Genomic DNA, 70,633 nt, shown 5'->3' on the forward strand with positions numbered 1-70,633 from the left:
CGGGAATCTTTCACTATGTGTCACACAAGTAAAAAACCACACAAAGTAAAAAACAAAAAAAAGCCCTTGGGGCGGGGAGGAGTGTTGATGGGCTCCTTTGATCTCTCGGTGGCAGAAAGGTGGTTAAGAATGGCAGAATTTGCCGGGCGGTGGTGGCGCACGCCTTTAATCCCAGCACTTGGGAAGCAGAGGCAGGTTTATTTCTGAGTTCAAGGCCAGCCTGGTCTACAAAGTGAGTTCCAGGACAGCCAGGACTATACAGAGAAACCCTGTCTCGAAAAAAGAAGAATGGCAGAATTAAAATTTAATCAGCCTTACTTTGGTTTTGTTTTTTTGAGACAGGGTTTCTCTGTATAGTCCTGGCTGTCCTGGAATTCACTTTGTAGACCAAGCTGGCCTCGAACTCAGAAATCCGCCTGTCTCTGCTTCCAGAGTGCTGGGATTAAAGGCGTGCGCTAGCTACCACGCCCGGCTCAGCCTTACTGTGAATTAGGCACAGGCTAAGTTACACACGTGCTACCCTGGGTTCACTGGGGCAAGACGGGTGAAGCCCAGTCAGTTGAGAGGTTGACAGTGACAAGTGATTGCTGATAAGGCTGGATTGCCATTGGGAGACTGACTTCCTTTAAGCGCCACCTAACGGCGAGTCACAGTCAGTGACGGGATATTAGTTTACTTGACTTCTGCAGAAAGCAAGGCTGTCTCGAAAAAACAAAAAAAGAAAAAGAAAAAAAAAGGCTCAACTCCAAATCGGTTCCGCTTTCAGCGTCTTCTCACAGCAACAGGCTTGGAAGCGTCCACCTTCATTCCACAGCTAGTCCTTCAGGTACAAGGAGTAATGACAAAGCTGCCCCGCCCTGGTCCTCCAGGCCCCGCTCTTCAGGAAGGCCACGCCCCCTGACTTCCGGCCCGTTTGAGCTATGGGTGAAAAATACTGCCAAAAAGTTCCTACTGCGCTTGCACTCAGTTACGCGCCTGCGCACTTGCGGCTCCCTTCAGACCGGACATAACGGTCCACGCGCTGCTTCATGGACCGGAAGTGGAGGGGAAGTGTCTCGGGGCGCGCCGGGCCTTGCTGAACGCCCGCAGTTCCTGCCGTTGCCGCCGCCCTCGGCTACTGCCGAGACCTTCCAAAGCCGCCATGTCCGCCAGCGCCGTCTACGTACTGGATCTGAAGGGCAAGGTACTGAAGGGTTCGCCACCCTCCGCGTTGCCAGGCAACCAACGGGCCCTCGCCCTGTCAGGACCCACCCTGTTGCTAGGCAACTGGCCGACCAGCCCAGCTAGGGCGTCAGGCAGGCGGGGCAGCCTCACTTGCCAGCCCTACCAAGTTACTAGGAAATGGGCGGTGGTCTTTCCGCGAGTCCCGCCCCATTGCTAGCCAACTTGGTGGGCTGCGGTTGCTAGGTAACTGTCCGCTTTGCCCCTTTCCCTTTTTGTTCGCCTGGGTACCGGACTCTAGCTTCTCCTGCGAACTCCTGTAGCAGGACCCTGCGCCCCGGGGACCGTGCGACCCTTGGCCAGAGGCGTGGCGGGAACTATGGCCTTAGGTCGGTCCCTCGCTCCACAGGCTTCAGCGTTCCCTAGAGCCACTGAGCTTCCTATGACATTAAGAGAAGCGGATGATAAAAGTGTGGTTTTAAGAAGGGCGTGGTGGCGCACGCCTTTAATCCCAGCACTCGGGAGGCAGTCAGGCGGATTTCTGAGTTCGAGGCCAGCCTGGTCTACAAAGTGAGTTCCAGGACAGACAGGGCTATACAGAGAAACCCTGCCTCGAAAAACAAAAACAAACAAAAGTGTGGTTTTAGAGGGGGAAACAGTGCCTAGAGTCACACTGATTACTGGGAAGTAGCGGCCTGGAAGCATCCTCGCCAGGCAGGTGCTAAGCCCAGGGCCACCGTGGGTTAGCCTAATCTGTCATAGCTCAACTTAGTCACTTGGAAAAAACAGAAATAGATGAATACCTATTGGGGCCATGTCTTCATAATGGACTAGCAGCTGCAACTGAAGAATCAGGGAGAGCTATCCTGACTGGGAATAACAAAGACTGCTGAGACATGAAGGCCCTGCACAGAAACAGGACCCTGGCATCTTGCCCAGCGTTATCTGAGAAAGAAATCTTCATTTGTGTGTTTCTGCGGGTGTGTGGAGGAAGGAGACCCCTGCTACTCTTACATGGGCTCTTGTTATCGAACTCGGGTCACTAGACTGATTGAGCTAGGCTGCCTGAACCGTTAAAACGCATGGATCTGCCTGTCTGTACTTCCCAGCAGAATCTGACTTTTTCCCTCTCTTGGTTTTATGAGACAAGTTTTCTCTGTGTAGCTCTGGCTGTCCTGGAACTCACTCTGTAGACCAGGCTGGCCTTGAATTTAGAGACTGACCTGCCTCTGCCTCCCAGGTGCTGGGATTAAGGTATTTGCCACCACCACCTGGTAAGCACCTGGCTGTTACCTGGGATTTGGGTATAGAGTTCAGGTCGGATATTTGGAAAATACAGACTGAGCTGTCTCCCTAGCATAATGGATGGTTTTGTGGTGCTGAGGATAGAGCCTAGAACAACAAGCTCTCTGTCAGGCAGCCACAGTGTACTCTATGCAAAAGCCTCTTCCAGGAAGGCACATTTAGCCTTAAGAAAGGCACTGTCTGTCGCTCTACCTCAGGCTGTCAGAGTGGAAGGCAAGTGGCCAGCCTCTTATGTTTGGAAGCTACCAGAACAGGTCCAGCCACAGTAAACAAGTCCAACATTTAGCAGTGAAAGAACATTGATGTCCAGTCTACATGGAAGAGCTAGAGCTTAGAAGAGCCCCACCCTCCACGTTTTCCTTAGTCCCTTGAGTGTGTACCTGCCTTGTATGTCACCCAAGATCGACAACTGGTGAGTTCCAGACCTGGGCCTCCTCCACAGCCTTCTGGGAAGCTGGGTAGGGGCAGTGTTCCCTAGGTCTCATGACATATGCTCTGCCTTCCAACCTGGCCTAGAGGTACAGTGGGCTGCCTGTCGTGGCTTGCTTGTTCCTTTAGCAAACATCTCATTGGCACAAGCAAGTACCCATCCTGGGCTGAAGCTGTAGAGCCATATTTACATGTGGATTCAGCCAATCTCCGCAGCTGAGCTGTATGATCATAGACAAGCACCTTGGCTCAGCACCTTGGGCAGTCTGAGCCTTGCTTTCCTAATGGATCTGAAGAGCCTTATCTGAGTTATTGAGTATAGATGTGAGACAAGCCTGGCCCTAGCAAGGTCAACAGAGCATAGTATTTGGGCTCCACAGGCCTCTTGACCTAGCAGAACACTTGGACCAGCAACTGAATAGCTATTTGCCTTCTGTTTGGCATTTAGAGAAGGTTATGAAAGACATCCAAGCAGAGCAGGCACCTGATGTGGTTCTGAGAAGGTGACAGATGTCCCAGTTGGCATGCCGGGTGTAAGTCAGCCCATAGACTGGTGCTGGGACTTTGGGGATGCAATGGGAGGAAGCTCCAGGGCCACTGCAGTTCCAGGCAGGAGTCCCCAGGTTGGGATGTGGTCAGACCTGTCTCTAGAAAGCTGTAGTTTCCTGCCTCCTTCTAAAATCAAACCAGCCTCATGACAACATGCCACACTGAGCCTCTCATTACCAAGGGATTCCATGTGGCTACTTTTGGCAAATAGGAGGTCCTCCAAGAACACTTGGATGCTGTCTGTGGCTCTGGTGACTCTAGATTTGGAGTACAGAAGTATTGCTTTCCCGCCTTCCTCTCTCCATGCTTCCCTTTTGGGCACTGAGAACAAAGTCCCAGTTGTTCACAAGGACTTGTATAGTCTGAGTTCTCATAATCTCCCTACCCTCCCACCCAGTGCTTTTCCATGTGACTCTGGCTCATTCCACTTTAGCCAGTGGGAACCCTAAAGCAGGTGTTGAGACAACCTGTCTGCTTCTGCCTTGGGACCTTTGTACCTGCATCTGTGGAGAGCTGTGTGGCCTGGCTTCAGTTCAACAACACCTCCTCCAGGAAGCCTCTCCTGCTTGCCCTAACTGGGATCGTATCCTACCCCACCCTGTGCACACTGCATCTTCTAGCCCATACTGCCTACTGCATTACATGTATGTTTTATCTGTCCATTCCTTTCTCCTCCGATGTTCCTGAGAAGGCACACCAAACTCATTCCATACTGGCTCCTGATGACCAGAGCAGAGCCTAGCTGTTAGACAGAACTCAGCAAGTTCCAAGGTGTTCTGCTGAGAAGGAAAAGGAGCCATGGAAAAGCTAACATGTCACATGCTTTGGTGGAGAGGGTCTGCGAGTGACAAGGTGTACTCAGAAAATGTCCAAGATGACCATAAGGCACCCTGGAGGCCCTGGGTCTCAGAGGTGGACAGCGCTGCTGCAGGGGAAGGGTGTAGGAATGTGAGTCTCCTCTAGGGACAGAGAGTTGCCCCTGGGTTTGATCGAGTAGAGGCCACCCTGTCTAGCTTTTCTAGATTTTTTTTTAAAGATGTATTTATTTATTATATGTAAGTACACCGTAGCTGTCTTCAGACACTCCAGAAGAGGGAGTCAGATCTTGTTACAGATGGTTGTGAGCCACCATGTGGTGGCTGGGATTTGAACTCTGGACCTTCGGAAGAGCAGTCAGGTGCTCTTACCCACTGAGCCATCTCACCAGCCCCCTCCCTGTCTAGCTTTTATTGAAGCCGAATCCTCTTCTGCTTCATGGGGAAGGACCATGGGGTGAGAGATCAGCAAAGAGAAGGGCTGTCTCAGTGTCTTGCTTGTCTCCCTACACTGCCACACCAGTTCAGAAGTGGCTGTCCTCCCTGAGTCCCTAGGGGATTCCTGATACTCCTCCCTATCTCTTCAAGCCTTGATTGAAGGCGAGACTAGTGAGAAGGTCCCCAGTTGTCCCCAGACAGCTGTGACAGTGAGGGAACCATGTCGACCTTGGCTACCATGGTGGTAGCCATCACATAGCTTCACTCTATGTTTTCTGAGCAAGCAAACAAACTCCTGAGCAGCCCTGGTGAGGTAAACAGTCAGGCCTTCTGACTGGCTCTGACCAGTCTAGCCCAATCCCTGCACATCTGGGGAAGAAAGTGAGCTTAGAGCTGCCAGGAGAAGAGTTCTCAGTGAGCACAGTCAGTGGGAGTAAGGATGCCTCTGAGATCGTGACCCTGCTCTCTCTTTCTTCTGTGTTACCTCAGGCAGGCAGCTCCACCTCTCTGAACATTGCAATCTATAAAACTAACCAGCCGAAGGGCGGTGGTGGCACACGCCTTTAATCCCAGCACTCGGGAGGCAGAGGCAGGCAGATTTCTAAGTTTGAGGCCAGCCTGGTCTACAGAGTGAGTTCCAGGACAGCCAGGGCTACACAAAGAAACCCAGTTTGCAAAAAACAAAAAACAAACAAACAAACAAAAACCCCACACACTAAGCAGCCTACCACATAAGAGATATGATAGAAGTGAGCAAGTGTGAGTTCCTCAGATGGGGTGGGGAACATCAGACCCAAAAGCTTACTCTGTGGGCACTGTGTCCCCAACGAGGCCCAAAAAGGACTGGGAAGGAACTGTCCTCACTGCAGTCTCCCAGCTAGGAGCAGCAGAGACAGTGCTTTCTGAAGTGACAGATTCGGCAGCAGGTGGTGCAGGTCTAGCACTGCATCTCAGGATTGCTGTAGCACTGCCACATGGCCAACTAGCCATGCTGATAGCAGACAGTGTGACAAGACAGGCACTGTCACCAAGTAACAGGGCCCTCACCCACAGCTTCCTCGTGGCCCCTTCCTGCAGCCACTTCCTCAGGGTCCTCCAGGGAGCACTTCCTGATTGGTTTCCACTATGCACAGTGACTCTGAGGGTAGAGCCTACCCTGGGCATCTTCATGTCCTGCATCTCAGAGTCCCATGTCCTGCATTCACATTCTATATATGTCCTCCACTAACCCTGAATGGTAAATCCTGATTTAAAAAAAAATGTGGGGGAAGGGTTAAGGGGAGAGGGATACTGGTGTATACACAAGTGTGCAGGTGCTCCTGGAGGCCAGAAGACATCAAATCCCCTAGAGCTGGAGTTACAAGCATCTGTGAGCTACCCAGTATGGATGCTGGGAACTAAACCTGGGTCCTCTGAAAGAGCAGCAGCACACTTAAGCAACAAGCCATTTTCCAACTTGAGATTTATTTATCTATTTGTTTATTTGTGTGTGTGTGTGTGTGTGTGTGTGTGTGTGTGTGCGCGCGCGCGCGTACACATACAATTTTTATTTTATGTTCATTAGTATTTTGACTACATGTGTGAGGGTGTCAGAAGCCCTGGAACTGAAGTCATGGACAGATGTGACCTGCTATAATTGAACCTGGTAATTGAACCCGGGTCCTCTGCAAGAGCAACCAGTGCTCTTCATTGCTAAGCCATCTCTCCAGCCCCTGTTTATTTGGTTTTTGAGACAGGTTTCTCTGTGTAGCCCTGGCTGTCCTGGAACTTGATCTGTAGATCAGGCTATTCTCCAACTCAGAGACCCACCTGCCTCTGCCTCCCAAGTGCTGGGATTGGCGTGTGCCACCACACCTGGCTCTAGGATTTTTTTTATTTATTTTATTTTATTTTATTTTTTGTTTGTTTATTTGTTTCAAGACAAGGTTTCTCTGTGTAGCCCTTACTGTCCTGGAACTTACTCTGTAGACCAGGCTGGCCTCGAACTCAGAAATCTGCCTGCCTCTGCCTCCCAAGTGCTGGAATTAAAGGTGTGCGCCACCACGCCCGGCTCCTCAGGCATGTTTTTTTGTCAGAGCAGGCTGTCCTTAGACACCACAGCACTGTATTGGAGGGCCTTCAGATTCTGGAATCCTGGGGTCCTGGAACCTAGCTGTGGAGTGCTTTGGGTAGGTTCAGACCCAAATTCTCCATACATATGTTGAAAGATATATCTTTGTCTCTGGTCTGTTTCTAGTTAAGATTCAGCCACTGAAGTGTTCATTTATGTGGGCTGACTCACACCTGTCATCCCAGCACTCAGGAGGCAGCAGCAGGAGAAGCAGGAATTGAAGGCTGTCCTTGGCTGCATAGTAGATTTGATCTGTACCTGGGCTCCTTGGACCCATCTCCACTCCCAGCTCCATTCTCCTTTTGAGTGTCCATGGACACACAGTTTCTCTGATTCTCTAAGATAAGCCACTGGGTCATGCTTAACTCTGGTGTCACTTTCTGAGGAGCCACTAACTTTGCCGTTCCACAGTCCCCCTGGATGGTGGACAGTGGTTCAGACTCTGCAGTGAGGAAGAGCAGGGCAGGGTTATTCCTGTCCAGGCCTCAGTGGGATCTTATAAACTTGGACTCCTCAGGGATAAGGTGCTCAGAGAGCCAAGTGCACCCACATGAGGAGGTCTACATGGAGTACTCACAAGGCAAAGCTTGCCCCAGCGTCTGTGGGAACAGTCCCTCCTCTCTCTGCCTTCTGGTGCAGGAAGAGCCTTGTGGTGGGAATTCTCTAGGGTGGAAATCAGACTAGCTTCAAGTTGTGTCCTTCACAGATTGTCCTCAACCCTACCTCAGGCACTCAGAGAGGAAGCCATCCCTTCTTTCCTTCCTGATGCAGGTGCTCATCTGCAGGAACTACCGTGGGGATGTGGACATGTCAGAGGTGGAGCACTTCATGCCCATTCTGATGGAGAAGGAGGAGGAGGGCATGCTGTCACCTATCTTGGCCCATGGTGGCGTTCGTTTCATGTGGATTAAGCACAACAACCTGTACCGTATCCCTGTGCTGCGGAGTCGGGGTTTGGGAATGACATGCCTGCCCACCAGCACAGGACAACAGAGTAGCCAGAGGCCATAGGCCTAGGGAATGCTAAGTATTCCAGAAGCTGCAGCTGTGGAGAGGAAGGGAGGGGTACATGGCAAGAGTAGGAGCCAACTGGGCCTGAGGTTGTCCTTTGGAGATGTGTCATGTTAAATGGGGTAGGTCTTTGGATGGGGTGGGCTGATTGTAGGTGGCTTTGTGGTCTAGAGATTTCTGGCTGCTGTGTATGGCCAGAGGCAGGAGTGGACAAATGAGGGGATCGGGTAGGAGTAGGGGTGGAAAGTTCTCATGTGCCCAACATCCCCAGCCTCGCTTCAGCCTCAAATCAAGTGTGGTGCCAAGTGGAGACCCACCATGGGTGCACCCACCACTTGGGGCTTTGAGCAGACCTCTGAAGATCTGGCTATGCAGTAAGCAGTGGGGTGTACCAGGTCTTTAGCTGTCTGTCCCCCCAGGGTCAGTAAGTAAATGTGTGCGTGTGTGTGGCCTCCAACAGGCACAGATGCCAACTCTTCCCAGAGACACAGTCTTCCCTTGCAGCTCCTGATCTGCTCTCCCACCCAGGCATAAGGTTTTTTTTTTTTTTCTGATATGTGAACTCTCTTGTGGAGTGGGCCTAAAATCCAATAGAAAGGTATTACCCATGGTATTACCCATGATATCTGTGCCACTGTTGCACAATCAGGCACATGCTGCTTAGCATGTGGTATTTTAGCACACAGGGTCCATAGCTGAGCAGGAATGTTGCTGTCTATTCAACAATAGCCTTCATAGCCCCTTCTGGCATTATGAAAGCCACCCAGAAGGGTGGGAGTTTCCATTTGGTTCCAACTTAATTTCCCCATGTCTGACAGTCCAAGTACAATGTCTTCAGCAATAGGCTCTTACCATCTAGTTCTGCCATACAACCAATAGCAATAGCCTGCATGGTTCTTGGAGCTTCAGGATTTCCTGGCCAGCAATTCACAGGAGATAGTCTACCCTTTGCTCAGGGATTTTCATCCAACAAACTGATGACCTCCAGGAATGTCTTTTCCACCAATGTAGGGTACCATTTGGATTTAAACTCTTTTTTTTGTTGTTTGTTTGTTGTTTTTTTCGAGACAGGGTTTTTCTGTGTAGCCCTAGCTGTCCTGAAACTCACTCTGTAGACCAGGCTGGCCTCGAACTCAGAAATTCACCTGCCTCTGCCTCCCAAGTGCTGGGATTAAAGGCGTGTGCCACCACTGCCCGACCTCTTTACCTGTTTTAACAACCTTTTATTTTATTTTTTTAAAGCTTTCATTTGTAGGGATATTTTACCTGCATGTTTGCAGGCCAGAAGAAGGTATTAGATCCTTCTGGGACTAGAGTTAAAGCCAGTGGTAAGCCACCATGTGGGTGCTGGGGATTGAACTCAGGTCTTTTGGAAGAGCAACCTGTGCTCTTAAACCACTGAGCCATCTCTCCAGCCCTCCATTTTTCCTTTCAGTTATCCAAGCCTCAGCTGGGCTGTAAGGTAGGTAGAAGTACCATTACACCTAGTTGTCTTCATCCATGTTAGTGAAGTGGCTGCTTGTCACTGTTGTTCTCCATGGACATCACACATGATGCCTAGTTGGCTGAGAACCATGAAAATGCTTGTAAGAGGCCTGTGGCTATGTGTACACTAGAGAAGTGAGTGCGTATTTTTCATGTCTCACTGATATCCTATTAAGTCTACCTGTCAATCTTTCCCAGGACCGATTGATTTATATAAGTGTCCATTTGTTGAGGCCATAATCAGAAACAGGCCTAGTGTTTGGAGAGCATGTAAAATAGAATATGTCACAGGAAGACCAGCAGCCTTAGCTATTTTCTAATCTGTGTTGGCTTCCTTATGACCAGACTTTATATGGTCCCAGTGGGAAGCTTCCAAGGGTACCTGAAAGGAAATGGCCCATACTTTGATCTACTGTGGGCTCCCTATTTGGGGTGAGTAGACATGTGTATAGCATTCCCCCCCAAGCTTTGTCACCAAAAGGAAGAAGAGAGAGCTTCCCCACCCAGCTGGGCTCCCCCAGTCTTGCTCCTCAATACAGTACCCAGAAGCTACCCTTTAAACCTTACACTCTCTGTGTCCCCAAGACTCCTCTGCTTACCACATGCCTCTGACCTGGCTCAGATTGGGGGCTTAGTCCTAATCTTGGGCCCAGTGTACCACTGGAGTGCAGCTGGTATAGGGAGCCATGGGGATGGGCACCTATGATTTGATATCCTGGCCTCAGAAAGCTCCTTGACTGCCACTGCAGTGGTCGCCACTTCAAAAAAGAATGCTTGTGTGTCACTGGTGTTCTCCTTCCTCTACAAGGTGGTACAGGTAAGGCCCCAGTGGTGGGACTTCCCTCCTGGAGAGGGCTTTGGGGATTGCACTCCCTCTTGGGTGGGTGCCTCTTAGCCAAGGGTAGGAGATGGGGCAAGGGAACCCATTGTCTTTTTGGTTTCCTCCTGATCAGGTTCACAGTGAGCAGCCTGGCTTTGCCACTTCTAATTGGTGAAATATGATTGGGGTGCTGGGGCACATTTTTCCCTAGAGCTGGTCTTTCCCACTTGTGTGCTTCTGTGTTAGTGTAAAGACCAGGTCCCTTCATTAGCCTCCTAGCTACCCATAGAAATGGAGATGCTTGTCTACAGCCAGAGAGCCAACACTTTATGGGGGTAGGCAGCAGTCTTGAGGCAGAGGCAGGGATCACAGGCGCAGTTGGGATTGACCACAGAGGCAATCTAGAGAGCTGAAGTGCTAGCACAGAGCCACTCCTGGTCAGTGCCTGTGGTCTGTAGTTTAGATCTTTGGGTTCAGGGTCTGTGCTATCACCCACGGGTGCAATCACTCTAGCTGGGGTGGCCTTGGGCCTGGGCTGAGTCCTGCTCTACTGCACCTGGCCCAGGTCTTCTCCGAGTACTTTAAGGAGTTGGAGGAGGAGAGCATCCGAGACAACTTTGTCATCATCTACGAGCTGCTAGATGAGCTCATGGACTTTGGCTACCCGCAGACCACTGACAGCAAGATCTTGCAGGAGTGAGTACATGTGTCCCTGCAGACCCCCGCCCCTAGTGTCTTAGTTCCCAGTCCAACAGAGCAGTCAGCTTGTTCCTTCTGCCCCAACTGTTTTTTAGTTATTTTGAGATAGGGTCCTGATCCTCCTACCTCTTCCTCTGGAATGCTGGGCTGACAGAAGTAGGCCATGTGTCCTGTTCACTGGGCACTGAACCTGGGGTTCCTAATTCTGAGTTTGTTTGTGTGGTACTGGGATTCAGCCCTGCAGATACTTAGTGCTGAGCCAAGGGCTGGTCTTGAGTTTCTACTGAGTGCCTCTGGGGTCAGGACCCTTTCCTATAGGTATACCCTGTTTCTTCCACCCACACAAATGCAGTATCTTTAATCAGAGCCCTGCCTTTGCTGACTGTACTGAACTGAGACAGTCCTTGGGAATCCCACCTGCAGAGGCAGAAACCAGCAGGCCCCATGTTACACTTTCCATCCCTCAGTGTGACCTAGGGTGCCAGCTCCCCACTTGACTGGGAGTCCAGGAAAAGCTGCTGCTCTTTTGTCCTGGTGGCACAGGGCTCAGTCCCTCCAGGTGCCCACAATACTGACCACTTAATCCTCCATTCCCGACCCCATACCAGTCAGTGCCTTGCCTCAGAAATGAAGTGTATTTGGCCCTCTCGCTATAGCATACATACTGTACCTCTCCTGGAGCCTCCTGATGTGGAGTTTCAAGTAGTTGGGCCTCCCTCGTCTTCTTCCTAGCTCCATCCTAATGTCAGGGTGGAACATTGTGTGTCACCTCTATAAATGAGCAATTTGGCCCCACAGGTACATCACTCAGGAAGGCCACAAGCTGGAAACGGGGGCCCCTAGGCCCCCAGCCACAGTCACCAATGCTGTGTCCTGGCGTTCAGAAGGCATCAAGTATCGGAAGAATGAAGTATTCCTGGATGTCATTGAGGCTGTTAACCTCTTGGTAGGCTGCCTTTTCTCTTCCTTTCCTAACCTGCCATCTTTTCCAGGGTGGAAATCAGGGATAAAACTGAAACCCAGCAGAGTGTGTAGCCTGGGCCCTGGCAGCCGATAGCAGGGCACAGCCTCAGCCACCAGAGACTACTGTCTCTGCATCAGCCTCACTCTCAGAATCTGTAGGGATAGCATTGTGGTGTCTCTCAGGAGACTTAGGTAGGGGAACCTTAAGTTCCAAACCTTCCAGAATCACACTGTCTCATAAAAACAAAATAGAAGGGGCAGCAAGAGAGATGGCTCAGAAGGTAAAAGGGGGCTTCCCACAAGCCTGCCTTTCTGAGTTTTCATCCTGGTGGAAGAGAACTGACTCCTGCACTCTGTCCTGTGACTTCACAAGTGTGTGCATATTCATACACACACACACACAGTAAATAAATAAATACAATTTAAAAAGTACAGGGCTTAGGGGATGGCTTAGTGAGCCAAGTTGCTGCACCCCAAGCCTCATGACCTAAGTCCTATCCCCAGAGCCCTCGTAAAAAGAGATATCACCATAAACCTGTCTTCTGGTCTCCACACAGAGGCAGTGGCACACATAATACACACTCATATACAGTAGTAACATTTGCAAGTAAAAAATAGGGACACAAGCAGAGCACCTGTGTACAAGCTTGAGGACCTGAGTTCAGAACCTAACAGCAGTGTGGAAGCTGGGCGTGGTGGTATGGCTGTAGCCCCAGCACTGAGAGGTGGGGACAGGAATATCAACCCAGCCAAAATGAGAACTCTAGCTCAGTGAGAGGCCTTGCCTCAAACAGAAGGTGGGAACTCCTTTTTACCTGGTGAGCTGGAAGACTGCATGCTTGCAGTTGAGCCAGATGTGGTAGAGGTCACACCTCACATGGCTCCTGCTGTCCCCAGGTCAGTGCCAATGGCAACGTGCTGCGCAGTGAGATTGTGGGTTCCATCAAGATGCGGGTCTTCCTCTCAGGCATGCCTGAGTTACGCCTGGGTCTCAATGACAAGGTCCTCTTCGACAACACAGGCCGTGAGTACCTGAAGACAGTGCAGAGGCTGGATCTGTCTTGTTCTCGGGAGGTGACTTCACTTGACCCTGAGTCAGAGCTGAGTGCATGCTTACCTGGTGGGACAGCCAGCTGCTTTCAAGTACCAGGTTTAAGAAAATTTCTTGGGTCTTTGAGATGGCTCATCAGATAAAGGCATTGCTGCCAGGCCCCACGGCCTTATTGTGATATCTTGAGCCCACATGGTAGAAGGAGAGAACCATTTCCTACAAGTTGTCCTCTGACTGCCACATGTGCACTGCAGCACACACTCCCTCCCTTACACAGTGAACAAGATGTAACACAGAGTCGCACATTACTGCAGCTCAGTAAGTGGTCAGTGTTGACCCACCAGCACCAAAAAAGACAGGGCGATCTGGCTGGTATGGTGGCATCTGCCCGTCATCACTCAGGACACTGAGGCAGGAAGATTCTGAGTTTGAGGCCATCCTGGGCTACAGTATAAGACTGTGAAGAGGGTGGCAGAGAACCTAGGTTCTGAGTACTTAGATGTCATCAGGGAGACCCAGAGTACAGCCTGGCCCCATCCTCTGTCCCCTTCTCATTGAGGGTAGGTTGTTGTGAGGTCACACCAAAGCTGGCCTCTTTCCGTGGTGAGGCTTCTAAATGGCAGAGTGCAGTACAGGTGGGCATGCCCAGGCTGCCGTAGCATCTCACTGGTTCCTGGCCCCTGACAGCCTCCTGGTCCCTTTGTAGTGGGTGAATGGACCCACAGCCACTTAGCAAATGTGCCCTGACCTGTTGCTATCTGGCTGCTGAAGACTGGCATGGCATAAGCAGGGCAGCCCAGGACTCCATGCTAGCATTAGGCAAGCATGTGATGGAAGGAGGTGACAGGAGGCTGTCTAGGAACTGGCTTCTTGTGGATGCCTTTTGGGCATGGGCAGGGACTTATAACCACTGCCAGCCTCACCCTTGCTGTGCATAGGAGGGAAGAGCAAGTCAGTGGAGCTGGAGGATGTGAAATTCCACCAGTGTGTGCGGCTGTCACGTTTTGAGAACGACCGCACTATCTCCTTCATCCCACCCGACGGAGAGTTTGAACTCATGTCCTACCGCCTCAACACCCATGTGAGTGTAGCAAATTCCCAGGCAAGTTCAACACCAATCCTCCCACATCCTCTGGCCACCTGCCTCCCAGCTCCCTATGTGGGCTGAAACCTTGACCACCACTGGCTGTACCATGGTCATCACCCTCTACTGGCATACACAGTGGTCTCCTGGAAGAATGGGGCCTTGTCTGGCCTCAGTTTTCCCTCAGTAGCATGAGACATGGTGTGAGTGCCTTCTCCGCACCCACAGGTGAAGCCTTTGATCTGGATTGAGTCCGTGATTGAGAAGCATTCCCACAGCCGCATTGAGTACATGGTCAAGGTCGGTGAGAGGAGAGGGTGGGCACCTTGGAGGCCCAAGTCAGGCGTGGGCAGTGCCTGGAATAGTCAGAATCTTTGGTGGGTAATGGGAATCCACTACCAGGCAGAGACTGTGTGGCCCTGGTAAGGTGGCTGGGGGTGGCCAGACTCCCTTCCTTGCATCATCCAGAGCCTCTGCCTGGGGCCTCCTTGCAGGCCAAGAGCCAGTTCAAGAGGCGGTCAACAGCCAACAATGTAGAGATCCATATACCAGTCCCCAACGATGCTGATTCACCCAAGTTCAAGACTACAGTGGGGAGTGTCAAGTGGGTCCCTGAAAACAGTGAGATCGTGTGGTCCGTCAAGTCCTTTCCGGTGAGCCCCATATTTGCCAGGTACCCCAAAATATCTTCCCAAGACCCATCCCTGTGCCACCTTGGGAAAGGTGTTTCCTTTCAGTGAGGGGCAGTCCTGCTTAGTGGCATCCTGGTCCCAGGAACACTGCAGCCCCTCTCTGTACCCTACAGGACTAGGGGAGAGCTGGCTATAGATCCATCCCAGGAGAGCTTTCACTTGGTGCTGCAGCACAGCCACAGTGCGCAGAGGACCGCATACAGTAGGATTCCCTGGTGCACCTCCACCCTTATCTTTGTCCTCACCAGAGAAGAAATAGTGAGAGCCAGGGCTGCCTTCATCTTTCTACCCTTTCTGTGTACTGGAGATGATCCCAAGGTACCCCAAGCATGGTAGACTCTCCTACTGTCCACACTGACTTAAGGGCCTCCCAGAGTTGGGGATTATAGGTGGGAAGGATGGCCAAACTCAGGGTAGATGCTGCCTGGCCCTGGTGACCACTATTGCACTTTCCCAGCCTTTTGTCACATGGCACAGTGGCAAAGCTCATCAGTGTCCTACATATTGCTGCAGTCCTTTTTAAGGCCAGGTAGTACTCCACACCATGCCCCTTCCTTTTTCACTGATAGGCACTCTTGGTGCACCCAAGTTATGCTGCAGTGGATATTAGTGCACAGGGCTCTCCTCCATACCCTGCTTCCTGTTCTCAGGCATACACCCACAAGAGAATGATTTGCCATTAGAATTGTTAGAATTGTTTGAGGCTCTGCCTTGGTGTTTTGTGTAGCAGTGGCACAGTGTCATTCCTGCCAGAGGTGCTTAACAGTTCTGGATTCTTGTCCATCACATTTTTGTCTTTGTCTTTGAGGTTGGGTCTTACTATGTAGCACTGTTTAGACCAGGCTGGCCTCAAACTCACAGAGATCCACCTGCCTCTGCCTCCCCAGTGCTATGGTTAGAGGCGTGCTCTGGTATCTGTCCTCATGTTTCCTTGGTCTTTGATTTGTGACTGTGCACCCAAAGCAATACTGCAGCCACTGACCCAGTCCCCAGCCCAGTCACACTCCCTCCTTTAAGTTCAGTCCACTCACTGGTAATTTTTACATTAGTGTTGATGCAGATAAACATTTCTTCCAGCTCCACCCTAAATCTGTACCCATGAAACCTACAGTGTAACATGCAACACCATTTTCTACAACTTCTGTTTTCACATAGAAGTTGTTTTGTATTTTTATTTTGTAGTGACTTTGTTTGAAACAGGGTCTCCCTGGATAGTGTCAGTGGTCTGCAACTCATTCTGTAGCCCAGAGTGACCTCAAACTCTTGTATCCCAGGCTGGCCTTAAACTTGCCACCTTCCTCCTGCCCTGAATGCTGAGATTGCTAGGCCCTGCTTACTCTTGTGTTTCCTGTGAGCAGGTCTTCTCTTTCCATTTCCCCTTACTTTGTTGTTAGGCACCAGGAGTCAGAAGGCTGTTTGCTCCAGCTCCCATGCAGATGTCATGGCATCCTTTATGGATGGGAGCTGATAAAGGGGAGTTAGGCTATGGAAGCTCTGTCCTGCTGCACCCCAGCTCCTAAGCATGGTCCTAGTCACAGCCACTCCTGCTGCCCCTAAGTGTGAGCTCAGGAAACCAAAGGCCACGTGTCGTGGGTATAACAGAGTTGGGGTGCCAGACAGAGGGGACAGCCAAGCCCAGGCCTGATGTGCTACCTGGCCAGAGCAGGGCAAGTGTCTCAGCTACCTGACTGGTCCCACTCTCACACCACCTCCAAGTTATTGCTGGACTCCTGGAAACCTGCACCTGCCCACACTTCAGTGTCCTCCCTCTCCCTGTTCACAGTCCCCTTGGGGCTGTGCAGGAGGACCCACCACTCTCCCCAGTGTGCTCCCGTGCTTTCCTTGTGGACCTGTCTGGACAGTCTGGCTCCACAGCCACCTATCCGTCTCCCTAGGAGCTGGTAAAGCCACTTCACACCCTGTCTGTCCTGCTTTGGCTCCTGGGAGCCATGAGCTAGCCTGAGAGACAGCACATTGGTTGTGGGCTGGGCAGCCACCTAACTACCTCCTACATCGGCCCCCAGGGTGGCAAGGAGTACCTGATGCGGGCCCACTTTGGCCTTCCCAGTGTGGAAGCTGAAGACAAGGAGGGAAAGCCCCCCATCAGCGTCAAGTTTGAGATCCCCTATTTCACTACCTCTGGCATCCAGGTATGAATGTGTTAGGTCTGACTGCCTGAACCCCACACTTGAGCCCAAAGTCACAACAGAACCTCCAAACCCCCATCCTGACATAGGGCCTATTTCCTTGGAGCCCCTCAAACTGTGTGGATGAGGGGAGCATATTATTCCCCTGAAAGGCTCAAGGTTACCAAGCCTGGGTCTTGGCTGCCTCTGACAGCCCCTCATACAATGTCAGGCCTGCCCCCTTGGCCTTGCCTTTTGGATGAGGGGTGCTGGTGGGGGTGCAGCACACTCAAGGTCCTTGTGTCCAGGTGCGCTACCTGAAAATCATTGAGAAGAGTGGGTACCAGGCCCTGCCCTGGGTACGATATATCACACAGAACGGAGGTAAGTGGCTGCCTGACTGGCAGGACCTACAGAGGTCTTTCTAGACTGTATCTTCCTATGTGGAGCTGAGGGTGGGTGCTCTGGGTGTCTGTGTGGAGCTGAGGGTGAGTGCCCTGGGTGTCTGTGTGGATCTGAGGGTGAGTGCCCTGGGTGACCATGTGGAGCTGAGGGTGGGTGCCCTGGGTGACCATGTGGAGCTGAGGGTGGGTGCCCTGGGTGACCATGTGGAGCTGAGGGTGGGTGCTCTGGGTGTCTGTGTGGAGCTGAGGGTGGGTGCCCTGGGTGTCTGTGTGGAGCTGAGGGTGGGTGCCCTGGGTGTCTGTGTGGAGCTGAGGGTGGGTGCCCTGGGTGTCTGTGTGGAGCTGAGGGTGGGTGCCCTGGGTGACCATGTGGAGCTGAGGGTGGGTGCCCTGGGTGACCATGTGGAGCTGAGGGTGGGTGCTCTGGGTGTCTGTGTGGAGCTGAGGGTGGGTGCCCTGGGTGTCTGTATGGAGCTGAGGGTGGGTGCCCTGGGTGTCTGTGTGGAGCTGAAGGTGAATGTTCTGTTTTTAGATTATCAGCTCCGGACCCAGTGAGAGGCCTCTGCCACCAGCCCAGCCCACCTAGCCTCAGGGCACACCTGCCACACTCACCAAAACTGAAGCTAGAGGGTGGCCCTGGACATGCAGCCACCCTCTCCTCAAGCCTGAGTGGACTCACACAGAACCCCTTCCCTGGTCCCATTCTGATCCAGGGTGGGAAGGAAGGGCCTGCCAGCCTCCCCCAGGGACAAGCCAGCTGGAGCTGTGCTCCTGGTGCCTCATGACTGGCCACCCACCACCCTGTAGACGCCATCCCTGCCCACCTCCGAAGCCTCCCTTCTGTTGCCATTTTGCTGAGCATGTTGGTCATTGTCATTGTCATCTGTGGCTGTCCTGTCACCTTTCTTCAAGTGTCCTGTGCAGCTGCCATGCTGCACTTAATGAGGGCAGCTGTCCCCTATCCATGCTGGTCTGTATGCCGGATAGTTGCTCTGCCTGGGCCGGCTGTGCCTCCCTTGCCAGCCCTTGACCACATCAGTGTTTTCTCAGAAGGGCACATGGCCTCAGCCTTTGCCCTAAAATTCCTGGGCAGGCACAGGCTACCCTCACTGTACAAGGCCTCGTTGTCCTGGACCCATGTGTGTGTGTGACAGTTATATTAAAATCCATTTGTTACATCTGCTGCCTGTCTTCTCTCTGTGTGCTGTTGGTTCAGGCCCCACATAGGGACCCTGTATGACCCGTTGACTTCCCTTGCATCAAAGCAGGCCTAGCAGTGACAGGACCACACTTCCCTTCCCTGGGTAGCTGGAGCTGGAGTGCCCTTCCAAGGGACACTAGATAGAGTATCCTCTCAGGGTCTCTAGCTTGCCTGTCATGCCTTTGCATCGTGGCTGCCCTCTGGTGGTCTAAAGCTATCGGCTTGGAAGTCCTGAGTTTCTGCATGGGCTTTCTGAGCTCTGACCCTCAGGACCCTCTCATTGTGCTCCCTGCCTCTCCTTGTCACCACACTTCCTATGTGGGGTGTGTCATGCATACCTCACTTCCATAGCCAAGTACAACCTTCCCAACACAGGGCCTAGAACACCCTAGGCGCCCCTCAGTCCTGCCTCACCAGTGGTCACAGGACTGCCAGTCCAGACTGCATCCTGTCACCTGTCACTCTACAGGTCTGCAGCAGGCTATGGCTCTGTGCAGCTCATTTTAATCCAGTCACCCAAAACCCACCCACCATTGCCCTGCATACATTAGGGATGCAGATGTACAGGACTCCAAGTTCCACCCTGAACACCAGCAAAAAGAAATAGCAGCTGAGAGGCAGAGGAGCAGCCCAGGTCATCAGAGGGCACAAAGGTGCTGAAGCAGGTAGCAAAGCTGAGCACAGGCATCAGGACAGACACCAGGAAGCATAGATGGCTCATAAGTCAGAGGAATGCTGATCTGGAAGCCACCAGCCAATGCATGAGAACCAACGCTGGCCAGCAAAGTGGCACAGCATGTGAGAGAGCCTGATGCTGAGTCTGGGAACTTGACTTCAGTCCTTAGTACTCACATGCTGCATGGAAAGAACTGCCAAAAGCCCATTTGAGCTAGCACACACATTCAAAAAAAGAACTCAGTCAGGTATGGGAGCCTGTGCCTGCAACTCCAGCACTTTAGAGGTTGAGGCAAGAGGATCATAATATCCTGTCTCAGAAAATAAGAAGTGGGTGCACGGGCTGGAGAGATGGCTCAGCAGTTAGGAGCACTGGCTGTTCTTGCAGAGGACCAGGATTCTATTCCCAGCATCCATATGGAGACAACTGGCCAGGGAACCCAGAGCCCTCTTCTGGCCTCTGAGGTTATTGTGTGTACTTGGCACAAATCTATATATACAAAGCAGAGATGTAAAGATTTATTATTTATGTATTTATTGTGAGTGTGCTAGGTATATATGTATGTGGCTTGCCCAGAGAGGCCAGAAGAGGGTGTTGGATGGCCCAGGCAACCAGAGTTACAGGGGTGTGAGCCAAAATGGGTCCTGGGAACCAAACTCGGGTCCACTGTGAGAACAGAATATGCTCTTAACTACTGAGCTGGCTCCCCAACCCCATAAAAATAAATCTTTTTTTTAAAAGTTGGCATCTGCAGGGGGTGGTGATGTGTAACTTTAATTTTTTCAATATCTATTTTTAAAAGATTTACTTATTATTATATCTAAGTACACTGTGGCTGTCTTCAGACAAACCAGAATCTCATTACGGATGGTTGTGAGCCACCATGTGGTTGCTGGGATTTGAACTCACGACCTTCAGAAGAGCAGTCAATGCTCTTAACTGCTGAGCCATCTCTCCAGCCCCCTCAAGATCTATTATTAATGATGGTTCTTAAACACCTTTACCTCCCTTTTATCCCACGGCCCACCAGAGGTAAAGGTAAAAAGAGGATACAGGGAAAGTGGACCTGTTTAGAAATGGTTCTTTAGAGCAACTCCTGTCTGTGTTGTCTGGAAATCAGCAGTTCAGTTCACAGCTTAACAGCGGCAGCTTGATCCACTTGCAAACACTTCATGAATACACCAGCAGTCCAGTTCAGTAGAGTCAGGATAGCAAACATGAATGAGCAGTGGTGGCACTACCTAGCAGAGACAGCCAGGCCTCTGTGTGAGTCACCAGGAGAGACCAGGAGGGACACCAGGAGAAGTTCTCCACTGTGCCTCTCTCAGCAAAGTGAAGCTCAGCAAAGACAAGAGACCAACAAGCATTTCTCAGGACGCTCTACCAGCAAGCCCAGTCACCATCACTGTCTGTGGAGTCCTGTTTATACTCCCTTCGAACATCACATGACCTCCATGGGTCTTGCCTCAGCACATGCATTTGTCGAAGTTGACATCACTCGGCCAATCAGACCATGGAAGCAGCATGAACCCCACCATCAGAATTTTTTTTTTTGGTGCGTTTCTCTCTGTGGAGTCCAAACAAATGAAGCTCAGCTATACATTTTAAGGCAGACCAATAGATGCTTGTAATTATCAAAGAATTCTTCATCATATGTGCTTTTAACTGCTTGCTTTAGCAGAACATCCTTTCACCTGTGTCTGCTTCAGCCAAAAGTTCCTTCACGAGTCCACCTTATCGAAACACCATCCAATACAACAGACTTTCTGAAGAACCCTTAAGTTTTCACTTCAGCAGTGCACACCTTTAATCCCAGCATTCAGGAGACAGAGACATGTGGATCTCTGTGAGTTCAAGATCAGCTAGCTTGGTCTGTAAAGTGAATTCCAGAACAGCCAGGGCTACACAGAGAAACCATGTCTCAACCCCCGACCCCGTCTCTCTTGCACACACACACACATGACATCTGGCTCTGGACTCTGGACTCTGTCCCCACACTGCAAAGAAAAAAAGTTCCCAGTGGAGGAAGTTTGCCTCATTTTCCCCCCTGCCCTGAGATGACATGAGAAAATGCCAGAAAACATGACAGGCTCTAGAACTGCAAAGTGTTCTTTTGTTGTTATTGCTTTAGGTTGTTTTGAGACAGTGTCTCTCTACATAGCCTGGCTGTCCTGGAACTCACTGTGAAGACCAGGATGGCCTTGAACTCACTAAGCAGTCCTGCTTCTGCCTCCTGAGTGAGGGGACTAAAGTGTGTGCCACCACTCGGCTTGCCGTCTGGTTTGAAGTTTGTTTGTTTGTTCTTTCATTTGTTTGGTGCACAGGTCAGAGGAAACTTACTTAGCATGTGTGTCCTGAGAATTGGAATCAAGTAGGCAGGCTGGGTAATACCTTTACCCACTGTGCCATCTCAGTGGCCATTTAAAAAAGTTATTACATTTATTTATTCACTCGTCTTTACAGTTACACTTTGGTAAAACACAAAATGAGAAAAAAGCTAAAGGCATGGAGTTGGGGGATTCTTTAAGTCAGCCAGAGAAAAAATATACATGACCTTCAAAACTCAGACAGACAGGCTTTTCAAAGAAGTGGGAGAGAGCTGAGTGACATTGCCAGCCAAGTTAGGGAAAGTCCCGGCTCTAGTTACACACTTAAGTGTCCCCAGACAGACAGCCTCCTGTGGCAGGCACCTGACAAGCAAGCACAGGGCCCTCTGGGTTGCAGCTTCAGCACTATAAAAGTAAAAACTATGACTGGTGTCCAGGTGCTCACACACCATACATGCTCCACCCCGCAAGGCATAAAATGAGCACGTTTGACATGACCTAAGGCCACTTTTAATAAGATTACAATTGCAACCATCTCCCTCTCTTGACAGCTTACCATGGCTCCCCAGTGCCCTCGAAGGAAAAGCCCCACTCCCTCGGTGCTGGCCCCCTCTGTTCCCACACTGCCCTGGCTCTCCTTTGCCCCAAGGGCACAGTCGCTTTCTTGCATGACAAATCCTGCATAACCTTTCCTGTCACTCCAGCTTATCTCACACACAGCTGCTCTACAGTTGCCTGTGTCCCCCAAGGCCTGTCTACTACCCAGAAGTTGTTACTGCCCTGTCCCCAGGGAGAAGAGTTAAATTTTATTTTTTTTGGGAGGTGCAGACTTGTCCTTGGCACTCTTCCAACTGTGACCACTAGGGGACACACTTGGGCTAGAAATAGCTGTCCACAACAGAAGGAGGCGCAGACTGGATAATTTGTCCTTGTTTTATGTTTTGTCTGCAACCATGTATGTGCACCATGTGTGAGCCTATGAATGGTTGTGTGAACCAGACCCCATTCCATCCCCTGCAAGAATAGTCATCTTAACTACTGAGTCCCCTTTTAGGTCTTTGTTAATTTTGAGGCAGGGTTTCATGAAACTAGCTTAGGTTAGCCTCACTTTTTTTTTTTATGTAGCCAAGACCTTGAACCAGAATCCTCTTACCTCCACCTTGAAAGTGCTGGAGTGGTGGAGTTACAGGTGTATGCCACTGTACCCAGTTTATCCAGATTACAAGTTTACCCTGGGCTCCATGCAGGCCAGGCAAGAACTCTGCCAAGTGAGTTATAGCCCAGCCCACAGGGCTCATGTGGCACCAAGTCACATTTATGTTTTTAAAATAGAAATTCAGGTACCATGTAGCTGATAATTTAATTTTAATTATTTGGGGCAGTGGTTCTCAACCCTCCTAAGACTGTGACCCTTAAATATCATCATGATCTGGTGACCCGGCTTTTCATTGCTTCTTCATAACTGTATTTTTGCTACTATTATGAATCATAATATATTATTTTTGGAGATGGAGGTTTACCAAAAGGGTTGGGACCCACAGACTGGGAACCACTGATTTAGAACATGCTCTCAGGTATGGCCATCACCCTCACCTCCTCTGAGACTCACTCTGAAGACTGTCCTGCCTCTCTGCTCCTGGCTGCAGGAGTTTCAGGACTAGAGATGGCGCTGCTGGTCCTTGGGTCCTGGGAATCCAGGCTCTGGTTGTCTCTCCAGCACGGCAAGCACTTTAGTCCCTGAACAGCCTCTCAGGCTCTCGGGTTGTTTTTGAAAGGAATAATTTGGTGGCATTCAAAACGGTGGCTATACTGTGTGCCTCTCTTCCTACCCAGCCTCTGTCAGTCCTAGGCCATTCCCCATGCGCTTCCCTTGTACCCTGCAAACCACTGAATTGCTACAGTTTGTATGGATTGGCCTGGTCTCAACACCTCATATCAATGAGATCACACACTCTGATCCCCCCCTCCCCCAGATCTGGCTGCTGTTCCATCCACTCTGTGCACAGGTTGATGCTTCATCCTTTTTGTGTCTGAGTAATAATCCATTGTACCCTGAACATGTCGTGTCACTCATCTGCTGACAGCTGACAGGTGCATAGGTCATTCCCACCTCGAGATGCTGCAGTCATACTATGGAGCCCATGCACAGAGAATAGTTTACATCTAAGTCTTTAGTTCTTTCAAGCAAATTTCCCAAGTAGTGGAATTGGTGGGGCATGTTGTAATTCCATTCTGTTCCTGAGGAATTCTGCTGTTTTCATTATAAAACCCTTTCTCTTGGCAAGATAGAAAGGTAGTATCATGAAATTCCTTGCAAGTTCCTCGCAAGACACACACACTTTCTGCCTACCACAGGGTAGAGCTCCTGCTCAACCCTCAACAGCTACATCCCTCCCCTTGCACACTGCCCCATCCCACCCAACCTCCCTCCTCCACTAACCTGGGAGTGGAATCTAGACTGACTCCCAGCCTCTCACTGAGGGAGTCTAGGCAGGAGCTCTACCCCTGAGCCACACACCAGCTCAAGTATACCTTAAATGTGTATCCTGATTCATTGTTCATCACTGCACATGCGCAGATCCCCACGAACCATTCCCACATGCCCTTGATTTGGGTCATCCTGACCATAGAGAGAATTTATGATTCTGTCAGTTAAAAGCATTGGCTAGAGGGCTAGGGAGATGACTCAGTGATTAAGAGCCCTGGCTGCTCTTCCAGAGGACCCAGGTTCAATTTTCAGCAATCACATAGCAGCTCACAACTGTCTATAGCCCCAGTTACAGGAGACATGACACCCTCGCACAGACATACATGCAGGAAAACACACACACACACACACACATACACAACACCAATGCACATAAAATAAAATTTAAAAAAATACAGGCCGGGCGGTGGTGGCGCACACCTTTAATCCCAGCACTTGGGAGGCAGAGGCAGGTGGATTTCTGAGTTCGAGGCCAGCCTGGTCTACAGAGTGAGTTCCAGGACAGCCAGGGCTACACAGAGAAACCATGTCTCAAACCCCTTGAGCCTCCCCAAGAGATTTTACTCTATTGTTTGTTTCCTTGTGTGCATATGAGAGCCCACAGAGGCCAGGAGATCATGTCAGATTCCTGAAGCTGGAGTTTTAGGCAGTTGTCAGCTGTCCTACATGGATATTGGGAAGCTGTCGGGTCCTCTGAGGGAGCAGTATGCACCCTTGACGGCTGTGTTGTCTCTGCAGTTGCTGCCAGTTGCTCTTGTGACTCGTGTCCTTGAACTTCAGTATCGGCATAGCAGTATCAGAAGCCTCAGCCGGTGATGTTTTCTACCTAAGTGCTTTCGTACACAGTCTGGCCTGCTCTCCTGCTAACCTCTGTGCAGTGACCCCTTCCCTGTTGGTCCTTACCACCTACTGTGCTACCTGAGCTCGTGGGCACAAAGCCATTTCAAGCATGCACTAGGGCAGAGGTGTAGTTAGTGTCCAGCAGAGATGTTGGAATTTTCCTGAGCTCAGGTTAATGGATGCTGCAGTTTTCTGAGCTGGTAAGCTTTTCTTCCGCAGCAGAGAGGGAGAACGTTCCAGTTGCTCTATACCCTTTCCAACACTCAGTGATATCTGGCTCTGATTGTAGCCCTACCAGTGGGACCAGCTCATACAGGTTACAAGCACTTTGCAGTCTCGGCTCTGTGCCCACTGCTGTACCTGAGAAGAGAAACTCAGTGGGAACTGGCCACAGCTGTCTCCTTGAACCATACCAACTCCCGAGGCTTAACAACCACCTTTACCTCTCTCTGGGCCCTAAAGTTTTAAATTTGTGTGTATGAATTATGCATGTTGAATTCCATTCTGGTGTTTTCATACATGCATGGGATGTATTTTGATCGTATTCTCCCCCCCCCCATGATCTCCTACCCCACTTCCACACCCACTGATCTCTTTTCTCTTCCCAACTAGTCCTCCTCCTGTTCCTCCTCCTGCTGCTTCTCCTTCTCCTGCTCTTTTTATTCTTCCTCCTCCTCCTCTTCTTGATCACTCCATGAGTTTCACGATGGCTGCTTACAGCAGCATGCAGGGTGTAGTATAGAGGTGCTCAAGGTAGCCAGTGGCTACACTACTGAAGAAACTCTCTCTCCCAAAAGACAAGAGAGGTGAGGGCGGGGGAGGGCATGGGGGACTTTTGGGGTAGCATTGGAAATGTAAATGAAGAAAATACCTAATTTCAAAAAATTTTTAAAAAAGAGGTGAGTAGTTATGAGCACTTGCTGTGTGAGCATGTGCACCCATGATCTTTGATCTGAATACCCGTGTAACAAAGCATGTGCACCCATGATCTTTGATCTGAATACCCATGTAGCAAAGCATGTACAAGCATGTGCACCCATGATCTTTGATCTGAATACCCATGTAGCAAAGCATGTGCAAGCATGTGCACCCATGATCTTTGATCTGAATACCCATGTAGCAAAGCATGTGCAAGCATGTGCACCCATGATCTTTGATCTGAATACCCATGTAGCAAAGCATGTGCACCCATGATCTTTGATCTGAATATCCATGTAACAAAGCATGTACAAGCATGTGCACCCATGATCTTTGATCTGAATACCTGTGTAGCAAAGCATGTGCACCCATGATCTTTGATCTGAATACCCATGTAACAAAGCATGTGCACCCATGATCTTTGATCTGAATACCTGTGTAACAAAGCATGTGCAAGCATGTGCACCCATGATCTTTGATCTGTATACCCATGTAACAAAGCATGTGCAAGCATGTGCACCCATGATCTTTGACCTGAATACCCGTGTAAAAAACTGGGAATCCCACAATATCTATCAAGGAAGGCAAGAGAGTCAGTGGGGCTTGCTGACTAACAGCATTCCTCAAAAACCAGTCTAGATTCAAGAAGTGGCTACCTCAAAAGGAGTAAGGCAAAGACAGTGATAGGGAATGATCTTTGATGTACTTCTGTGGCCTCTGTGTGCATGCAGTTGCACACATCTGAGCACTCTCACACAGAGACACTGAGTCCAACAGGCAACAGCTCTCAAGAAGTCCAAGAGAGCAGAGCAGGAGATACCACAGGTCCTAAGTGCTGCCTCTTCCTGCACAGGCTCCACCCTTTGGCTCCGCTTGCCCTCTTGTTTCCCACCCAAATAGCTTCCAAGAGAAACAGGCTGCACCTGGGATGGCTTCCCAGAAGGCCTGGCTGCAGCAGCCGAACCACGGGAAGAACTTGTGGGAGGTCACATGGTCATGCTCACAATCGCTCCACCACCTCCCCCCCCCCCCCCCCCCCCCCCGCTGCACAGGAGGGAGAGCTAGGCACGAGGATGCTGGAGCCTGTCGCACCTGACTGCCACCCTGACTCAACTTCTTGCCAGCATCCGAGCCTCCATACCCCTCCATACCCTGTCTGGGAAATGGGCTCAGAAGGGCCTGAACTGTGATGGGATTGAGGGATGCATGCAGGAAGTCAACCGAAATCTCCAGATGAAAGAACCCCAGCATTCCTCCATGGTTGTATAGAATTCTGCCCCGAGCCCATCCCTGTTACACACTGGAAAATCCATAGTGGGCTGGGCTGGCTCAGTGGCAAGGGAGCTTTCCATGGAAGCACGAGGACCTGAGTTCGGATCCCAGAATCCTTGTAAAAAGCTGGCCATGGCTGCGAGCCTGTGACCCAGAGCTGGGGCTTGCTGGATGCCAGTCTGGACTCTGACTCGAGAATAAGGTGGAGAGTGACAGAAGATCCATGACATCCACGTGCATGTGCACGTGCACGCACCACTCACACATAACACCATAATAAAGTAATTGTAAATAAGTCAATACATACGCATATAAATATGTGTGTGCATCTGGGGAGCAGAGTCAAACTACATAGCCTAGATTGGCCACAGACTTGAATGGATCTTGGACCTCAGTGTCATGGTGCTAGAAATACAGGTGCAAGTCACCACACACAACTTTAGGTTTTTGTTTTTGTAAGGGTCTCATGCAGTCAGGCTGCCCTCCAACCTGCCAAGTAGTAGAAGGTAACATGAATTCCTGATCTCCCTGCCTTATTTCCTCAGTGCTGAGGTGACAGGTGACTGCCACCACATCTAGTTTATGTGGTGCTAGGAATGAACCCAGGGTATCATGCATGTTAACTGAGCTACAAGCACCCTAACAAATGAGCTACAAGCACCCTAACAGCTAAGCTATAGCCTCAGCCCCTCAAACTATTTTAATTGATTTTTAAATCCACATGAAATACATTGGTGAAATTCAGAAGTAAGTGTAGTACAACTATCACTTCTACTAAGTTCCAGAACACTCTTTTTACCCAGAAAGAAAACTCATATCCAACAGCAGTCTTGGCCCACTCCCTCCCTCAGCCCCTGGCAGCCTGTGTCAGTCTGGATTGATTTGGGTACTGTATGGCAGTGGGATTCCATCCTGTGGGGCTTTCTATGCCTGGCTCTGCCACTCAGTGTCTCATCCCCAGGGTCTGTCCTTGTGGCAATGTGAGTCAGAGCTCTGTTCCTTTTCAAGGCTGAATAATATTCCACAGTGTAGATGAGTCCCATTGTGCTGGCCATGAACCTCCATTGATACACACCTGTTTAAACATTTCTCTGTGTGTGTGTGTGTGTGTGTGTGTGTGTGTGTGTGTGTGTGTGTACCATGTATGTAGGTCAGAAGACAGTTTGTAGGAGTCTCTCCTTCCTCCCTGTGGGTCCTTTGATGGCAAGTGCCTCATCTTGGCCCATACACGCAGATGCCCTGCAGGATTTTATGAGCTGTAGGGAGTGAGAAAATGAGATGCTCCTATTTCAAGTGAAGGCTGTCACTGTGTCACTCATGCATGTCTTTAATGTCTCAGTGAATTCATAGCAATGAACTTCCTTTCTGATCACCCACACATGCAAATGTGCACACGCGTGCGCGCGCGCTCGCACACACACACACACACACACACACACACAGGTAGTCATATGTTGAGTGTCATTTATGTATTTGTAATAAAAACACTTTTTAAGGGCCAGATGTGCTGAAACAGAACTTCAGTCCCAGCACCAGGGAGGCAGAGACACAGGCAAAGGCAGCTGAATCTTTATGAGTTCAAGGCCAGTCTGGACTACAAATTGAGAGCAAGGACAGCCAAGGCTACACAGAGAAATCCTATCTCAAAAAAAAAAAAGAAAGAAAGAAAGAAAAGAAAAGAAAAAGAAAGAAAAGGAAAAAACCCGAGTTTTTAAAATAAAAGAACAATATTCTGAGCCTGGTGATGTGGCGATGTGGTGTGTGCCCGCGCTGGGGAGGCTGAGGCAGGAGACTGACTTCAGGCCGCTTGGGCCACAGAACAAGGCCCTAGGTCAAAACCACAACCACAACAATAGCAAAGGAATTCTCCAAAAGTCTGTCTTGGTCAGTGAGGGCAGAGGGGAAAAATCAGATTTCCAGGGGGCGAGAGGGCTCTGTGGGTGCTTGATGCCAAGTCTTAGGACCAGGACCCACGTGGTAGAAGAAGAGAGATGACTCCCCTGCGTTGCCCTGTGACTTCTCCATGTACACCGTGGCATAAGGACATGCACTCACACAAATTTTAAAAGTTAAAAAAAAAAAAAAACTTTAAAGAATCAGACTTTCAGACTTAGAGCTCCATCTTATAACCTCCATTTCCTCCTCTGGGAAATGGGGACAGTAGAAGCTTGACTCTGAGCATTCCCACATGTGTTTCTTTAGCCTGGTCACCCCTTCCAAACGATCTTCCTGGTGAACTTCCGTGAAACTTCACCTGCAGTGACCCTCCTCCAGACACTTTTGTGTTTCAGGGCCGGGGACATCTGTGTGCCCCTGGACTTGGAGCCCCTTGATGGACACAGAGGGTTGGAGAGTGGTGAAAGCAGAGACATCCAGGGCTCAGCAGTATGGCACGGGACTCCGAATACAGTGTTCTTTCCCAAAATCTGTGTGCACGAAAGTGCCCAGCCACGGTCATCTGGGCCCTGCCCCCTCCCCATCCTCACAGCCCCTGCCAGGGCCAGGACAGCCTGTCCCCTGAGTGTCCCCCAGGTCATAGATAAGGCTGCCAGTGGCTATCGGCAGGAAACATCTTAGCAAGCAGGAAACCACGAAGTGAGCCAACTGCGCCCGCGCCGAGCTCAGCCTATCCTTGGCCTGATATTTTGGGAGCCGCTATTTAAGCCCGACTCGACTCCTGCCATGAGCTGGACTGTTCTTGTGAGGTTGGAGGGAGACTCCATTTCCACATCCCTCAGAAGCCTGCGGCCAGAGATATGAGGATCGGATCACAGAGGCCCTCTAGAGAGCCACAGCCTCTTCTCTAGCCGCTGGGCAGCCCGAGCATGTGGCGTCACCTCTCTGGGCCAGTTTTCCCCTTCACAGCTTGGATTCTGTCCTAAATGAAAAACCAAGTAGGAGGCCAGGTCATGCCTGAACCAGCCTGTGAGAGAGACCCATGTTCAAGTGAAAGCAAGGCCGGAGCTGGAGAACTGGCGGCTCAGCAGCTAGGAGCACCTGCTGCTCTTGCAGAGAGCCTAGGTTCAGTTCCCGACATCCACACGGCACCCTCACAATCATCTGTGACTCAGCTCCAGCAGAGCTGACCCCCTCTAAGCTGTGCAGGCAGAAGGTATATATGCAGTGCACATACATGCAAGCAAACACACACACACAATATAAAGTAAATAAAAATTGGGGTGTGCGCTGGATGGTTGTGGCAGGCAGATCTTTGTGAGTTCGAGACCAGCCTGGTTTACAGGGTGAGTTCCAGGAGAGCCAGGGCTACATAGTGAAACCCCATCTCAAAACAACAGCAACAGAATGGTATGGAGGGGTGGTATAGTGATCAAGAGCTAGCGCAGAGATGGGAGTGCAGTTCCCAGCACCCTGATCGAGAGGCTCTGAGGGCATCTGCACTTACTCATGTGCACAAACCCCCTTACAGATACATACACACAACTAAAACTTGGAAATTAATGAATAGAAGAGTAGCCAGGGCTTCCTACTGAGGCTCAGTTGGTAGAGCTCTCACCCAGCATTTGTAAAAGCCTGAATTCCACCGCCAGCATAAACACAGCATTCCAGGTGTGGAGACAGGAATTTAGAGCTCAACATGATCCTTAGGGACTGGAGAGATGGCTCAGTGGTTAAGAGCACTGGCTGCTCTTCCAGAGGTCCCGAGTTCAATTCTCAGCAACCACATGGTGGCTCACAACCATCTGTAATGGGATCTGATGCCCTCTTCTGGTGTGAGACAGGGTACTCATATATATTATATACTCATATATATATATACATATACATATATATATACATATACATATATCTCTGTGTAGCTCTGGCTGTCCTGGAACTCACTTTGTAGACCAGACTGGCCTCGAACTCAGAAATCCACCTGTTTCTGCCTCCCGAGTGCTGGGATTAAAGGCGTGCGCCACCACGCCCGGCTGGAAAATTTTTTTGAGAGCAGCTTTGGCTGCATAATGAAATCCAGGCCAGCTTGGGCTACAGAGAGGAAACCCTATCTCATAAAAGAAACACACCCCAAACAAAAGGGGGGCAACAAAATGGCTCATCGGAGGCACTTGCCACTGACAATCAGGGTTGGATACCCAGGGCCTGTGTCCTGCAAGCTGTCCACTGGCTTATACAAACACAGTACAATACAGCAAATACATGTGCTCTTTAAACGGGGTGGGGTGGGAGAGAGAGAGAGAGAGAGAGAGAGAGAGAGAGAGAGAGAGAGAGAGAGAGAGAGATCTAGGCATGGTGGTATACACCTTTAATCTCTGTGTGTTCAGAAGCAGAAGCAAGAGAAATTTTGTGAGTTCCAGGCCAGTCAGGGCTACACAATGAGACTGTTTTGTTTTGGCTTTTGGAATCAGGACTTCTCTGTATAGCACAGACTGTCCTAAGGGCTCCTTCTGTAGACCAGGCTGGTCAGATTCAGAGATTCCCCCAGTCTCTGACTCCCTCATGCTGGGATTAAAGGTGTGCATCACCACTGCCCTTTGGGAGGCCGGTTGTTTGGTTGGTTCCTCTAAGGCCTCCCAATACAAACTGGAGTGAAGTGACGGATTATAAAGATACTGCTGTAATTACTTTCATTTTCCAGACTTACAAATGGAGGCCCAGAGTAGGAAAGACACTAGCCTGGGGCCACACAGCAGCCCAGAGGCCCTGGCCACCACAGCCTAGTCTGTTATATGGCTGGCCAACTAGAAGCAGTTGTACCTTCCCTATGGCATCCAGGTGGAGCACATACCCAAACTACCAGGTCCCTTTGACAAGCGCTTTTCTCCTCAGGCTAGTAAAAGTGAAAAGTAGAAGTGAGACCAAGGCCCAATCTCTCCAGTCCGCGTGGCCCCTGCTCAGAGCCAGGCAGAGGCAAGCGAAGGACGCCAAGCGTGGCTATGTAAAGCGGCCACTGGCACCTGCCGGGACGGGTGGTGAAGCAGGCACTGTGGCCCCCGCCTGGGCAGCTGCAGCCACCCAAAGGGAACGGCTGTGCCAGATATAACTCGGCCAGACCCCACCCAGAGGGCAGCTCCCAGCCCCTGTGCCTGAAAAGTCACTCTGGGCCAAAGACTCTTGGTGGGTTACTAGCCTGTGCCAGGCCTCAGTGTGGCCACGTGTCCCTCAATATCTGTAAGTACTGGTGAGGAATAGAAGTCAAAGACCTGCAGGTCCGAGCTCCCTCCTCAGGGCTGGCTTCCATGTCGGGAGGCTCCTTACCTCCCAGGGGCCCAGGTACACAACTTTGAAAATTGGGCTGGTGAAAGTTGCAGCCACTACAGGAGACTTGGACCTGGGCAGCCCTCTGGTTAAATGTGCTAATGCCTTCAGGGCCTTCCCCCCACCCCGGGCAGTACTTAGAGAGACCCTGCCTCAGTACACCCCACGTGCCTGGCTGCCCTTCCAGTCCCCATCTACAACTCCAGCCTTATCAGACATCTACAGATTACCTCCGGGTCTCAGCTTCCAATTGCCGCCCCACCCTGCCCCTCCTCACCCCTCCTCGCCTCTCCCCCTCCCTTCCCGTTCTCAGCCCTCCTCCCCTCTTTTTTAATTTAGCTAGCAACTAATTAGTGTAACAATGTATTTTAGTTATCTGTGTGCCCGTGTATGCAGGTGGCTATGAAGGCCTGTGGACCTGGAACTGGACTAAGGGTTGTGACTGGGCCACGTGAGTTCCAGGGTCCCAGCTCAGGTTCTCTGCAGGCACAGGCAGTGAGCTTATCTACCGATGCATCTCTCTAGACCTTTGTTTAATTTTGTTTGATTTTAAAATTATGTTTATTTCTTAGTTGTCAATGGACGTGTTTGGGGGTTAGAGGACTACTTGTAGGAAGGAATTGGTTCTCTCCTACCATCTGGGTTCTAAGGGTTGAACAAATCATTGAGCTTGGCAGCAAGATCTTTTACCAAACTGACCAGCCCTGACCTTGACTCCAGATCATCTTTCCTCCCTCCCTATGCTGAGATCAGACATGTGTGCCACACCCAGCTGATGTGCACTGGGGTGGGACCTGGGCCTGGTTCGTGTATTCAGAGCTACAGCCACATACACATCATACCTTCGTGAGTCAGGGATGCCCAAAGCTCTGTAGCTCAGATTGATGGATCTTGTAATCTTCCTGCCTCACCTTCCCAAAGGCTGGTCACAGCAGGCAGTATCTTTTCCCTGTCAATTTTTAAAAGGGGTGGGGGTTGGGAGGTGGGATGGAGCAGACAAATGGCAGCAGGAGTCTGAGAAAGACCACTATCGAGTATATAGAGACCAAGCCGGCCTGGAACTCACAGAGAGCCACCCGCCTGTCTGCCAGGATGGGGATGGAAGGTGTGCACCATCATACCAGGATAAAGAGGGTATATTCAAGGCCTTCCAGTACCAGGAACTGAGACATCCATAACCAAGTACAGAGCATCATCCCATTTCCCAAAGGGGAAACTGAGGCTCAACAAAGCCAGACTGCAGGGTTACAGATAGAGGGGCCCCTGGCTGCCCACTCATAGCCTTGTCTTCTCCTCCCCTTGGTGTCTAGAGGGAGCATAGAACCACTGTGTCCAAGTGACACTCACAGTGGACTCCCATGCTAGGGGAACAGCAGGTAGGAAGGGCCTGGAGAGCATCCCTTCAGCCCCCCATAGGTGGCGCTCACTGAGCCACGAGTCCCCTGCATGTTTGCACAGCAAGCTCCACTGAGATGCCAGGCAGTGGAGAGGATGTTTCACAAGCTGCAGGGCTGGCATTTCTGAGAAAGCTGTTCTGAGTAGGAAACACAGAGAAGTAGAGGGCTGGGGGGGGTGGGGAGAAGGGCTCAGTCGGCACCAAGGAAGCTCTGGGAGGTGGGCACAGTGGCAGAGCCTGTTGGTTCAGTACTCAGAAACAGAGGCAGGAGGAACACTGCAAGTTTGAGACTAGCCTGAGCTACATAGTGAGATTCTGTCAACAACAAAACAAACAAACAAAGAATTTCCCCAAACCAAAAACCAGAAATTTCAAAAGGAAAAGAGCTGTGCATAGTGACTCAGCCTGTCATACCTCACTCAGAGGCAGAGGGATTGATTCTTGAACTTGGCCTGAAGTTCAAACAACAAACAAACAAACAGCTGAGTATGGTGGCTCACACTTGGGGATTATCAAGACTTGGGGAGCTGGGGCAGGAGGATTGCCACGGGTTTGAAGCTAGTCTAGGCTATATAGAAGGAACAGGTCTTAGCTTAGAAGCTTAGAAACAGAGCAGGGGAGATGGTAGGGGTAGTTAAGAGCAGGGGAGATGGCTCAGTAGTTAAGAGCACTTGGTCTTGTGAAGGACCCAGGTTCAGTTCCCACATGGAGGTTCACAGCCACCTACAACTGTAGCTCCAGGGCTCTAGCACCCTCTTCTGTCCTCCACAGGCACCTACACCCACATGTTCATACTCCCCCTCCCCCCAGCACCCAATGCAACACAGCAAAGCCATCTACATTAAGTAAGTAGTCATTGTGCTCCCTTCAGTCCCTCCCACCCAGAACAAAGGTGGGACCCTGTTCAGGCGTTCAGAGCTCTGAGATAACCTGTTACTGACCCACACCCCACTACTGGCCTGCACCCTGCTACTGACCTGCACCCCTTCTGAAGTGGATTTGTCATCAACCCAGGGTGGGGGAAGGGCAACATCTGCTTAGACAGCTGTTCCATCTAACTTCAGTTCCCTCCACTGCACAAGTAGACTGGAGTATGACATTTCCCAGAGGGGTTCCTGAGATATCACAGGGCACATGAGGGGGGCCCACTTAGGAAAGGCTCTTCCAGTGGTCACTGTCACCTCCACAGAGTCAGTGTCCTCTCCAACCTCAGAAAGGTGTCATCCTTCCCAGATGCCAGAGAAAGGCAGAGATGCCACCAGGAGACCTAGGGTGCCAGCTGTCACCACACTGTCACCTTTCTAGGAAGACATTGGTGATAACGTTCCCCCAAAATGGGAAGCACCAGTGGCTGTCCCTGGGCCCTGCCCCACGGCCCACTGCAGGGTTGCTGAGCACAGCTTGGAAAGGTTTCTATGTAAAAGTAGTTATGCAAATTGAGGACCCAGAGACCACGAAAGCCCCATTTCCCCTTTGCCACTGTGAGCTAGTGACAACCACCTGTGAGCCTGACCCTATGCTGCCACCTCTGTGCTGGGTTCCAGCAAATGGTGGCCTGGGGGGCAGATCTGAGCACCGGGGGACCAGGTGGTAACTGTACATAAGGAAGTGAGGGGACAGTACCCGGGGCTCCTGAGACCCTGACAAATTCTGCTAGAGAAAACTTCTTACCTGGTTGCTATTTTAGTCATTATATTTTTGTTGTGTTGGAGAAGGAACCCAGAACATCGCACATACTAATCCAGTGTTCTACAGCTGAGCCAGGCCCTCAAGCCCCTCACTGTGTGTGTGTGGGGGGGGTGGGATTCTAGGCAAGGGCTCCACCCTTAAGTAGTACCCCCAGAACCTTTTTCCATATACTAGAAGCTGGCCTCAAGCTCTTTATGTAGCCCAAGATAACCTTGAACTCAAGATTCTCTTGCCTCAGTTTTCCTAGTACTGGAATGGTAAGATGTATCTCTCTGCACATTGGAAGACTGCTTTTATGGACATGGAAACTGAGGCTCAGAGGACATGTGCATGCCCAGGTCCCTCAGGTCTTCCAACAAGAAGGCAGAGGAAGAGAAGATCACACGCAGCAAGAGGTAGAATGTTCTCTGAAGAGAGAAGGATGTTCAATGTCAGCCAGGGCTACAGCATGAGATCCTGATGCAAAATAAACCAAACCAAGATGAGAGATAGCTCACAGGGAAAGGTGCTGTCTGCAACCAGGATGGGTTGAACTCAGTTCCTGTAACACACATGGGAGAAGGAGAGAACCGATTCCTACGGGTTGTCTTCCGACCTCCACATGCATGCCCTGACATATGCACATGTGTGTGTATGAGTAAGCACACACAGACATAAATAAGTAAATGTTAAAAAGTAATAAAACAAAAACAACTGGGTAGTGGTGGCACATGTGCCATCCAAGGAAAGCTGAGGCAGAAGGATTGTTTAAAGTTTGAGACTAGCGCGGGCTACAGACTGAGACCTTGTGAAAATGTGTAAAGATTGTTTTCCAGGGTTGGAGATATGGCTCAGTGGTTAAGAGCACTGGCTGCTCTTCCAGGCGTCCTGAGTTCAATTCCCAGCAACCACATGGTGGCTCATAACCATCTTTCATGAGATCTGGTGTCCTCTTCTGATCTTCAGGCATTCATGCAGGAGATTGCTGTATACATAATAAATAAATCTTAAAAAAGAAAGAAAGAGAAAAGAAGAGGAAAGGAAAGAAGGGAGGGAGGGAGGGAGAGAGAGAGAGAGAGAGAGAGACAGAGAGAGAGAGAGAGAGAAAAGAGACCCAAATCATAAAAACATGGATAGTGGGTGGGGCCCCGGCATAGCAAAGGGCACAGAAAACTGTGATGTTTGCATGAAGTTTGCCACATCAGAGCGCTGGGTATGGATTTTAGGGACAATAGCTCCTTAGGGTTCAAATCTCCATAGGTAGCAGCTGCAGAGGTTCCTGGATTGACCCCTGGCATTGAGGGAATCAAACCTGACTCCAAGAGAGACTGTTAAACTGAAAGTTAACTGCTGGTTCCAAAGGTCCAGAGAAGGTCAATCAGGAAAGCGTTGACCACACAAGCTGAAGGCTCAAGTTCAGATCCCCAAGTACATGCCCAGCCAAACCTACTCAGGCTCAGCAAGCCTTTGAGTGTAAAGAGAAGACACTCAATGACATCACAACACAAACTGGAGTGAACACACACACACACACACCATATCCCAAAAAGCTTTAAAAAAAGAAAACATCTAGCTGGGCAGTGGTGGTGCATGCCTTTAATCCCAGCACTCGGGAGGCAGAGGCAGGCAGATTTCTGAGTTCGAGGCCAGCCTGGTCTACAAAATGAGTTCCAGGACAGCCAGGGCTATACAGAGAAACCCTCTCTCAACCCCCCCTCCCCCCCAAAAAAGAAAACATCTACAAACATCCATATTTATAAAGTTACTTGGAAGAGAGAGATGGAGACAGAGACAGAAACAGACAGACACTGAGAGAAAGAGAGCTACAAACGTCAGAACTTAGGAACTCATGGCTGGTATTTAGAGTCAGTACTTTACAATGCAACCCTGGGCCGATCTTGACATCTCCATCCTCCTGCCTTAGCCTCCCAGGTACTGTGATGGATGGTGGGTGTTCATGAATGCCATGTTCAGAGAACGAGTATGAAGAGTATCATCTGTGTCAGCTCAGAGACCGCCCCTCCTCAGCCCTCATATCCAGGGGCACAGATAGGATGCTCTGATATCTGCTCACCACTGGGGAAGAGCAGCATCAAGCGACACAAGCAAAAACTGTGGAAGTGTACACAGACATTACAGAGGGCTGGAGAGAGGGCTCAGCAGGGTAAGATGCTTGCAGCCAAGCGTGGAGACCTGAGACCCACATAGTGAAAGGAGAGAACCAGTTCCCACAACTTGTCCTCTGACTGCCACATTCACACTGTGGCACACATACACCCACCCACATACCAAATAAATAGAGAGATGGATGGATAGATAGATAGATAGATAGATAGATAGATAGATAGATAGATAGATAGATAGATAAATGTGACTTCCACATGCACACCATGGCACATGTGCACTCATCCACATATCAAACAAATAAATGTAAAACAAAACCAAAACGCTACCATGGATGTTGTTCTGTGTCTTTGAGACTAAAATCTTTGTAATGTAGGAAAACATATGGAGGAAGTGGATGGGGGCACGGGGGAAACATTTTGACTGACGAGGTTAAGGAGAATGTCTCTGAGAAGGAAAGAGAAGTGTTAGGGTCCAAGGGAGCAGCCAGTGTGAAGAACTGTACCTGTCGTGATCCTGAGACATCGGGGTGCAGGTATGTTGGAATGGTGTGAGATGGAATCAGAGGGCAGCTAGGGCCTTAGCACAGGACTCCATGAAGGGTTTGTATATTCTTTTCCAACTCTACCTGTGTGCATGCTTGGTTAGGGTGCATCACTCCCCAGGCACACTGAATATACTTGTTAGGAGAGGTCAGCTGGGGAAAGATCCAAGTCTTGGCTTGGGAGCCTTGGGAGCCTTGGGGGTCTTGGGGCCTTCAGGCTTCCCCTCAGGGGCTCCAGGATCCAGGGAATGGCAGGCCTTTGGATGCTGTCCTGAGAAACCAGGAACCGTGTGGAAGCACATGGAACAGCATGGATGCACTCTGGCGCCTGCAGCGCTGAATATATTGCAGCCATGGTCCCTGCCAGCCTCAGGCCTTAACTCAAGACCAAACCATCCCCAACAAGCTGCCCTTCCAAGGTGTCTTGAGTTTGTGAAAGAGTCTTCGTCCTAGAGGAGGAGCTTGAATCTCTGTTGTACCCCAATGACATAGTCCCATTCTCTGTTCTGTGACCTGGTGTCAACAATTTGGGTTCTGTGTAAACCGCAACCCAAGGCTGTTATCTGCTACTGATAGCAGGCAGAGGGTGGGGGTGGGAAGCAGATGGTTTAAGGGCATAGCTTTTCTCAGAAGTGCCAGCCTGTGTCAACAAGGGGAGGCTGGGAAAAAATTACCAGGCACGCAAGGTCAGGTTACTTACAGACACTGGCCTAATATGACTTCATTTGAAGATTTCTTTCTTTCTTTCTTTCTTTTCTTTTCTTTTTTTCTTTTTTTTTTTTTTTTTTGGCCCAATGCCTGAAAATCTTGAGTTAAAGATGGGAGACTTCTGTGCAGTGTCCTGGAAGAAGTGACTCAGGAAGGGGCTCTTATGGAGCCAGAGCTGAAGCTGAGGAGGAGCTGGGTGAGGGAAGGCAAGAAGGATCAGTGGGTAAAGGTGATTGCTGCCAAGCCTGGTGGCCTGAGTTCTATACCTCTGGAATGCACAATGGAAAGAGAACCAAGCCGGGCGTGGTAGCACACGCCTTTAATTCCAGCACCTGGGAGGCAGAGGCCGGTGGATTTCTGAGTTCAAGGCCAGCCTGGTCTACAGAGTGAGTTCCAGGACAGCCAGGGCTACACAGAGAAACCCTGTCTCTAAAAACGAACGAACGGGGGCTGGTGAGATGGCTCAGTGGGTAAGAGTACCCGACTGCTCTTCCATAGGTCCGGAGTTCAAATCCCAGCAACCACATGGTGGCTCACAACCATCCGTAACGAGATCTGACGCCCTCTTCTGGTGTGTCTGAAGACAGCTACAGTGTACTTACATATAATAAATAAATAAATCTTTTAAAAAAATAAAAAAATAAAAAAATAAAAAAATAAAAATAAAAACGAACGAACGAACGAACGAGAGAGAGAGAGAGAGAGAGAGAGAGAGAGAAAGAAAGAGAACCAACTCCTACAAGTTGTCCTTACAGCCCAGCATTCACCCCTCCTCCAATAAATAAAAAAAAATAATAAAACATTTTTTTAAAAGATTATTACAATAGTATCAATAATGGTGATTGAGCCATACAAACTTTGTTTTTTTTGGTTTTTGGTTTTTGGTTTTTTTTCGAGACAGGGTTTCTCTGTATAGCCCTGGCTGTCCTGGAGCTCACTTTGTAGACCAGGCTGGCCTCGAACTCAGAAATCCGCCTGCCTCTGCCTCCCGAGTGCTGGGATTAAAGGCGTGCACCACCACGCCCGGCCAAACTTTGTTTTTTATTCATTTAATTTATTCATTATTTGGTGTGTGTACAGGTGCATCCATGGGCACATGCAGGGCACCTGACATCCCTCTCTGCCACTGTCCACTGTACTTTGATGAAGCAGGAGAATTCTCACTGATCCTGGAGCTAGGCTGGCTACCAGCAAGCTGCAGCCACCTCCTGTCTCGGGCCTGGGCCCACAGGCATGTGGCCATGCACGGCATTCTTCATGGCTACTGGGGGCTGAACTCAGGCCTCATGCTTGCACGACAGACACTCTTACCCACGGAGCCATCTCTCTAGCCCTCGATTTTGTTTTGTTTTTGAGAGAGGTTCATATGCACCTATGGGTGGTATAGTCAGGGAAGGTCTCTTGCAGGAGTTGGCCTTTTCTGGAAAAATTCTGGAACAATGCCCCAAGAGGAGCTTCTGGAGCAAGGCCCTAGACTGCAGTGATTCTCCAGGCCGGGTTCTCTGAGTCCCAATCAGTCCCTGGAAGATACACAGAGGGACCAATGGCAAGGCTAGCCTGTGACCTGGGAACCCTTGAGGCCTGGTGGCTCCAAAAAGGAGCCTTCCTGGGTACCATCCAGCAGCTGCCAACAAGAAAGCTGGGCAGGGGGCACACCAGGTGTCAGGCTGGCAGACAGACAGAGAGACAGACAGGAAGTGGCTTCGAAGGTAGACAGGTATTGAATGCGGAAACCCCAGGAAGTCCTGTGCTGTGGGCGGGCAGGGGGCTCGAGTCGGATCCCACATCTAAGGGGCAGTTCCTAGCACCTGCCTGGCTGCCAGCCAGGGCTCTGGGAGTTCCCCTTGGGGTGACCTTGTCTCTGAGCCACCACAGTGCCCCCTACCAGGGTGCGGGGGTGGGGGGACGAGGGAAAGAGAGAGAGACAGAAACACAGAGAGACAAAGAAAGAGAATCTCTTCACTTGCTTTAGTTTTGTTTGCTAAAATTTCTTTCTTTTGGGCTGGAGAGACAGCTCAGCAGTTAAGAGGACTGTTCTTCCAGAGGTCCTGAGTTCAAATCCAAGCAAGCACATGGTGGCTCACAGCCATCTGTAATGAGATCTGATGCCCTCTTCTTGTGTGTCTGAAGAAAGATAAGATTATTTTTTTAAAAAAAATCTTTCTTTTGTTGTTTGTTTGTTTGTTTGTTTCGAGACAGGGTTTCTCTGTATAGCTCTGGTTGTCCTGGAACTCACTCTGTAGACCAGGCTGGCCTCGAGCTCAGAAATCCGCCTGCCTCTGCCTCCCAAGTGCTGGGATTAAAGGCATGCACCACCACCGCCCGGCTATTTGTTTGTTTTCTTAAGACAGGATTTTTCTGTGTGGCCCTGGTGGTCCTGGAGCTCTCTTGGTAGACCAGGCTGGTGTTCAATTCAGGGATCCACCTGACTCTGCCTCCAAAGTGCTGGGATTAAAGAAGGGAGCCACACACCTGAGTTTGTTTGCTAAAAACTTTTTTTTTAACTCACACACTGCATCAGTATGGTGTCTAACTTGATGGGTTCTAAAATGCTTATAGCCAACCCTACACTGCACTCTAGAACATCTTCCTTAGACTTTTAGTTTGTCTGTTGTGTTCTGAGACCGAGATTCACATACCCCAGGCTGGCCTCCAATTTGTTTTGCTGCTCAGGCTGACTTTGATCTCCTGATCTTCCTGCTTCCACATCCAAAGTGATGGGGTGGCACGTATGTACCATGTCACTTGTTTTATGCAGTGCCAGGGTTGCACCCATGCCATCATGCAGGCTAGGCAAGTACTCTGACAGCTCCAGTGTCCCTTTCCCTTAAAAAGCATCACATTAATTTATTTGCTAGGTGGGAGCATGCTCACACAAGCCTCTCTTCTGCTCCCCCTCCTGCTTCAGGTCAGGTCCACTGGGAAGCTCATCCACTTCCTGCCCCAGGACCTTTGCACAAATAACTCCCTCCTGCTCAGATTCCCCTCCCAGTATCTGCCCCCGCCTCCAAAAAAAAAGCTTTACCTCAGTCCTGGGCTCAGTGATTGCCACACTGTTGAGAATTGGTTCTAATGCTTTGATTTAATCGGGAATCTGCTTGTCCAAATGCTGAAGGTCCTTGTCCCCAATTGGTTTTTGATCAATCAATAAAGATGTCAGCTGCTAATTGCTAGGCAAAGGGAGATTTGAATGGGCTAGGATACAGGAGAGAGAAGGAGAGACAGAGAACCAACATGACTTGGGGGAGAAGGATGGGACATAGGAGCTGCAGGAGAGAAAGCCAACCAGCCATGTGAGAATTTGGGTGGGTGGCCTCTGGCCACTTCCACAATTAGGCCTGAAGTAACAGGGGAAGGTTTAGGAGTGCCCAGCCTTTGAGGTAGCCAAGGCATTTTAAAATTAACTGGTGTGTGTGTGTGTGTGTGTGTGTGTGTGTGTGTGTGTGTGTGTGTGTGTGTGTGTGCTCATTCAACCCAATGGAAGCCAAAGTGATGTAGCTAAACTCACTGCTATACCACACAAATATGAAGACCTGAGTTCAGATCCTCATCACCCACACAGGTGTTGGGCAATGGTATAGCCAGCCTGTCATCCTTGTGCATGGGAAAAGAGGTATGGAATCCCTGGAGCACACTGGCATCAAGAGCCACCGATCAGACTGTTCTGTTCTGGGTGAGATTTCTTGGCTCAATATATATAAGGTGGAGAGTAGCTGAGGAAGATGCCTGATGTCATCCTCTATCTGCACATGTGCACACATGTACAACACACACAACATTTATATACACTGGAACACATCACACACACGTAGAAAAAAATGCCCATTGGGGCTGGAAAAAAGACGTGGTGGTCAAGAGCACTGGACACTCTTTCAGAGGACACAAGTCCTCTTTCAATTCCCAGCACCAGAACATGGCTCACAACCATATTTAACTTTAATTTCAGGGAATCTCTACTGACCTCTGTAGGGACCACCCATGCCTGGTCAAAACACACATGAAATAATAAATTAAATGTGAAGGCCTTTCTACAGAGGCCCTGTAATCTACAGATGCACTGGAGCAGCCTCAGCATCCTTCCTTCGCTCTGGCTGCTCTGCTTCTGTACAGGGATTATGTCACACTTATGTCACAGTGTGCAAAGGTCTCCTTCATTCACAGTGTCCTGTGGATCAGGAAATGGGGGACAGAAACACTTCCTGTACAAATCTGAACAGATTCAAGGGCTGTGGGCACAGCTCAGCAGGAGAGCCCCTGACAAGCTGGCAAAGGTCCCAGGCTCAGCCCTCAGCCCTCAGGAAACAGAAGTGAGCCGGGACCAGCACTCAGGAGGCAGTAGAGGAAGAGCCCCGTGAATTCAAGACCAGCCTGGTCTACAGAGTGAGTTCCAGAACATCTGGGGCTGCATAGAGAAACCCTATCTTGGGGAAGAGCAGAACAGAACAGAGCAGAGCAGAGCAGAGCAGAGCAGAGCAGAGCAGAGCAGAGCAGAGCAGGAGAGAAGAGAGGAGAGGAGAGGGGAGGGGAGGGGAGGGGAGGGGAGGGGAGGGGAGGGGAGGGGAGGAGAGGAGAGGAGAGGAGAGGAGAGGAGAGGAGAGGAGAGGAGAGGAGAGGAGAGAAGAGAAGAGAAGAGAAGAGAAGAGAAGAGAAGAGAAGAGAAGAGAAGAGAAGAGAAGAGAAGAGAAGAGAGAAGAGAAGAGAGAAGAGAAGAGAGAAGAGAAGAGAGAGGGAATGATTGAAGAAGAAATTCAAGGTCAGTCTCTGGCCACCACATGTGCACACGCACACACACACCACTTGTGTACACACACTCCCCACATGTGTACACACACCCTACATGTGCACACACACCTCCCACATGTGCACACACACCCCACATATGCACACACACACATGTTGGGAATTGGTTCTAATGCTTTGTCTTATTTCAGTTCCAAAAGCCTAGCTTCCAGATAATAATAATAGGCTGCTCTAATCCATGGGGAGACCATGGGGCTTCTATAGAAAGGACTTTTACATTTAATGTATTATTTCATGTGTGTTTTGACCAAGTATGGCCGGTCCCTACAGAAGTCAGGCTTTGATTGATAATAAAGAATTGCCCTTTGGGCCACTTCCCTGATTGGGTCTGAGGTAGCAGAGATGAAATATAGACTTTAAAATATGTTAACTCAGGAATACTGGAAGGAAGTGTGTGCTAGCCATGGAAGGTTTAGAAGTACCCAACCATTGAGCTACTAAAGGCATATCAAAATTAGCTGATGTGTGTGTGTCTTTCATTCATGAATCCAGAGAGCTCTTGGGTGGGTACAGTGTGCGAGACTCACTAAGAGCTAATTTACCACTACAACACACACCCTGCATATGCATATACACATGTACACACCATATATGTACACACACTACATATGAACAAACACACTCCACATGCACACACACACCACATGTGCACACACATACCACATATACAGCCCCCCACATGTACACACCTATCACATGTGTATACACATGCACACATATACACACACAACTTGGTGTTCAGAGAGCATCAGGAAATGGGTAGCCTCCCCAGCCTCAGACACAGGTGCAGGTGCCCAGGTCAAACCTGGCAGGACCCTTGCATGCCCTCTGCTCGCTATCTATCTGCCATCTCACTGGCATACACCCTCTTCTTCCTCAACTTCCCTCTGAACTCCTTTCCTCCCAGGCTGTCTGTGCTGGAAGGAGGCTCCCAGGTGCCCTTCTGTGGGGCCTTGGTTCCCTCCAGACTCACCACAAGAATGGCCACTGTAAAACATGGATAGTGTGGGACAGCCAGTAACTTGGAAATCTGAGTCCAGCAGGAGTGCCTCTTGAGTCTCTGGATGCAAGAAAAACCGTGTATTCAACACAGATAATATGCAATAAATCTACAATTGACATCCACACTGAAGCCACACAGTGGCTGCACAGAGATAACAGAACCCAGGGCCACTCTCTACCTTCCTTCCTTCCTTCCTTCCTTCCTTCCTTCCTTCCTTCCTTCCTTCCTTCCTTCCTTCCTTCCTTCCTTCCTTTATTATGGTGAAAAAAAGTGTATATTTAGAATTATCCATCTGGACTCAGTTTAGAGGACCCCAATCTTGTCGGCAACATCTAGGGCATTATAATCAGGAGCCTAGGGAACATCCGCCTTCTTCTCTCCGTCGGGCCTTATCAGGGTATTGACTTTGGCCACATCAATGTCATAGAGTTTCTTGACAGCCTGTTTGATCTGATGCTTGTTGGCCTTGACATCCACAATGAACACAAGAGTGTTGTTGTCCTCTATTTTCTTCATGGCTGACTCAGTGGTCAGTGGGAATTTGATGATAGCATAGTGGTCAAGCTTGTTTCTCCTGGGCTCTCTTCCGAGGATATTTTGGCTGCCTCCGGAGCCGCAGGGTCTTGGGCCGCCAGAAGGTGGGTGACGTTCGGATCTTCTTCTTTTTGTGGTTGTGGACGCCTTTCAGCACCGCCTTCGTAGCTTTCAAGACCTTCGCTTTGGCTTCGGCTTTGGGAGGGGCAGGAGCTTCCTTCTTCGCTTTCGGCGCCATCTTGGCAAAAAGGATTTATTTATTTATTTATTTATTTATTTATTTATTTATTTATTTATTTATTTTACTACATTCATTTATTTGTATGTGTGTGCATGTGCAGAAGCCCAAGAACAACTTGTGGGAGTTGGTCTCTCCTTGCCCTGTGCATTTTCCAGGCAGTGAACACAGGTTTTTAGGAGTTAGTTATCTGGGTCCCATAAAGTCTTCCAGACAGAATTTGCCTTTGTATTGCTTACTAAAAGGCAGTGAAAATGGGTTGGCAAGAAGGCTAAGTCTAGTGGTAAGAGTACTTGCCAAAAAGCATGAAGACCTGAGTTTGACCCCCAGGACTCATATAGTCAGTGGAGAGAACAGATGCTCACAAGTTGTCCCTGATGTCCACTCTGCATATCCCTCTGCTCCCCCCCCCGCCCCGCCCAAGTAGGTAAAATGTGATAATAAGTTTGATTTGGTTTGTTTTTAAGAAAGTTGAGTCTCAGCCAGGCATAGAACACAGACAAGAATACCCCTTTTCTGAGAATTAAACATCTCACATCCAGAACACTTCCCAGAGTGCCTTGGGTATGGGTACAAAACTGCAATACTCTTGTGGTCATTTCATAGGAGAAAAGCTCAGAGAGGTTTGGGGACTTGCCTGAGGTCACAGAGCAGCGAGCAGCAGAGCTGGGGCTGAACAGCAGGCATCTCTGCTGTATAAGTTGGAAGCAGGGCTTTCAACAAAACTGGGCATGGGCCTCAGAAATGTCTCTATCAGGAAAGTGCTGGTTGCACAATCGTCATCTGAGTTTGGATCCTCAGAACCCACGTGAAAAAGACAGTTGTGATGGCCAGTATCCCCAGTGCTGGATGGGAAGACCAGAGGATGCTGGGAGCTTACTGGCTAACAGATGCTCTAACAGAACCAACCGATCCAGGCTCTGGAGAGGGGCTGAGGAAGATATGGGAAGTTGACACATGCAAACATGCAGGCACACACTGAAGACCTCCTGGCCCCTCCCCTACCTCCCTTGGTTTTGATTGATCGGTTTGTTGTTGTAGGAGTCTCATTATGCAACCCAGGCTAGCTTCATATTCACAATACTCCTGCCTCAGCCTCTTGAGTGTTGGAGTAACAGGCTTGTGTCATGATACCCGAACCCTGGCCAGGATTTTATTCAAACTTCTCTGCTGTGGTGTGGTGTGATGAGCAGGACAGAAACCATCTCCTTCATACCTGGACCCTGCACCTCTGTTGATGTGGCAGAAATTCTCTGCGTCTACCCCTCCCCACCTGCTGAGTCATATCAGACCAACGGAATCCAGCCCTCTGTTCCTGTTACTGCTGATCCCTCGAAACCTCACCCACCTGTGCCTGGACACTTCCTCCCTGAGGTGGGGGGTGCTGCTGTGCCTCCACATATGACAGGTCTTGTCCTGATAAACTTCATGAGTTGAAAATATTAGATCAAAATGTGTCAGTCAGGCACCTGTCAATCAAGCCAAAGGACTTGCATACATAGGGCTTTGTGCAGGGAGCAGTCACTCTCTGTTGATGTCTGGTTCCCTGGGAAAAGCTCTCCATGCTGTTGTCCAGCATCCTAGACAATCTGAGTGCACCCCAGAAAAGACCCAAACTCCAATTCTGAAGAGCAGTTTAAAGGTGGAAATATGTATGTAATTCAACCAGTCTCAAATCAGGAACTTTTGTATCCTCTTGTAGGAGGTTGATATTCATGAATCCTCTGTGCACACGTGTTTGTGTGTGTGTGTCTGTATGTGTGTGCACGTTCATGTGCCTGTGTGTTTGTGTGCATAAGTGCTGTGTGTGCATGCATGTGAGTGTGTGTGCCTGTGCCTGTGTGTGTGCATGAGAGCTGTGTGTGTGCATGAGTGTTGTGTGTGCATGTAAGTGTGTTGCATGTTCATACATGTGTATGCATTGCATGTATGTGTGCAGTGTACATGTGCGTGTGTGTAGACATATGAAAGCCAGAAGTTGATCTTGGTGTCTTCTTTGATTGCTCTTCTACTTATGCTTTGAGGCAGGGTTTTGCTGTGTAGTCCTGGGTGACCTGGAAATCACAGAGATCCCCTGCCTCTTTCTCCACCTTATTATTTGAGATAGGGTTTCACTGAACCTGGAGCTAGACTGACTGGTTAGCAAGCCTCAGGAATCCTGCCTCAGCCTCCCTATCACTGAGATTTCCAACATCTGTTATCTCCTAATGATTTTTGCATGGCTTCTGGGGATTTGAACTCAAGTCTTCATGCTTGCATATTCAAGGTGCAAGCTCCACCATATCTGGAGTGAGTATGCCCCCAACCCTCCCACCCCCTAAACACAATAAGTAATGTTACTGATTTTTCTATTTTATATTATTTTATGTTCATAGATGTTCTGCCTGCATGCATGTCTATGCACTGTGTGTGTTTTTGTTGCCCTTGGAAGGCAGAGGAGGACTTGGACACCCTAGAACTAGAGTTAAGATGGTTCTGGGCCATCATGTGTAGTGGTGAATTCCAGTAGGTCAAGTGTATGCTGCACCTGCCCAAGAGCTCTGGATTCATGAATGAAAAACACACATGCCAGCTGATTTTGATATGCCTGACTAACCCAATGGTTGGGCACTTCTATACTTCCCCATGGCTACCACACACTCCCCTCCAGTATTTCTGAGTTAACATTTTCTAAATCTAATTTTTATCTTTGGTTCCCCAGACCCAAGTGGATGAGTGGACACTGGGGCCACTTCCCTTGGTTCTTACCATGGCATTCGCCTTTTAGTTTGATCTTTCTGCTTCCCCATCATGACAATTCTCATCTCTTCCCTTCTCTCCCCTGGTCTCTTGCCTGTGCAATCTAAAAATCCTGCCTCTGTCTCCCTGTCTAACCATTGACTGGGCATCAATTCTTTATTACCATTTGAAGACAGCTGGGGGCAGGGACCCTCAGTGTCTGAAAGCATGGTTTTGGGAGCCAGAATGAAGACAAAGCATTAGAGCCAATTCTGAACAATCATGTGTCTCTGGTACCCAAACCCAGGTCCTCTGCAAGAGCAGCCAATTCTCTTAACCCCTAAGCCATCTCTCAAGCCCAATTTTTATTTTCAGGAAACAAATTTAAAACAGAAGCCGGCATGGTGGCACACACTTTTATTCCAGTATTTGAGAGGCAGAGGCAGTCATTGCTGAGTTTTAAGCAGCCTAGTTTCCATAGTGAGTTTCAGGACAGCCATACTCCATCTCAAAAATAACAATAGTAAACAGTAAAAAAAAAAAAATAAAACAGGGGCTGGAGAGATGGCTCAGCGGTTAAGAGCACTGACTGCTCTTCTGAAGGTCCTGAGTTCAATTCCCAGCATCCACATGGTGGCTCACAACCATCTGTAATGAGATCTGGCACCCTCTTCTGGAGTGTCTGAAGACAGCTACAGGGTACTTACATATAATAAATAAATAAATCTTAAAAAAAATAAAACAAATCAGTTGTACTCTTAATGTCTTTGACAGGTGTCCGTTTTCCCCTACCATGAGCCTGGCTTTTGTGTGTTTGTTATGCACATTATCCAGGTGTGTGCATGAGTGTGTGCTTGTGGAGGCAGGCCTGCAGCATGCTTGGCCACCCAGGCTGGCCTGTCAGGGAGCCACAGGAGTCCTCCCTTCTCTGCCCCCAAGCACTAGAATTGAAGACACAAGCCATCAGGTGTAATTTTTAATGTAGGTTCCAGGATTTGAACTGAGGTCCTCACACTCATGAAGTAGGTGTCGTACTGACTGAACCATCTCCTGGGTCCTCAGGCAGGACGAGTCCAGGCTGCTCACCCCAACTCCTGAGCTTCGTACAAGGGCTGGGAGCAGAGTTTGCTGCTGGCTTCCAGGGCTCTTTGAGCCAGCATGACTTTAAATGTTTTTGCTCAGAAAACAGTTGATAAAGCTTCAAATGGAGTAAAAAAAAGAATCTGTGTTTAGTGCCCGTTCTGGGTGGGTGTCAGGTCAGAGCTGGCAGCCAGCCGAGAGCAAGTGTGTGCTGGTGGTCAAATTCAAAACTACCGCTCCCAGCAACAGGCTCAGCCCGGTTGCTGGCCCTGTAATTTTTTTCCAAATAAAAGACAAAACTATTTTTGGCTCAGCTTGGGGACTTCTGTGGTCACTGGGGCTCCAGGGAGGCCACCATAGAATGCCAGACATGGCCCACTCCCTGCAAGGCTGGCAGCCACTGCCTGGGTTTGTGTTAAGAAGTTCTTCTCTCTGTCTCTGTGTGTGTGTCTCTCTGCGTTTATTTATTTTTGTTGTTTTATTTAGTTTTGGTGTTTTGAGGTAGGATCTCATGTAGCCCAGGCTGACCCCAATCTTTCTACATAGCCCCGGCTGATCTTGAACTCCCAATCCTGCCTCCTCTTCCTGAGTGCTGGTGACAGGCTATCTCCACCACACAGAGGCCAAATCAGGCGTTCTCTTCTATTGCTCTCTCCTTATTCCCTATGACAGTGTGTGTCACTGAACCTGGGGTTAGGCTGGCCATCAGCAAGCCCCAGCCATCCCCCTGGCTCAGCTTCACACTATGTGAAGTTGCAGACATGTACCACAAAGCCCAGCTTTTGCACCAGTGCTGGGGTTTGAACCTGAGTTCTCATGCTTGAGCAGCAAGTGCTCTTTCCGCAGAGCCACTTTCCCAGGCTCTTGTTTTCTTGAGAAAGTTTAGCCCTGTGCTTGGGGCAATTCTCCTGCCTCTTACTCCCTAGAGCTAGGACCACGTTCCCCAGTCACCCACACCATCTAACTTTGTCTCTGGGTCTTTTATTTTTGAATAATTATTTTTCATATTTATTTATATGTGGGTGTGTTTTGCCTGCATGAATGTCTGTGTACCACATGCTTGCCTAATGCCCGCAGAGGCCAGAAGAGGGTGTCAGATTCCCTGAAACTGGAGTTATAGATGTCTGTGAGCCACCATGTGAATGCAGGGAGTTGAACTTAGATCCTCAGCAAAAGCAGGCACTCTTAACTGCTGAGCCATCTCTCATCCCAACTCTGACTTTATAATTAAACAAAATTTGCCCAGTCTGAGCAATCCAAATTCCAACCCCTTAACAGCAGACCCACAGGCTGTGGTGAGGCATGGTGGTATGTGTGATATTTGGTCCTTTGAGCTAACACTAAGTTATTTGTGGAAGGTCTAAGCTGGGGGAAAAGAAGTATTCTTTGATGTTTTCCAAATACAGCAGTGTGCATGTATGTGCACAGAGCTTTGATTCACAGAACTGTGGACTTGGACTTGGTCAGACCCAAGAAGGAATGTGGTTTCTCTCTCTCTCTCTCTCTCTCTCTCTCTCTCTCTCTCTCTCTCTCTCTCTCTCTCTCTCTCTCTCTCTCTCTCTCTCTCTCTCTCCCCCTCCCTCCTCCTTCTTTTTCTTCTTCTTCTTCTTCTTTTTTTTTTTTGAGATAGCATGTTACTATGTAATACTGGCTGTCTTGAAACTCACTCAAGACCAGACTTGTCTCAAACTCACTGAGATCTCTCTGCCTCTGCCTTTAGAGTACTGGAATGACTGGTGTGCCCTATCACACGAGACAGGAAGAATGAAGGAATGTGGTTTTCTCTCTCTCTCTCTCACACACACACACATTCTCTCTCTCTTTAAAAAAATTAAACACGGTATTTCATGGAAGGTGAGGACCAGATATTGGAGTCCCCAAACCCATGTAAAAGCCGAGCAGGTGTCAAGGCTGCTTGTAAATTCCTGCCCATAGTCACAGGACTCGGGAGGCAGAGAGAGGTTGTCCATGACAAGCTGGACTCTAGACTTGAGGAGTTCTGGGATTAGAGAGAAACCCCGTATTAGACTACAAAGCTGGAGAGACAGCTCCAGTGTTAGGAGCACTGGCTGCTCTTCACAGGATCTGAGCTGAGCTCCCAGCACCCATGTCAGGTTCATAACTACCTGTATTCACAGTTCCAAAGGATCCAGTGCCCTCTGCTGGCCTCCTCTCACACACAAAAATAAAAATTATAATAAAAAAAAGGAAAGGCAGTGGAGCACTTGTGGCAGAGCCTACAGCAGCTGCAGGCCTCTACCTGTACATGCAGACACACATGCACACATGCAGACACATGCATACATGCATACTATACATATGCACACATACATACATACATACATACACTTATACACACACCACTGAGTGACAGGAGCCAATCATAAAAGGCCCACACTGCCCAGAACAGGTCAGTTCATAGAGATGGGATTGGCCTGGGGGCTGGTGGAAACTGAGGTGAGCTGTGAGCGACAGTTGACACGATGGGTTACTCCTGGAATGTGAAAAATCAATGAATAATGTCGTGTTCCTTGGTTCCAGATACCTGAGGTCCACAACATTCCAAAAATGTCTACCAGACAATTCCATATGGGCCAGGATCTTGCCACAAAGCTTGATGACCTGAGTTCAATCCCTGGGACCCATGTAGTAGAGGAGAACTGACTTCCATTGCTTGTCTTTGACACACACACACACACACACACACACACTTTTAGAAAAAGGACAGTTGCAGAATTAAACCTCCTTACATTTCAGTACAGCTTTTAGACTTCATCGATGGTCATTATTCAGTCTCCTAGAACCTTGGCTGAACAATGTTAACAGAAGCTCCCGACTGTCGGTGCCTGCCCACACCCCTGTGTCTCACCTCTGAGGAACCAGACATCCCTACCTGAAACATTCATGACATCCAGCATGATGGCATGTCCCTGACTGTCCGCCCAGCCCTTGAGAGGTTGGGGCAGGAGGATCTGGAGTTCAGGATCATTCCTAGATATGTAGTGAGTTCTAAGAGAGCCAAGGCTCACCCTTCACCACATTCCCATGGGGCGTGAATTACTCAACTGGTAAACAGATACCTAAACTGATTTGATAAAGGACACTGGGAATCTGTGTCCCTCTATCCTCTCCCCCAGAGACTTTCTAGGAAAAGAAATGACAGGTCCCAGGTCCCCAAATAGCTTTTTTCTCCCTCTCTCCCCTCAGAGGCGGCCACTAAGCACATCTGTCTGTGGTTGGGTCTTAACAGCCTGTGGTGAGAAAATGAGAGATTCAAATCCTGTTGCTTGCAAACCATGAACTTCAAAGAAAGCTGGGTGTTTTAGTCCTTGATAATGAGAACATTGGTGTGTTTGCACATCATGCAGAAAGACCTCCACCAGTTTCTGGTGGGAACTTTAAACGGGGGCTAGAGCATCCTGTCTCTGGGTAGGAGCTCTAAAGAGGAGCCCACAGACTGTCAATGACAGCCTTGAGTACCTTAGGATGTCCCTGAGTGTAGCCTATTTGTGGGTCTGGCTTCAAGGTCACCTCTTCCAGGAAGGCCTGGGAATGTGTCCTGTCTGCTTGCTTGCTTTCTTTCTTTCTTTCTTTCTTTCTTTCTTTCTTTCTTTCTTTCTTTCTTTCTTTCTTTCTTTCTTTCTTTCTTTCTTTCTTTCTCTCTTTCTCTCTTTCTCTCTTTCTCTCTTTCTCTCTTTCTCTCTTTCTCTCTTTCTCTTTCTCTTTCTTTTCTTTCTTTCTTTTTTTTTTTTTTGGTTTTTTTTTTTGGTTTTTTTTTGAGACAGGGTTTCTCTGTGTAGTTCTGGCTGTCCTGGAACTCACTCTGTAGACCAGACTGGCCTTGAACTCAGAAATTCGTTTACCTCTGCCTCCCAAGTGCGGGATTAAAGGTGTGCACCACCACGGCTTTTTTTTATTTATTTATTATATGTAAGTACACTGTAGCTGTCTTCAGACACACCAGAAGAGGGCATCAGATCTCATTACGGATGGTTGTGAACCACCATGTGGTTGCTGGGATTTGAACTCAGGACCTTTGGAAGAGCAGTCAGTGCTCTTACCCGCTGAGCCATCTCGCCAGCCCGGCTTTTTGTTTCCTGTCTGTTTTTTGTTTGTTTTTGTTTGTTTGTTTTGTCAAGACAGGGTTTCTCTGTGTGGCCCTGGCTGTCCTGGAACTCACTTTGTAGACCAGGCTGGTCTGGAACTCAGAAATCCGCCTGCCTCTGCCTCCCGAGTGCTGGGATTAAAGGCGCGCACCACCATGCCCGGCCCTGTCTGTTTTCTTACAGACCCTTATCTGAATAATTCCTATTCCTTAAGGTTCCTCCTGCCTTGTCAGAGAAGACGACAAGAAGAAGACAGCAGTGAAAGAGATCAAGTTGTCACAAAGAAGAAAAGAGTCAACAGGGCTTTGTAGAAAATAGAAGGAAATTTAAATGGGTCCTTCCCAGTGAGGGGCTTGGGGTGTGGCTGGAAGCGGAGCCTAGGCCTAGAATCCCTCTCGAGGGCTGGGGGGGCAGGGGGCGGGTAATAGCTTCTATACCCAGCACAGTAAAAAAGAAGAGTATAAAGACATGCAGCCCCACCACTTGAGCTATGCGTGTACAGCTAATGTCCCTGTAGCTGTACAAGCCCAGATTCTGTCCCCATTTGTCTGTTGTCTTGACAAGGAACAGTGCTGACTTCATCTCCCCACCAGAAAGCCACCCAATCCAGCTCTGAAGAAGGCCAGCAGTGCTGGGGTTGAGAAGGTTCTGTTCATGACCCTAGACATCCCTATCAGTGGCTTTGTGATTTAAAATGATTCCAGCAAGTCATGACAGCACAAACCATTAATCCAAGCCCCTGGGAAGAGGCAGGTAAGGCCCTTGCTACCAAGATGCCTAAGTGTGATTGCTGCTCAGGATTCAGGAGAGTTTGATGCCCAGAAGAGAAAAGTGCAAGTTCTCCACCCTCTCCCTGTCCTTGTCCCTGTCCCTCTCCCCCGCTTCCCCTCCCCCCACCACACATACACACACCACCCACACAGTCATGCACACATGATCAAACCAATCAAGGTTCTAGCAATCATGGGGAGAGGTCCAAAGGACCCCTATGGGAGAAGCTACAGGCCCTTAACAGCTGCTGAAAGAGAATCAATTCCTGGTAGGAGGTGGCCACTGGGAGGTGGCTCAAGCCCCTGTGCATGGTCACACAACCTGTGCATATAGAATACACAAACTGAACTCTGGGGGTTATCAGAAATTAATAAATAGGTGGTGGTGGCACACACTTTAATCCTAGCACTTGGAAACTAGAAGGAGGTGGATCTCTCAGTTCAAGTCCAGCCTAGACTACAGAGTGAGTTATAGGATAGCTGGGGCTACACAGGGAAATCCTGCCTGTAAGTAAGTAAATGAATAAATAGCAAATAAAAAGAGGGCATAAGGGCTGGAGAGATGGTTCAGTGGTTAAGAGCATTGGCTGCTCTTCCAGAGGTCCTGAGTTCAATTCCCAGCAACCACATTATGGCTCATAACCATCTTTAATGAAATCTAGTGCCCTCTTCTGGTCTTCAGGCATACATGCAGGAGACTGCTGTATACATAATAAATAAATAAACATTTAAAAAAGACATGAAACTAGGCTGGAGACATGGTGAAAAGCAGGAAGAAAGGTGGATGTGCTCAGTGGATATGGGAAAAATGTATGTATAATATAAATAAAGACAACTAACTGTCTTCCAAAAAGGAAATTAAGCAGAAACTTTAACCCCAACATTAAGAAGACAAAGGAGGCAGGGAGATCTCTGTGAGTTGAGGCCAGCTTGGTTAATATAATAAGCTGAGATGGTTTAGTGGTTAAGAGCACTGACTGCTCTTCCAGGGGTTCTGAGTTCAATTCCCAGCAACCACATGGTGGCTCACAACCATCGGTAATAGGATCTGATGCCTTCTTCTGGTGTGTCTGAAGATAGCTACAGTGTACTCATATAAATAACATAAATAAATAAATCTTTAAAGAAAAAAAACAGTAAGTTCCCAGACAGCCAGAGCAACACAGTGAGATGAGAGAGAAGAGAGAGAGAGAGAGAGAGAGAGAGAGAGAGAGAGAGACAGAGAGACAGACAGACAGACAGAGAGAGACAGACAGAGAGAGACAGAGAGACAGAGGCAGGGAGGGAGGGAGGGCAGCACTAAACAAAACAAAAGCCAGGATCTGAAGCTGCCCCTGCAGACCATACACACACATGCAAGATCTTTCTTGTTGGCAGATTGGGAAACTGAGGCTTGTAGGTGATCCATGTCTGCCCTGGTCTCATCAGATGTTCAAGATGAGTGTGGGCTCACCTTGGGGCCGGGTGAGTCTCCTCTGTACACACTAACCTTCAGATAAGCTCCTGGCCACTCTCATTCCTTCGCTTGTATATGTGCAGATGTGTGTGTGGGCAGTGCACAGTGACCAACCTCAAGTCCTGATCCTCTAGAGTCATCTGTCTCGTTCTCCTGACAGTGTCTCACTGGGCCCTGGGCTCTACTAAGTAAACCAGGCTAGTAAGCGACTCAGGGACCCCTCCTGCACCAGGCACTTAGGTCTGGGGAATTAAACTCAGGTCTTCATGCTTGCAGGCAAGCACTTTACAGACTGAACCCTCTCCCAGCCCCTGCTTCTATATGTTTTGGGATAGGGATTAGAGAAGGGCTGACCAGTCTGGAGCCTTTAATCCTCCTGCCTCAGCCTCCAGAGGGCCAAGTTCACAGGAACACACTACTGTACTACCACCGGGGGTGACTTCTCTAGCCTCCTCTGATATTTGTAGCTATGCTTTGAATGGGGTCGAATAGACCCCCAAAGGCTTTGGTCAGAGACGATGCTCTCACCTGGAGGCTCCACACTCAGGGGGCTGCTCAGCAATGCTGAGGACATCTGTGATTGTCACATCCAATGGCACAGACATCTGGTAAGTGGGTCTGAGAGTGCCATTTAATGCCCAGCCTGAGGAAGCAAGACTGAAGAGCCCCCAGGAAACTTAGATCCAGATGTGAAAAGCAATAGAATTCAGGCTTTATTCTGAGGGAATTAGAGAATCCTGAAAGACTCTAGGAGGCCCTGTGTGTTAGGAGAGCTAACTCTTAAGCCAAGATGCTACCCTGGAGCCTAAAGAAGATCATCATTGGGGTCCAGAAGACTCACAGAGGGCTGTGTGGCCCCAGAAGAGGAGCACAGGTTAGTAGATGCCAAGGCTTGGGGGAAGGGGAAAATAGGAAGTTGCTAATAGGACCAGGGCTTCCTTTAGGCGGTGATAAAAATACACTGGAACTAGACAGATATGAGAAACTCTGTGAGCACCTTAAGGGACACTAGAGCCACAGACTATATTTACTTATTATTTAGTGTGTGCTTGTATGTGTGCACCATGGCACACATGTGGAGACAGCTTGCAGGAGTCAGTTCTTTCCTTCCGCCACGTGGGTCTCTGGAATCAAACTGGGATCATCAGACCTGTGGCAAGCTCTATTATTCATTGAGCCATTTTACCAGCCCAGTAGCAGGGACTTTATAATGGCCCATTTGACATTCTATGAATTGAACCTCAGTAAAAATAAGTGAATCAAAACAGAGCATTAAAAAAGAAACCCAGCAATGCATTTTTCTATGATTTTTTGGAGGGAGGGGTTGTGTCTGGGGACCTGGGCTCAGCCCAGCTAGTTTGTAGCTGACGTCTGAGCTGTTTGGACCTGGCAGGAGCTGCAAGCTAAAGGGTTTGAAAGGGGGCCAGGTTCTTCTCATTTTTTTCCCCCCTCAGAGTCACACAGTCTCCAGGCTGCTGTTCTCAGTCATCCCAGGGCCTCGTGTTAACAGGAAGCACAGCCAAGTAGGGCTTCCTGCGCACTGGGGAGAGGAAACTCCGTAATGTACTGAGAGCCGAAGTTAAAAATAACCCCAGTATATAAAGAGCGCAGAGGGTCCCCTGCTCCTTCAGAGCTCGGCTGTCAGGCTGGACGGCTGGACTCCAGGCGGAGCAGGTGGCTGGGGTGTGAGGGAGGCTGAGCCCAGTGGGAGCCCTGGCTGGGAAGGAGCCAAGTATACTGGTCCCTTCCAGCACTCACAGACAGGGAAGCACTTACAGAAGGCTGTGAGGATTTCACAGAAATCTATCAAAGACAGGAACTCAGCCACAGGGGAAGCTGGCCCTGGCAGTGATTCCATAGGTATCGAAGCTGGGCCTGAGTTCGAATCCTGGTCTCTCCTCCTCCTCCTCCTTCTCCTCTTCCAGGAACTAAAACTGATAATAGTTGTTAGAGTCAGGTGTTGTGAAACAGGCCAGTCACTTAGCTGGGAGACAGCACAGAAGGATTAGGAGGTTAAAATCACCCTTAGCTACATAGTACATTTGAGACCACCCTGAGTTCTGTGAGACTCTGTTCAAAACTACGACAAAATAGTAAAGCAGAACCTTTCACATGGCTGTGAGGGAGCACGGGGGCTGAACAATCATTGGGCTCTCTCTAAGCTGTGCTGGTTACTGAGACAGGTAAAACTGACTTGTGGGTTAAGTGGTGGTGATGGGGTGTTTTTGTTTGGTCATTCTTTTTTTTTTTTTTTTTTTTTTGGTTTTTCGAGACAGGGTTTCTCTGTATAGTCCTGGCTGTCCTGGAACTCACTTTGTAGACCAGGCTGGCCTCGAACTCAGAAATCCGCCTGCCTCTGCCTCCCAAGTGCTGCGCCACCACGCCCGGCTTGTTTGTTCATTCTTGTTATTGGCTCTGTGAGTCAGAGTCTCACTGTAGAACTCTGGCTGGCCTTGGACTTGCAGCAATCCTCCTGCCTCTGTGACCCTGAGTACCAGGCTTGTAGATTTCTACCACAGTGCCCGCCCCTGTTGCTATTATACAGGCCCAAAGTCTCACATTCAGGCTGACCTTGAGCCCATGGATATGAGCTTTCTTCCTGTCACAGCCTCAAGTAGCTCCAGTATACGCCTGTACGACAGTACATTATCTTATGGGCTTTGTTTAGTTGGTTGGTTTAGTTTTTGGTTTTTTATTTTATCCATACCCCAGCAACCAGTCTGGTTGCCCTGTTGAGAGTTTTCAATTCTAGGCATTTGCCTGCCATCCTGGCACTTGGGAGGCAAGGACAGGAAGATGGTCAGCGCCAGGCCTGTCTGGGCAAGAGAACCAGATCTACTCTCAAAAGAAGGAAGGAAGACAAATGATCAATATTAGCAAAGACAAGAGTGACCTCAAGATAGAGTCAACACTTATGTCAAGGAGAACAACACTGGGGAGTAGCTCAAACACTGTGGAGCAGCTCAAACACTGGGGAGTAGCTCAAACACTGGGGAGTAGCTCAACCCAAGGAGCACCTGCCTAGTATGGCCCACTGTCTTCTTGGGTTTTGTTTTTTTTTTTGTTTTGTTTTGTTTTTCAAGACAGGGTTTCTCTGTATAGCCCTGACTGTCTTGGAACTCACTGGTAGACCAGGCTGGCCATGAACTCAGAAGTGCTGGGATTAAAGGCATGCGATACCACTGCCCAGCATAGCCCACTGTCAAAAGAGATACTGAAGACAGCAGGTCTATCCTAGCCACTCCTCCAGCCTCTCACTGGGGGATTCTAGGCAGTAATACTACCTTTCAAATGAGGGTTATATCTAAAAATGCCAGGCTCTACCAGCCAGTGTGGATACTCCAAGTTCTCTGCCTGCCTGCATGCACCACCCACCTGCCCCTGCTTCTCTTGCTCTCTCTGGTGTCTCTCTGTTTTTGTTGCCTGCCTCTGCCATTTTCTGTCTCTTTGTAGTGTGTTTCCATCTCTGCAAACGTCTCCGTTCTCTATGGTATCTCTGTATCCCTCTGGTGTTTTTGTCTCTCTATCTCTGTTACTGTCTCTCTGTATTTCTTGGGCATCTTTCTGTCTGACACTGGCATTTCCAGGATTCGGGTTTGTCCTGAAGTGACACCCTGGCCACAGCAGGAAACCCACCTTGTCTTCTCCACACTTTCACTGCCATGCTCTGCTCATGAGCTGTGGTTCCCTTATGAACCAAACAGGGGTTCAGACTTCCAGGGAGAATTCTAGAACCTCTCCAAATTTCCCAGGGACCCTGCACTCTGGGCTAGTCTCTAAGGCTAGCCTTGGGTGAATGCTGATTCTAGTATCAGACTAGGGCCCCTGTGAGGCAGCACTGTCTCCACCTGGGAGAAACTGAGACTCAGAGAGATGAAATTGTTTATGCAGTACATCTAACTCAAAAGTAAGTATCCGGGCTGGCGAGATGGCTCAGTGGTTAAGAGCTCCGACTGCTCTTCCGAAGGTCCCGAGTTCAAATCCCAGCAACCACATGGTGGCTCACAACCATCTGTAACGAAATTTGATGCCCTCTTCTGGAGTATCTGAGGACAGCTACAGTGTACTTACATATAATAAATAAATAAATCTTTAAAAAAAAAAAAAAAAAAGTAAGTATCCCCTGCCTGTGGCTGAGCTGTGACGTGATCCAAAGGATTCGTGACAGGGAGCTGAGACAACCAATTTAAAGAAACGATGTAGAGATGACTAGATTTGATGCCCTCTTTTCTTTTGTACGGGGTGTACAAGCTGCCCTTGAACTCTGTATGGAACCAACAATGACATTAAATTCCCGGTCCTCCTGCCTCTGCCTCCTGGGTCCTGGGATGATAGCCATGCACCACACACCTGATGTGTGCAGTGTTGAGGGTCAAACTCCATGCTTTGTGCATGTTAGGTAAGCAGTCCACCTACTGCACCCATCTTCCCTCCTGTGTGTGCTGTGTGTGCATGCCCATGTGCACAGCACACATAGAGGCCAGAGGATATCCCTGGCTGTTAATTCTGGAGAACATCTTCTTTAGATAGAATCTCCATTGTCTCCCTTATGTGCGTTAAGCTGACTGCCCTGTGGTTCTGGAGATTTCCATCTCCCTGCCCCCCCCCTGCAGTCCCCACAAGAGGTCTGGGATTACAGATTTGCGCTACCATGTCCAGTTTTACACAGGCACTGGGGTTCAGAACTCACATTTGCAATTTTACCCCCAGAACCCCCTCCACAGTTGTGCCATGAATTCTTGAAAAACAGAGTGGAAGGAGATAGATGAAGATCTGCACAAACCAGCCAGCAGACATGCCAGCATGGTGGGGGAGAGGTGGTCTCTCTACAGGTAGGATGCTTAGGTTCCAGTGGGTGCCCCACATCCATGCATGTGGACACAGGAGTAACTGAGCTTATGAGGTGAGAGGCAGGTGTGTTGGGAGGGTCCAGGGAGTTGGAAGACAAACCTATCTCCAACATGTCTGCAATTGACAAAGAATTGTTTATTTTTATTTTATTTTATTTTATTTTATTTTATTTTATTTTATTTTATTTTATTTTATTTTATTTTATTTTATTTTATTTTATTTTATTTTATTTTATTTTGGTTTTTCAAGACAGGCGATCTCAGTGTAGCCCTGGATGGCCTGGAACTTGATCTGTAAACCAGGCTGGCCTTAAACTCAGAGATCCACCTGCCTCTGCCTCCTGAGTGTGTGTGCCATTCCACCACTGCCCAGTTGAAAATATTTTTCACAGCCAGAGCTATACAGAGAAACCCTGTCTCAAAAAACCAAAAAAAAAAAAAAAAAAAAAAATCAATGATGATTGTAGAGCTGGAGATGGCTCAGAAGTTAAGAGCACATATTCTTTTTCCAGATGGCCCAGGTTCAGGTTCAGTCACTAATGCCCACAGCTTGGATTACTCCACCTGTAACTCCAGTTCCAGGGATCCCAATGTCCTCTGTGGGCACTTGGTACCTATACATATATGCACAGAAAACACAGATGCACATAAAATAAAATTTTGTTTTTGTTTTAGACAAGTTCTATCTGTATAGCTCCAGCTGTCCTGGAACTCCCCATGTAGACCAAGCTAGCCTCAAACTCACAGAGATCCTGATTAAAGGCCTATGACCTCTGCCCGGATAAAAGAAATATTTTTTAATGATAGCTATGACAAAATGCATTTATACATTAACTGGACTGAACCAGTTTACAATGCACATATGCACAATAAAAGCATATTTATCAATTAAAAATTGTATATTTATTTTTAAGGTGTTTTGCCTGTGTGCATGTCTGTGCACCATGTTCGTGCCTGGTACTCAAGGTCAGAAGGTATGTGCTGGGTGCTGGGAGTTGAGCTTGGCTCTTATGGAAGCGCAATGCTTGCTTTCCTTTCTTTTCCTTCTTTTGTTTTCCCTTGAGATAGGATCTCATATGTAGACCTCAAACTCACAAACACCTGCCTGCCCATTTCTGCTTTTCCAGTGCTGGGATCAGAGGTGTGTGCCAAGGTGCTTGGCCATAGCACACCCTCCTCTTCAGTGCTGAACCATCTGTGCAACCATACACTACACTCTGTCTTTTGAGTTTGGGTCTCTCACGGAACCTGATGCTCACCTTTGTGGTAGGTGGCTGTTGAGGGATCCCCAGGGATTCTCCTGTTTCTACCTTCCCAATCCAGTACTGAGGTGAAAGTGAGCTGCCAGATCCAGCTGTTATGTGAGAGCTAGGAGTCTGAACTCAGGTCCCAGGTTTGTTCGGCAAGGACTATACTGATGGAGCAGTGCCCTCATCCCTTTCAGAAAGGAGGGATGGGGCAGGCAGGGTGGGGGCAGGGAGGACGATGCCGCCAATTCTCTCCATAGATTCTTCCAGACAGGTGTAGTGGCCAAAGATTTGTTCAGGAATCTTTTGTTTGAAAGTTCATTTTGATCAGATGACAAATGATCTAAATTTGGTCTCCAACTCCAGGCCACCGGAAGAACAGTGAGCAAAAGACTGACCCAATGCATAGCTCCATGAAAGGCATCTAGTGTGGCCTGCCTCCTACTGCTCAAGGTCTGATTCAGCTTCCTCACATTGAAACAGAACTTGGGACGGAAGCTGCTCCAGCCTGCTGCTTTCCCCCCTTGATTCTCCCAGGGCCTGGCCCAGGGTAATCAAGCATGAGCTGAGAGGAGTCCGTTGGCCTCCATAAGGACTCTCAGAGCTTCCCCATGTCCAGCCAAGGACACCTCCACAGCTAGGTGACCCAGCAGGCACAGGTGGCCCCGAGGGCTGGTACTTCCAGGAACCTGGAAGAATATGACTTAGAAATTGAATGTACTTGCAGTCCTAGCTGCTTAGGAAACTGAGGTAGAAAGATTCCATGAGCCCAGGAGTTTCAGACCAGCCTATACCACACAGCCAGACTCCATCCCAAACTCGACAGAGGGATGGGTGTGTGAGTGATGAGCGGGTGGAGGGCCCTGTGGATGGGAGTGGATGGATTTGACCGAAGGATGCATGGCTGAGAGTGGGGGAATGACAAAGTAGTGGGGTGGGCAGGTGAACGGATGAATGTAAGCACAGATGGGCAGATGGACGGGTAGGTAAAAAGACAGACTGACAGGTAGATGGATAAATTCAGAGGGGAGGAAAGTTTTAGGGCTTATGAAAATCTGGGCATTTAAATTTTTCTTTTTCATTAAGCAGAATCTGGCTGTGCTGCTTGCCCAGGACCCCCCTGAACTCCTGGCCCAAACAATCTTTCCAACTCTGGCTCTGAAGTATCTGGGACCAAAGACACCCAACAGTGGCGCCTGTTTTATCAGTCAATAGAAGAGCTAGGTGTGTCTTGTTCTGTGCAATATTTGCTGCAAATTTAAACTCATGTTTTAAAACTCACTGTAGAGCTTTGAGGGATGGCTCTGCAGTTAAGGGCACCCAGGCAGAGCAGTTTACAACCCGTGACTCCAGTTCCAGAGGCTCTGGCATCTCTAACCTCCTTGGGCACCCACACGCGTGTGGCACAGACACATATGCATAATTAAAACAAAAAGTCTGAAAGAAAAAGAAAAAGAAATTGGTTTTGTTTTTTGTTGTCCACCCAGGCGGCTGAGGCAGGAGCATTAGGAGCATCTCATCAGCCTGGGCGACCTCTTATGCAGATCTGTTTCTCCAGATAGAATCCGGCCAGAGAGAGGGCTTAGCAGGCAGAAGGGATTGCCACCAAGGCTGACGACCTGAGTTCAGTTCCCAGGACCCACACGATGCAAGGAGAGAACTGACTCCTGCAAGCTGTCCTCCGACCTCCATACTCAAGAGTTCACAACCAGAGATACAACAACATGAAAATGATTGTTTTAAAAAACTCACACAAAGAAACAAAGTCTGGAGCTGGAGAGATGGTTCAGTGGTTAAGAGCACTGACTGCTCTTTCAGAGGTCCTGGGTTCAAAACCCAGCAACCACATGGTGCCTCACAGCCATCTATAATGGGATCCGATGCCCTCTTCTCCTGTGTCTGAAGACAGCAACAGTGTACTCACAAACATGAAAAAAAAAAACGTTTAAAAAAAAAGGAAAGACAGAAGCCAGTCTGGGCTCAGCTAAGGATTGCTTGTGCCTCAGTTTCCCCCATATATTATAAAGTAGTAGTGATATTATTGACCCATAAAGATCAAAGGTTCAAAGGTTCTTCTAAGGTCTCAGTATATGTCTTTAGTCAACTTTTAGTTGAGGTTTGGCTTTTTTTTTTCTTTTTCCTTTTGGTGTTTTGAGACAGGGTCTCACTATGCAGACCTAGTTACCCTGAAACTCACTATGTAGAGTAGGCTGACCTTGAACTCACAAAGATCTGTCCACCTCTACCTTCCAAGTGCTGAGATTAAAGGGGTGTGCCACGACCAACCGACTAGACAGACACTTTTAGTTGACTTATTCCATACTCCATTACCAAATCCTCTCTCCCTCTACACACACACACACACACACACACACATGCATGCACACACATAATTTTTTACTTTAGTCCATCTTTTCCAGAAAGAAAGAAAGAGAGAGAGAGAGAGAGAAAGAACCTCTCCCCCTTACTACAGAGTTTTTAAAAACTGCCCTCTTTCACTGGAAAGTTGTTGTTTTTTCTTTTTTTTTTTTTTTCCTTTGACGTCTCAAGAAAACCCTGATTGTTTGACTCAGGTCTGCAATAAACCCTGGCTATTTTTAAGTGCCTGAGGGACACACGCCCCCAACTTGTGAAAAGGAGCCGTTTGTCCTTCTCTACCACATATTCCTGTGGCGCAGGGGTGAGGGGCATAGCTGTCAGTCTGCCAGGAGAAACCTAAAATATTCCAGAACATTCCTTTCCAAGGCATCAGGAATCATACAGTTTGGGCTGCGCCTCCAGTTCTGGCCAGGCAGTGTGCAGGAAAGAATGAGCCATGGGGAGCTGAGGGGAGAACGGACTCCTGCTCTGTAGCCAGTGAGTGAGAGCAACTAACGGGATCCCCAAGCATGGTGGTGCACACCACCTGTCAGCCTTGCCCAGCAAGGTCATCCTAGCCTAACATATGAACCTGAACTACAAGAGACCTGGTCTCAAACAAAACTCTCCTGCAAGGGCTTGGTTGTTTAAGCTTGGCATCCCAGCATTCGGAGGGTAAGGCAGAAGATTGCTATGAGTTAGGGGTCAGCCTGGACTAAATAGTGAGTTTGAAGCCAGCCTGGGCTACAAAAGATCCACCACCACCAGAGAGGAAACAAACAAAACAACAACAAAAACCATAACACACACGCACAGTGCTGGGATTGAACTCAGGACCATTGCTATAGCTTCACACACAAAATAAATGTATACTATGATTTTAAAAATAGTAACAAAAAAACAGAAAGTTGCTCAACCTGCCAAGGGGTTTCTGTTTCATTTTCCTTTTATTTCCTCTGAAATAGCATGTTTTTCCACATTCAAAGGCACGCACAGATCTTGCCTTGGCATTCAAACACAGTGTTCCGATAGAAACCTGTAAACAAGCCCTCAACTCCTCCTACAGTTGGGAACTTGGATGACGCTGGAAAATCTTCTGGCAGAGGGGGGAGGATTGGGGGAGGTTTTCAAAAAATCAGCTCAGGACTTACGCAAGAGAGTTTCTGCAGCCAGCCCTGGAGATGCCCCGGCCTCACCCAGCTGCAGCAGAGAGGCCAGCGTGAGGAAGGGAGGCAGAGGTGAGGACGTGCTGCAAGCCACTTGGGACCCCAAACCGCAGGACCACAGGCTGGATCTCAGGTTGTCAGAGCCACTTTTTTATTTTTTTTTATTTTTTATTTATTTATTTATTTTTTTTATTTTTTTTTTCCAAGCCTAACTGTAACCAGCTTTATTAAAGATTCTTTTCATAAACAATCATGGTATTTCAGGCAGGACATGGGCAGACAATCAACAATATACAAGAACTTCCAAATTCCCTTCTTGTATAGACTACCAAAATCAGAAAGCCACTATAAAACCCAATGAAGTCTTCATTCAATGCTTTGAAAAGGGGGAAGTAGCTTAGAGTGAGGGTTGACATTTCACATTAAGGATGTTGTTTTAACAACTTTTCACAAGCCGACCCTGACTTTTGGGCAGAATTATCAATCTGAAGATCCACAATCTTTTATAAAAGGAACCAGTGCTCTTTTGAGAACACTCAATGAAGTCACTGCAAAGTCCCCATCACTCAGTGGACTGGGAAACCAATTTTGGGGGCCCGGTTCCAACAGGTCTCTGGTTTTTAAGGGAATTAAGTCTATGTTGATAGCACAGGGGGAAGAGGATATAAAAGTGAATTTATAGTTTTCCCAGACCACAAGGCATTGTTGTGCCTTGGTGGCCACCTAGGTCAAGACCAGGATCTCTCTCCTGGGAGCCAACAGGAGCCTTCCAAAAGTATCAGGCAAAGAGGTTTTCTGTCCTCAATCCAGCTTGGGAGAGATTTTGTTACTGACACATGATCCTTCCCCCACCCAGTAATGAAGTGTTCTGTGTGCTAACAATATAGCTTAAAAAAAAAAAAAGTAAAACGAAATTCTGCATTTTTATAAAACTTGATAAAAAATAGTATTTCAAACTGTACAGTCACCAGAAGTACACAGTTATCAAAAATGCACACACATCACTTGGCATCTCCAGCACCTTCAGCTTTCTGTGCCTGGTCTGTTTTGGCATCTCCATTTTCTGCAGGATTATTCGCATCCTTCCCGGCGTCAGCTTTCCCCTTCTTCCCCTTGGGTACCTTCTCTCCCTTCTTCGCAGGGGCCTTTTTAGGTTTGGGCTCTGGCTTTGGAGGAGCAGGTTTAGCAGACAACCTCGCAGATCTTCTCTGTGGCTCGTCCTTCACCTTGGTTTTGTCTCCTTTAGCATCCCCTTCAGCCTTTCTTTTGGGCATGGTGGCGGCAGGGGACGTCGGCGCTGAGCACGGGGATACAGCGGCGCGCGGGTTTGCTCCGTCCGGGGGTCGTCCTCGCTGCTTCCTCACACTGCTCGGGCTCCGGGGGGTTTATCAGAGCCACTTTTTTAAAAATCTTTTTACTGTTTTATTCTGTGCTGGAGTTGGAACCCAGAGTCTGAGGCCAGCTAGGCCAATACACCTGAGCCATACTCCAGCCTGTAGGCATAAATAGTTTCAGCCTACTTTTAATAAGGGTTCAACCTCTCCTCTAGCCCACCACTCAGCAGAGGGAGTGGGAAAGAAAAGATTTTAGGTTATGAGGGAAGTGGACCTGTTCATCAGTAGTTCTTTGGGGTGAGCTTGATCTTCTTGGGCAGCAGTTCAGCCCCATAGCAAACACCAAATATGACCCAGCAGCTGCAGACCCGTCCTCTCGGCAGGCAGACACCAGGCATGAACCAGCAGCTACAGTCCAGCCCTTTCAGCAAGCAGACACCAGGCAGCTGTAGTTGAATCCTGAAGAAACTTCCAGGCTCGCCAATCAGCTTGAGGCAAGACTACAGAAGCAGCAAGCTGTCGCAGGAATCTCACAAGCCAGATTTATCACAAGCAAACAAACACATGTGTGTCTTTGGTAAAGAGTAGTGAGGCAGAGCAAACCAAACCAATGCTCAGTGCTCGTCTCCCACTGTCTGTGGGGTCATATTTATACTCCTTCAACAAGTGTCCTTTCATGTGACTGCTATATCCAAGCATCCTTTCACCTGTGTCTGCTTCAGGAAAACAGTCTTTCATGTAGTTGCTTTAGCAAGACATTCTTTCACCTGTGTGCCCCAGCAAAACATCTTTGGCATAACTGACTTTCTAAAGTTTCCACTTCACCAACCCCTCACTAGGGGATTCTAGGCAGGGGATCCACCCCTGAGCCATGTTCCTAAGTAGTGCTGTGTACATGCAATCTTCACTATGAAAAGTGAACCAAGTATGTCCCTTAAGAGAAGATCAAGAGCCTGACAGTGGTGGCTCAAACCTTTAGTCTCAGCACTTGAGATGGAAGCAGGCAGATCTCTGTAAATTCAAAGCCATCCTGGTCTACAGTAAATTCCAGGGCATCAAGGGCTGCACAGTGAAACCCTGTCAAGAGGTGCGGATGTGTGTGTGTGTGTGTGTGTGTGTGTGTGTGTGTGTTGAGGCAAGGAGGAAGGAGAGAGAGACACAGACACTTTGGAAGTCTAAGACTAAAGCACTGTCAAGTTCAAGGCCAGTTTGTGGTAACTGGACTGATGACACAGGTCAGTTTGCTCACCCCTTGGGGCAGAGAATGGAAGGTCAACTCTTGTTCTTGGCCAGCCCTGGCTACCCAGGTGTGCTGACATGGTGGCACACACCTGTAATCCCAGACATTCAGGGGCTGAGGCTGACTGCATGGTTTAGACTAACCTGGGCCACTTAGCAAGACTTTCAAAAGAGAATTTGGAAGTTAGAGGGGGAAGTCTATATTCACACAAAAGAGATGCCAAAGTATATTCCTAGCCACGTTGCCACGTTGCTTATGCTGGCCAGAAGATAAACAGCACATCCACGGATGAACTGTGGCTCCACACAATCTGCTTTCTGGGGTTCTAGCTATCTGTGGTCCATCACAGTCTAGAAACAACAAATGGAAAACCCTAGAAACAAAAATTCCTAAGTTATGACTTATTCTATTGCAGGCATACATGTGTATGAAGTGTGTACATGCAAGCAGTACATGTACACATGTAAGCATATACATGTAAAGACCAGACGTTGATGTCTTCCTCAATTGCTCTCTGCATTACACACTGGGGCAGGGTCTCCCACTGGAAGCCAGGCTCACCTGCTTGGCTGGTCTAACTGGCCAACCTGTTCCATGGATCCTGTCCCCAGAGCGCTGAGGTTGCAAGTGGCTGCCACACCCCCTGGCATTTACACAGGTGCCAGGAATCTGGCTCTGGGTCTTATATTTGTGCAGCATACGCTGTATTTGCCGAGGAGATGACTTACTGTATGTGTGTGTGTGTGTGTGTGTTTTTCCTGCCTGTGTGCCTGTGTGTATGTATGTGTGTGAAATGCACCAAGGCTTGAAAAGAGCATCGGATCCCCTGGAACTAGAGTTACAGATGGCTGTGCGCTGCCATGTGGGTGCTAGAAACCAAACCTAGGTCCTCTGGGAGAGCATCCACTTCTCTAACCACTGAGCCATCTCCCCAGACTCTGATACCTAAGTTTGTTTTGTTCTGTTTTGGTTTTGAGACAGGTTCTTTCTACATAGCCCTGGCTCTTCTGAAACTCACTACAGAGACAAGGCTGGCCTTGAACTCACAGAGATGAGGCTGCCTCTGACTCTCGAGTGCTGGATTTTATTCCACCACCAGTTTTGCATCACTATGCCCAGTTGATTCAAAGTTTTTAATAAAAAGTATTCTAGCATAATGTTATAACTTACCTTATTATTATCTATTGTTAATCTTTTGTTGTTGTTGTTTTGTTTTGAGACAGGGTTTCTCTGTATTGTCCTGGCTGTCCTGGAACTCACTCTGTAGACCAGGTGGCCTCGAACTCAGAAATTTGCCTGCCTCTGCTTCCCAAGTGCTGGGATTAAAGGCGTGCGCCACCACACCCGGTCTATTGTTAATCTTGTACTTGAATAATATATATCTTAAATTCTTTAGATTTTTGGGTATGTGCCGGGAGTCCAGAAGAATACATCTGATTTCCTGGAGCTGGAGTTACAAGTGGTTTTAAGCCTCCATCCAGATGTGTGTGCTGGAAACCAAAGCTTGGTTATCTGGAAGTGCAAACCATATTCTTAACCACTGAGCCATCTAAACCATTATTCCAGCCCCTATTCATTTTTACCACACACATACACACACACACACACGCACTGCACTCACATGTCAATGAGAAGGCCAGTGTGACCAAGCATGCACTATGCATGAAGTTCTTCTTCAGTCTCCCCCTAGAGATCTCCACTGCCACCCCCTTCAAAGTGTTAAGAGGGACTCCAGGATGGGCCACATCCACAAGCCAGAGCAGACATAGAAGACAGCTCAACATCCAGGTTGATCCCCAAGGGAACTGGAAGCATCCTACAGTGGCCCCCTTGAAGGCAGCGATGGTCCAGAGGGTCACTGAAGCACCCATTATGGTAGTGTGTCTGGGAACTGACAACCACATTTCACAGCCTCCTCTGGCAGGCAGCCACCACCCTTTGTGCACAGCATCTCCAAGCGTGGCTCACCCTGAAACAGAGGACGGAGCCAGTACCGTCACATTGTCTGGAACTCTTTGTGAGCACAACTCAATACACTTGGTGGAAGGCCTGGCCTGTTGCCAACCAGCCTTCAGCAGCCATATACCCTTTGGACCTCGTGAGGACAAAAAAAACCAATGAGGTAAAAGGTATGTATTCACACGAGTGCATTCATATAAACACACATACACACAAACACAATAAACAAACAAACAAATAAATGTAATTTCAGACAATTCAGGGAGGAGAAATGGCTCAGAGGTTAAGAGTACATTCTGACCGGGCAGCAGTGGCACACGCCTTTAATCCCAGCACTTGGGAGGCAGAGGCAGATGGATTTCTGAGTTTGAGGCCAGCCTAATCTACAGAGTGAGTTCCAGGACAGCCAGGGCTACACAGAGAAACCCTATCTAGAAAAATAACAAAACAAAACAAAACAAAACAAAACAAAACAAAACAAAACAAAACAAAACGTATGTCCTGCAGTCATGGAAGACCAGTCCCCAGGGTGTGTATCTGGGCGTTTACCACCACATGTGACTAACCCCGGCTTCAGGGGATTAGGTGCCTCTCGCTCTTGGGTACCTGTACTCTGTGTACATACAGACCCACATAAAAATAATGAAAATACCAGGCGTGGAGCCACATATCTTTAATCCCAGCACTTGGGAGGCAGAGTCAGGCAGTTCTCTAAATTCAAGGCCAGCCAAAGCTACATAGTAAGACAATAGCAATAATAAAACCAAAACCACAAAATAAAACTAAGGGGCTGGTGAGATAGCTCAGTGGTTAAGAGCACTGGCTGCCCTTCCAGAGGACCTGGGTTCAACTCTTGTACCCATGTGGCTACTCACAACTATCTGTAACTTGAGTTCCAGGTGATCTGGCACCCTCACATAAACACACGTACAGGCAAAATACCAATGCATACAAAATAAAAATAAGTAACAAAAACTAATTTAATTTAAAAAAATTTAAATATAAGGAATCCAACTATCATCTGTTTAATTCTACTACATCCCATCTCCCAGAGGGAGCCTGGACCTCCTCAGTCACACCCCACACCTGTCCCCAGCTCCTGACAGCCCTTCATCTGCTTCCTGTTCCTGAAGATTGGCCTATACTGGACGTTCATCATTAGTGGATCACACAGACACCTTGGGCCTTTTGTGCCTGCCTTCTGTCACTCAGTTCCTGCATTTCAATGTCTATGCAGGGTGGATCATGCCTGC

The 70,633-nt window shown here is 48.9% G+C and overlaps 1 protein-coding gene, 3 long non-coding RNA genes and 2 pseudogenes across 6 annotated transcripts; 3 read left to right on the top strand and 3 right to left on the bottom strand.

The window, feature by feature from the left end:
* The first annotated feature begins 952 nt into the window (after positions 1-952).
* Positions 953-18,326, top strand: Ap1m1 (adaptor-related protein complex AP-1, mu subunit 1). Of its 3 annotated transcripts, none has more exons than XM_006509538.4 (13): positions 953-1,183; positions 2,664-2,878; positions 7,579-7,735; positions 10,053-10,120; positions 10,689-10,819; positions 11,621-11,768; positions 12,683-12,809; positions 13,775-13,917; positions 14,149-14,220; positions 14,415-14,573; positions 16,637-16,762; positions 17,047-17,122; positions 17,675-18,325. In XM_006509538.4, exons 3-13 carry the CDS (start codon positions 7,615-7,617, stop codon positions 17,695-17,697), a joined length of 1,194 nt encoding a protein of 397 aa, XP_006509601.1. In that variant the 5' UTR covers positions 953-1,183; positions 2,664-2,878; positions 7,579-7,614; the 3' UTR covers positions 17,698-18,325. The 3 variants fall into 3 exon arrangements, with proteins under 3 accessions (XP_006509601.1, NP_031482.1, XP_030099112.1); XM_030243252.1 differs by lacking the exon at positions 953-1,183 and adding an exon at positions 1,192-1,550; NM_007456.5 differs by lacking the exon at positions 2,664-2,878 and having other exon boundaries at positions 958-1,183; positions 17,675-18,326.
* On the top strand, positions 2,885-4,907 carry Gm51536. Its single transcript, XR_003947404.1, has 2 exons — positions 2,885-3,428; positions 3,878-4,907. It is a non-coding gene; the product is annotated as a predicted gene, 51536 (long non-coding RNA).
* Positions 18,327-40,624: 22,298 nt separating the features above from the next.
* On the bottom strand, positions 40,625-42,888 carry Gm51537. Its single transcript, XR_003947405.1, has 3 exons — positions 41,547-42,888; positions 41,161-41,347; positions 40,625-40,645 (listed from the first exon to the last, which is right to left on the bottom strand). It is a non-coding gene; the product is annotated as a predicted gene, 51537 (long non-coding RNA).
* A 1,699-nt stretch (positions 42,889-44,587) lies between these two features.
* On the bottom strand, positions 44,588-45,961 carry Gm39197 (annotated as a pseudogene).
* A 15,625-nt stretch (positions 45,962-61,586) lies between these two features.
* Gm40505 lies at positions 61,587-63,094 on the top strand. Its single transcript, XR_001778756.2, has 3 exons — positions 61,587-61,776; positions 62,413-62,547; positions 62,811-63,094. It is a non-coding gene; the product is annotated as a predicted gene, 40505 (long non-coding RNA).
* Gm10282 (predicted pseudogene 10282) lies at positions 65,048-66,250 on the bottom strand (annotated as a pseudogene).

Source organism: Mus musculus, chromosome 8 (assembly GCF_000001635.26).
Source record: "Mus musculus strain C57BL/6J chromosome 8, GRCm38.p6 C57BL/6J".
Taxonomy (NCBI): Eukaryota; Metazoa; Chordata; class Mammalia; order Rodentia; family Muridae; genus Mus; species Mus musculus.

Coding starts and splice junctions, on each gene's coding strand:
- Ap1m1 (NM_007456.5), top strand. CDS start 1,142: ATGTCCGCCAGCGCCGTCTACGTACTGGATCTGAAGGGCAAG. Junction 1,184..7,578: donor TACTGGATCTGAAGGGCAAG/GTACTGAAGGGT, acceptor TTCCTGATGCAG/GTGCTCATCTGCAGGAACTA. Junction 17,123..17,674: donor ATATATCACACAGAACGGAG/GTAAGTGGCTGC, acceptor TTCTGTTTTTAG/ATTATCAGCTCCGGACCCAG.